This window comes from Hyaena hyaena, unplaced genomic scaffold (assembly GCF_003009895.1).
Source record: "Hyaena hyaena isolate Hyena2069 unplaced genomic scaffold, ASM300989v1 scaffold_540, whole genome shotgun sequence".
NCBI lineage: Eukaryota > Metazoa > Chordata > Mammalia > Carnivora > Hyaenidae > Hyaena > Hyaena hyaena.
Window position 1 is genome coordinate 941,050 of NW_024081171.1, and position 72,089 is coordinate 1,013,138.

The 72,089-nt window shown below is 35.0% G+C and overlaps 1 pseudogene; it reads right to left on the reverse strand.

Moving 5' to 3' along the window:
- Window positions 1-11,580: 11,580 nt before the first annotated feature.
- LOC120247663 lies at window positions 11,581-50,895 on the reverse strand (annotated as a pseudogene).
- Between the last annotated feature and the right edge of the window lie 21,194 nt (window positions 50,896-72,089).

Consider the following 72,089-nt stretch of genomic DNA (forward strand, 5'->3'; position numbering starts at 1 on the left):
CATTATGGACATTTAGCTATTTTCCCTAAAATTGCCGTTAGAAATTGTTTTCATCTGGATTTTTAGATATTTTCTCCATGATTATCCAAAATTAATCTACTGAATTCAATATTTAAGGCTCTTTAAATATTGGCCAATAGCCAAAAAAGCTGCCAGTAGTTTTGTATGAAAGTATTCAATTTATCAAAAATTCATTTGGCATAAATTCTTATTGTAAAAATAGTAAATTAAAAAAATGTTTAATGTTTACTTATTTTTGAGAGAGACAGACAGAGCGTGAGTGTGGGAGGGGCAGAGAGAGAGAGGGAGACACAGAATCTGACGCAGGCTCCAGGCTCTGAGCTGTCAGCACAGAGCCTGACATGGGGTTGGAACTCAGGGACCTGGAGATCATGACCTGAGCTGATGTCGGACACTTAACCAACTGAGTGACCCAGGTGTCCTGTAGAAATAGTAACTTATGTCAGATGTTAAAAATAATTTGCATTGTTAACATTTTCTAGTCCTATTTTTATTTGCGAATGTATTGTCTTGGTTTTAGATGCTATTTTTATAAAAAAATTTATAAATATTTATAAATTAACATTGCTGTTATCAACACAAATCTTTCGTTGCCATGTATATACTAGATAGTTATGGAATAACTCAAACACATAATAAGTATACAAATCAATTTAAGTGGTGAAGCTCATGTGAATTTTGACACCTACCACAGGTAGGAATAATATCACATTAATTTTACTTTTCTAAGTGAAATAGAGTCTGTCCTGAGATCCCATCCTAACCACTGGTAGAAATTCAGTGGCAGTCACTTTGGAGGTTCTTTTTCCCATCCAGAATTTTACATAAAGTACATGGATCATGCCTAGTTCAGAACTAAGAAGCAGAAAGCATGATGGTGACTATTTACAGGGTTTAGCCTGAGCTCTTGATTAGCAGAAAGTATAGAATTTTTCTCCCAGCCTCCTGAGTCCTTGCTCTCAGGGGCATCAACAGAAACCTGTCTGACCGAGCTTAACCCCTTAAGAGTAAGCTTTCTCCATTTCTTAAACATAATGTGTCTCCTTGACACTACTGCCAACCACATTTATCCCTTTCTTAAATGTAGGCTTTCTTGATGGATGTGAGTTACCAGAAAGTTTCTATTTTCCTTAAAGTTAGGAGCAAAAGGGGCATATAAACTTCCCTAAACTTCAAACTGCTGACTCTGAGATGTTCACATTACTATGGGTCAGAGCTTCTCATCAAAATCAGTTTCATTGCATCAAACCTTTGAGTCTCAGTCATTTGTTAAGGTACCAAGATCTATTCAACTAAGCAGTTGGCTTCTGAGGGGTTATACATGCCTTCAATCTCTAGCTTCTGTGACTAGTCCTCTATGAACTGTTTTCTGGTGCCTCTGAAGCTGTCATGACTTTCCTTACTCAGAAAGTTACTTTTTTTTCCCCTTCACCATCTTCAGCAACTGGAAAAAGCAGAAGATACTTTTCTAATAAGGTGGAGGTTGAAGAGGATTGCAGTGCTCAGTATTACCCTAAGACATACACATTCTATGTAGAATTAATATTACTGCATCTAAAACTCCCAGGTCCACTGTCCTCTGCAGTCTTTATATATTAAACATAATCATATTTTCTTCAGCTCCGATAAAACTTTAGGAAATTCAGATTTGCTGTGCTTTAAAAGATTTGTCTTTCAGTTATTAGATATTCAGCCACTGTTGCTGAATACTTTTATGTTTTGAGTACTTGTATTCAGATTACAAATTTGAAAGCAATCTTTTTTTTTTAACTTTTTCTAATGCTTACTCATTTTTGAGAGACAGAGCATGAGTGGAAGAGGGGCAGAGAGAGAGGGAGACACAGAATCTGAAGCAGGCTCCAGGCTCCAAATTGTCACCACAGAGCCTGACATAGGGCTCAACTCATGGACTAAGAGATCATAACTTGAGCTGAAGTCAGATGCTTAACCAACTGAGCCACCCAGTTGCCCCAATCTTTTTCTTTTTAAATGTTGATTTATTTTTGACAGAGAGCACATGCAAGAAGGAGAGAGTGAGAGACAGAGAGAGAGAGAGAGAGAGAGAGAATCCCAAGCAGGATCTACACTGTCAGCATAGAGCCTGACGTGGAGCTCACTCTCACAACTGTGAGATCATGACCTGAGCCGAAATCAAGAGTTGGATGCTTAACCGACTGAGCCACACATGCACCCCCAAATTTGAAGGTAACTTTCCAAAGACGTACCATTAGAGTTCCATCCCTTCCTTTTACATAAGTTCCCACTGTGCCAGAACAAAGAAACACTACTTTTATAATATTTTCCTTAAAAATTTTTAAATCACTCCATTAAGCTGGTGAAAAATTCAATGTCCATTTTTAAGAGGACCTCCTCCCCAACTGTTAGGGTGAGGTGATATTCTCAGGAGTCCCATGATGTCCAGTACATATCTGGAGAGCCCTTGTGTCACAGGTCTATACCAGATGCCTCTGGTATACCCATTTTCTAAATGTTCAGGTCTCCTTAATGTCAGGTGGATCTTCTTCTTTTGGGTCAAACTTGGATATGTAAGTCAAAAAGAAACTTTGTCAAACATCTATGCTCTAGACTCCTTAATTAAACAAAACCTGATTCTCTCTATGTCCTTGGGACACTGCAAGAAAGTGAATTACACCTCTGTTCTCATATGGACATTCTCAGTCTTGAGAAAATCTCTAAACACTGACCTCACCTAAAACCACTTCTGGACCTCTGACTTTAAGTTCTTATCTCCCTTACCTCACTCTTCTGAAAGTATCCTATGCTTTCTTTACACATGCTAAAAGCTCATTAAAATTCAAGGAAGTTCTGTATTTTTGTACTAACATTGATTTTTTTCCTTTGCTTTATTTGATTATATTACATACATATATCATAGTTCAATGATAACTTTTAACTATTTCTGAGATCAGGCAGATTTTGAATGGAAATTTTGTTCCAATATTTATTTTTAAAAAACTTCTCAGAATTTCACTTTTTTAAAAATTTAATGTTTATTTTTGAGAGAGAAACAGAGCATGAGCTGGGGAGTGGCAGAGAGTGAGGGAGGCACAGAATCCAAAGCAGGCTCCAGGCTCTGTGCTGTCAGCACAAGGCCTGATGCAAGGCTCACACCAATGAACTGTGAGATCTTACCTGAGGAGAAGTCTGATGTTGAACCAACTGAGCCACCCAGGTGCCCCATAGAATTTCATTTTGATTTTAGCTGCAAAATTAAAATGATTATAACATGATTATGAACATTGTACAGATGATAGGTGTAAATTATATAATCCAGGGCATCACACATAGTTAAAACAATACATACTAACAACAATTATAATCATTTGTCACTTAGATTTTAATATGAAATAAAAGAGATGTATATGACATGTGAAAACTTTCTCTTAATATTTCTCTTAAACCTAAATTTTTATTTTTTTCATTTATCTTGTAACTTATTTGTCTGGTGTTCTATTCACTGCTCTAAATCAGGTTGAACACCCCAAATCGATTTGAGAACTTAGGAGACGTTATTAAAATCTGTTGATTTCATAAATGGTCATATGCTTTCAATGGAGGAATCTGGGTGGATATTGGGGGAAATTATCTTCAGTTTCTCCTTTCAGGTGTGAGCTAACACAGGTGCTGAGACAAGACAACACATGTGCATCTTTATCTTCTTGGAATGTGTAAGGAAAAAATACCTAGAGCCAGTAAACAGAACACAGCTTATTTTACTAAATTGTCCTGTCACAACAATGAATATTTTCAAAAGCTGAAGAGCATGTCATCAAATAAATCAAAGCCCTTGCGTCATTCATGGCAAAATTGCCTTTGACATTGCTTTTTTGGACTCCCGACACTTGGCTTTCATGAATCTGGCTCCACTGACATCCAAATATTGGAGAATGGATATGTAACTCTTGCCTCACTGTCATCCTCTGGTCACACTGCTCTGTTCCCATGATCTAGTTGTGTCTACTCACAGATCCCAAAATAATATGTGTTTTAAATGTAAAACACTAAAAATAGTGCAATCGGGAACAATTAATGAAGTAAAGCAGATTTTCATGTTTCAGCTTCAACTGCTGGCATTGCATAGCCATAATGTGGGAAAGAGCTAGAACTACAACAGAGATAAGACATAGTACACAGATATCCCACTTACATCCCTTCTCAAAAGAATCAGTTTTGACAATGACTACAGTAAGGTGTGAAACCATTGGTGAATGGTAAAAGGGATAGGAAAGACAACAGCAGCCTTAGACTTGAAGCCCAAAGATGACAGAAAAACCTGTTCCTTCAGAGTGTAAGAAATTATCTTAGTCTCTTTAAATAGGAAAGATGTGTGCACAAAAACTGCATGGTATACTCTACCATGCTTTTATTTTCTGACTCATCCTTCTTATAAAATTCCAATGTAGCATATTTTAAAAATCTACAGTTTAAATTCTTAATAACTGAAAGAGAGACCATTTGGCAATCTTTTAATCTAAATAAAGTAACTTTAAAAAATATTTATTTTGTGGGGGGCAGGGAGAGAGCACGAGCAGGAGTGGGCAGAGGGAGAGAAAATCTAAAGCAGGCTCTGCATTGTCAGCATGGAGCCTGATGCGGGGCTTGAACTCATAACTGTGAGATCTTGACATGAACCAAAATCAAGAGTTGGATGCTTAACAGACTGAACCACCCATGTGATCCTAAAGTAACTTTTTTTAGTGAGTCAAAAGACAGTCAAGTGCTACTAAAGATATTTTTAAAATAGAATTGGTAAATATTTTTTCAGAATGATTTTTTAATACACAGATGCATGCAAATACTTTTGCAACAATCATAAAATTTGTTATAAAGACATTACAGTGTTTATAGTACTTGCACATATTAACAAATATTTAAATGGAATTTAAAATGCTGGAAATTATAAGTATCACTTACATACAAATTAATTAATTTTAAAGTATTTTATACAATGTGAAATTATAAAATTAAGAAAGTACTTTTTCTGTCCAAGGTGAATCAGTGTCTTTCTAAAGCCATTATTATCATTCAACTAACCAAACACCTATACTTTCAGATAATGCAGGAATTCTGGTGACTTAAGATTATACTATTAGCATATATCTTTTCATGTATAATTTATGACTCTGAAAGTTTAACTTTTTTTTCCTTCTTCTTGGACTGTAAGTACAGTGTTCAATTTCAACTAATCCTTTCATCTTCTTTCAATCTAGATTGTGAAGGTCGAGCTGAATATAATATTCCTTATAAAATCAGAACCAAGGTCAGCCTTTGAATTTTATGATCAAAATTTCCCACATGAGAGAAGACTAAGACCTGGGAATCAATCCAGCCTCTGAAACTACCATGAGCTAATTACTGAATACTCTTCTCTGACGGTCCTGGTTTAAAAAATAAAATAAATTCTGTGATAAAAATTTTATAGTTGCAAGTACAAGTTAAAAATAGTAACAACCAAATGGTTTCTTTAAGCTATGATAATTTGCTGTAAGTAGTTTTGTGTAAAAAATGACACATTGTGTCTTCAGCACTTATTTGGTTCCTTTACTCTGGACTCAGTACATTTGTAAGGCAATGCACACAGCATTTTCACATGTCCTACAAAAAAATCCTCACTTATGCTTCTATGTCATTTTGTTTATGCAAGTTCAGAATAGATTCTCTTCTTAATGGGTGTTTTAAATAAAAATATTTTAATTTCATTCTTAAATGACATTTACTTATGTTTTCCAGTTTCACTGAGAAACAATTGAGATACATCATTGTATAAGTTTAAGGCATACAGTACGATGGTTTGATTTATTTTTATTGTGAAATGCTTACTGCAGTAGGTTCAGCTAACATCATCTCATATACATACAAAAAAGAAAAAAGAAAACACAAAAAAGAAATCTGTTTATGATGAAAACTCTTAGGATTTGCTATACTAACTTCTTTCCTATACTTCACACAGCAGTATTAGGTATAGTTATCATATTGTTAATGACATCCCTTGTATTTGTCTTATAATTGAAAATTTTTACCTTTTGACTACCTTCCTCCAATTCTCCCTTCCTCTATCCAACTGCCTCCAATAACCAGTCTCATCTCTTTTGCTGTTTATGTTTGTTTGGTTGGTTGGTTTTGTTTTTGTTTTTGGATTCCATATGTAAGTAAGACCATATTGTTGTATTTTTTCCTCTATCTGACTTATTTTACCTAGTATAATGCTGTCAGGGTACAGCAATATTACCACAGATGGTAGTTTTTCCTTGTTTCCTTTTGCTGAATAATATCTCATTGCATATGTATCACGACTCCTTGACCTATTCTTCCCTCGTGGACACTTACGTTGTTGCCGTGTCTTAACTGTTGTAAATAATGCCGCTATGAACATGGAGGTGCAGAAACCTTTTCAAGTTACTGTTTTTATTCTTTTTTGGATATATTCCCAGAAGTAGAATTGCTGGATCACATGGTAGTTCTATTTCTAATTCATTGAGGATCCTTCATACTGTTTTCCATAGTGGCTGTACCAATTTGCCATCCCACTAACAGTGCAAAAAGAGTTCTCTTTTCTCCACATCTGGGCCAGCATTTGTTATCTCTTGTCGTTTTGGTGATGGGCATTCTAACAGGCTTGAGGCAATTATTTCGATGTGGTTTTAATTTACATTTCCCTAATTGGGTTATTTGTTATTATTAATTTTTACTATTGAGTTGTCAGAGTTTTTATGTATTTTAGATATTAATCCCTTATCAGATAGCTGGTTTGCAATATTTTTTCCCATTCTGTATGTTGCCTTTTCACTGTGTTGATGGTTTCTTTTGCTGTGCAGAAACACCTTAGTTTGATGTAGTCCCACTTGTTTATTTTGATTTTGTTGCTTGCGCTGTAGGAGTCATATTCAAAAAATTGTTATCAAGACCCATGTCAAAGAGCTTTATCCCCATGTTTACATATAGGAGATTTATGGCTTCAAGTCTTATATTTAAGTCTTTAATTCTCAATAACTTTTGTGAATGATGTAATATATGGGCCCAGCTTCATTCTTATACATGTGAATATCCAATTTTCCCACACCATTTTTTGAAGAAATTGCCTTTTCTCCATTGAGTATTCTTGGCTCCCTTGTCAAATATTAATTGACTATGCTTGGATTTAATTTCTGGACTCTTGATTCTATTCCATTGGTCTTGTGAAAATAAATGAATGTAACCTAACTTAAAATGGAGTTGGGAAGCTCTCACACTCTACAACTTGCTATAAAAAGCATACCTTCAGAAATTCCCCAACTGGAAGCTTACTTTACATATTGCAACAAGACAAAATAATTTCTCTTTGCCAAGCAATAGCCAGTTAATGAGAGCTCAGTGAAACACTCTTTCCCAGCTTTCTCCTTTTCCCAATAAAATAAAGCCTTCTCCATTCTTCACACATGCATATGTTTCACCGTAGTTTGCTCATCCCAAATTGCAATTCCTCCGCTATTTCCAAGTAAACTCATTTTGCTGCTAAAATAACTGGCCCTTTTTCTTTTTTAAGGTCTCCATTCACCATTACATGGAGACCATGCAGGGACCCAAAGAAGATGCACCCTTAGAGAACTAACAACCGCCAGAACCATGTGAGTTATCCGTTTGTGGCCCCAGTGCTCTCTGCTTCTGTGAGCTCCCTTTTTCCTTTCAGTTCTTATTCAGTCTCCTTTCAGATCCAACCTCCCTCCTTTTGGTTGAGCTCTCCCAACTTTATTCAGGATCTGTTCTATTTGTTTGCTTTTGGGAAGGGATGCCCTTTTTCTGTTTCTAAACCTCTGGGTTTGACTACTGGGATCCTAATCTGCTAAATTTTCTCAAGAGGTCTTCTTGTTGGGACCCTACCTAGTTTTATGTTTAAAAAATATGGACCCTCCCCAAATGCATTTTAATGTAATTAAATCAACTTAAAAAATAATTTAGAACTCCCATGGTTATTATAGGGAACTTTTGATCTCACCAAATGTGCTTGTCTTACAAGCAAATTAGAAGACCATGGCTCTCAAAGAAAATAAACTGAATAGGATACCTACTTCCATTGGAATCTTGAGGCTTCTGATTGTATTCAGGATTCTAAAATTGTGTCTTCAAAATACTATTTCTAAATTAACTGAGGCAAATAATTGAAAGAAGATATAAAAGCTTCTGAGGACTCTTTCTTCTGTACCTCCTGTCTACCCTCTACTTCCTCATTCAATTCTCTCACTTCTTTTGAACTTCCTTTTTCCTCCAAACTATTCCCTGCTCCTTCTTCCTCCAAACTCATTAGAACCTGCCCCTTTAATTAGACCCTCTGAGGACCCTAATGCAAAGCTCTCACACACTGCCACTACCTCACATTCTCCAATAGGAAGAAGTTTACTCTATATACCTTAGTAGGAGGAAAGAAGCAACAGCTCAGCCATTGAGAACTCAGCAAAACACTGAGCTTCCCAGCTTCCTCATTTCTCCTATAAAGAAAGCCTTTTCTATTCTTCAGTTGTGTCTATAGTTCACCATAGCTTTCTTGTCCTGAATTGTAACTCCTCTGCTATTCCCAAATTTTGCTGGTAAAAATAACTGTCTCTTTTGTTTTTTAAGGTCAACAGTCTGTTTGTCTGTTTTTATACCATACTGTTTTGATGACTATAACTTTATTGTATAGCTTGAAATCAGAAAGTGTGATGTGACCTGCTTTGACCTTTTTTTCTTCAGATTTTTTTTTGGGCCATTCAGGGACTTTGTGGTTCCATATACATTTTAGGAGAGTTTTTTTCTTTCAACTTTTTCTTCATCATTGTCACGAGAGAATTGCTTCTCTCTACTTCCTGACCCACTTTCCAGAAATAAGCACTATTAACAGCTTTTTGTAGTCTTTCCAAATGCTTAAAAATATCTACACACATTATCCTCTTAGAGCCTTATAAAAAGATGCTTCAATAAGTATTTGATTTAAAAATGCATATTAAACTTGCCTAAACAGGATAACAGATGCATAATCTGGATAATTTCTTCATTTTTCCTTAATATACTCATAGAGCCACCACCACATTGTTTTTTAATATCTGCAGATTATTTAGATATATAACATATATATAACACAATATATTATTTTGCTTGTTTTCCTCTGTGATGAGTGTTTAAGTTATTCCAAATAGCTCTTTCTCACAACATAGCAATAACATCATTGGACGTACATCTTTATACGTATTCAAATGTAAGACAATTTTCTTTACTTTTTAAATCTCCAATGACCTTTTTTATCATAAAATATTCAAAGTAAACAAAAAAGTGAAGAGAAAAATGTAACAGCAGCCATGTACTTGACATCCAGATTTAACAACTATTAGCATTAAGTCGTATTTCTACAACTTAAAATGTGTTGGATTTTCCCTTGTAATGCATTCCCTTCTTTCTACCAAGGAAAGCCTGACCCTGAAGTCTAGGTTTACATGCTTTGCAGGGTTTTATATTTCACTATAACATGTAGTGTATATCCAAAACTGTTAGGATTTGCCATTTTTAACTTTTACATAAATCGTAAAATACTTTAAAAATTTTTGTTCATTTTTTTCACACAGCAGTTATCCATGCATACATGCAGAAATCAAGTTCATAATTTATAAGTGCTGTGTGATATTCAGATTTCAGAATACTCCACATTTTATTTTTCCATTTCCTTATTGATGGTCATTTAGTTTATTGAAATTTTTATTATTAAATTAATTATTCACTGATTTATCTTGAATATGTTTTTATATGTAAATACTTAGAGTAATTTCAGTATATTTATTTGAAAGTAGCATTCAGTTTTATTATATATCACTTTAAGGCTCTCCAAAGTTATAGAGCCAATTTATAATCCTTCTATTGACTATGACAGATAATGTTTCTGTATATTTTTATCAACAGTTTTTAACACTTTATTATAGTTTTATAAAATTTTGATTTAAGAAATTATTATAATTTTTTACTGGTGCTTAATAGTTTTAGTTTGTCTTTCTTAGAGTACTAAAGAAGTTGAATAGATTCTGAAATATTAGTAACCAATAAGATTTCTCATACTATATATATGTATATTTATATTTTCTTGCTGATTTGTAGAAGTTATTTATATATACTTGATAGCAATTATTTATTTGTTTTACTTGTTGCAAATAACTTGTCATGGCTAGGATTATCTTTCAAATTATTTTTGGTATTTTTTCATTTTATAAAAGATAGTTTAATGTAAACAAATGTCAATATTTAATTTTGTGGATTATATTTAATGTTGGGAATTAAGATCTCTGGCCTCCACACACTTGATTATCAGGATTTAAGACCCAAGATCATTTATATCAACATGACAACTATTTGTTTCAGAAAATTCTTGCTTGGAAACTAAGGCTATAAATGAATAAATGACTTCATTGTTGGCAAACCAATTAGTGTAACTAGAAAAACTCTCTCCTATTAAGAGAATAGAAAACTAAGCTAAGCAAACAACTCACTTATGAAATAATAATTTGCTTATCAAAATTTGCTTCACAATCCTCACTTCATAGTGCCCATCAATTTTACACTATTATGTCACTGACTTGGCCTGATTATAATGTTTCTCACCTTGAAACCTTCTAAACCATTTGAGAACAGACTCAAAGATATATTAATATACTCCATGACCAACCAGTTTCTTCTAATTACGAAGACTGTCAAAATGGTGTCTTCTCTTAAAAAAATAAATTGAATAAACTTAATTTGCTTTAGTGATCAGTTATGTTGTATTGTTTTCTGAAGGAACCAAATAGTTAACAATCCTGGAAGTCACACTGAGATCCAGTCGAGACACTCTTGCTCCTATATTTCAAAATTCCCAGCTTGGAAACTATACTTCTCCGGGAGCCCTTTAGCTTCCTTTCAGAGGTGCCCAGAAGTGGTGATAGTGAATTAGTGTTGTATTGTGCCTGACTCTGATTCCTTTTGTCAAACTTGCAAATATTTTCCTAGGAAAAAACAGCCTTTTAGGAATCCTCAGTTACCTGGTAAGATATAAGAACTCTTGTTCTGGGCAGAAACTAGCCTAATTAGTAATAACAGGACTGTCTTTTCTTGCCATATTTCGGATTGAGTCATTAAAAGGTATGTCATACAAAAGACGGTATACCTAGGACCAATATGGCTATATCTCAAGCTGGATGTAAAATCTGATGAATTTAGATTTCAACAGAGCATTGTTCTTTCCAAGCAAATTTTCCCTTGTGGGAAATCTCCCCAATCTCATCTTGTTTGTCCCTAAGAGTCTGGACTAGAAGTGACCTCCTATCTAAAATTTCTGTCTGCAAGGAATTGAAAATTTGTCAGGTCTGCAGCAGAGGAAGCCAGCCATATTCAGTTAAGAGGCCTGAGAAATAAGGTACACCAACAACATAGACAACAAACAATTTCTAGTCACTCATAGGTGTGTCAGATTGCTGGGTTTTTTGTTTTGTTTTGTTTTGTTTTTGTTTTTTTAGCATTTGACTGAAAATTTTTTGTTGGTCTTGGTCTTTTGGATAGAAATGGAAATTATTTCCCAGGAAGGATGATCCCATCATGCTTCATGCTTCTACTGGAATCAGTGCATGGACTCCTCTTTGCTGATCCTGCTTTTGTATTTGGCCACAATGTAGCCTGCCCTGTGCTTCTGGTCTGCAGTGCTGAAACTTGGCCTACCCAGAACCACATAGAAATCCAGGCTGCAGGCACCAATGCTTGGGTCATGATCGATCCCCAGACTGACGTGCTCCTGAATCCCCAAACCACAGATTCCAGTACTGGAGAAGTTAAATCACACTCCAGCACCTTTAAATCTTCCTCCAGGATTTCCTCTTCCTTGACCCCATGTAATGTGCAGTGGACAGCAATCTTTTCATTTCTCTTGATGCCAAAGGGTCTGATGGCGTATCTAGTATTGGAGAACACAAGGATATGGTCTGTCAGCTGCCCTAGCACCTTAGCTGCCTGAGTCAGTCTGTCTCCACTCACCCCCATCCCTCAGATGCTGAGGCAGAGCTTATAGATGAGAAGTTCCCACGTGGAGTTCTCTGTTTTACCTTGATCTATACCTATACGATAATGGAGAACAGGAAGAGCCAGAGTTTTGCTTGTGAAGTGTATTCAAACTATGACTCTAATTCTTGCCCTTATCTTTAAAAATGGCACAATATCACCAAGGATAATTGAGAATTAAATGGCCCCTTGATATACTTTCAATATGAGCAAAATATTTATTTGAGAACTACCTATAAAAAAGGAGAAGGGGTATAAAATTCCATATATCCACTGGTCTGTCTGCATTTTTACATGAAAGTTGTGAAGGAAATTCAGATTCCAAGTTGTTTTTATTAGATATTATTTGGTCAGGAAAAATTATAAGTACACAAAGTTTATATCACCATATGCTACCCAAATCACCACTTGAACATAATGGTCTTTATGGGGAATAAGCTTAGGAATCCCCAGGACTTATATGAATGGGTTAACAAGGCATAAAGAAATACAAAGCCATAGGATGCTCACACTGGAGTTTGGGTAAACATGACTGACACCATGAGAATAAGATGGTGAAAAGGCACTCCAAGAATGGAGGATGCTAAACCCCCAAAATAGAGAATGACAGGCAAAGGCCCCAAAATAGGAAGGGGCACAAAGTCTCCCAATACAAAGGTATATGAGGTAAGCAATATTAGATATGCAGGGCAAGAGTGTCCCCCAATTTAGTATGATAGCAGAAAGTTGCTTTCACAGGAAGGAAGGCCCAAACTAGGTAAGCAGGTAATTCAGGCTATAGACCTGTCTGCTGCTGTACAGCTGCAGGTGTTACTGCCTAGTACAGGAGCTCATCTACAAAAGAAAAGGTGCCTTGTTAACCTTGAAGTGTTTTTCCCTGTCTGTCTTCTCTCCTAGGCCAGCTAACAGAAACAGACAAGGTGCCTCCTTTGTGCCCTAAACAACCACTTGCCCATCTGCCCATCCAACCACCTGGATTTTGCCTTATATTGACCCAAACCCCAAACACTGTATATCTTCAACACCCCCCTCCCCTCATGCCCATGAGTTGATATTCACAGCTTCTTTGTCTCTTTGTGCACACCCATCCTGTTTGTAAGCCTTCCGATCTTAATAAATACGGGGCAAGGACCATTACTCGGGGCTCTTGTCTTTTTCTGGACATGAGCCATATCTCTCTCCTATTTTTTAATCTTGTGTCCCTCTCTCTTGCTAAGGCAAGAGGGAAGTTTAGACCCAGCGTCTAGGACAGACCTTTATGTTACTGGCTAACATTCCATAACCCTCTTTATAACCAATTTTTCTCAGACCAGAAACATCCACAGCTTAATTGCTTAAAATTCATCTTTTTTGGGGGCACCTAGGTGGCTCAGTTGGTTAAGCATCTGACTCTTGATTTTGGCTCAGGTCACAATCTGCGCTGGCAGCAAGGTGCCAGCTTGAGATTCTCCCTCTTTCTGCTCCTCTCCCACTTGCACTGTCAGTCTTAAAATAAGTAAATAAACTTAAAAAAAGAAAATTAGTCTCTTTTTGAAATAATCAAGATACTCACAATTGGTTTTAAGCCCTTGCCTCATTCTCTGCTAAGAACTATTATCTAAAAATTTTTAATATTCTGAAAGTATATAATTCAATACTTTCAGATCTATAACCGTTGATTCATACCCTAATAGTGATCTCAGATCGCTATTAGGGGGAAAAAGGTGTACAAAGATAGAGTGGAAAGATTGTGAGGGTGATTTATAAGACTACAGATTGCATAGAACATCAGGCAGATGAAAAATCTGGATGTTGACAACATCTTTTGAAGGCTTTACCCAGAGTCATTTTCTACAAAACAAGACTGAATTCTAATTCAGTCCTGCAGGTTAGAAAAGAATGCATCCGCTGGAAACTTCTGGAATAAGCTAACACCACTAGACAGCATTCAGGAGTAGATCCTGAAGCAGATGAGACATTGTCTATCTTTTCACTTTTTTATGATTAGCCTTAAGACACAGCTAAATGGAGTTAATCTGCAGGCCAAAACTAGATCGGTAAATGGCCCAATTGCCAGATCCTTAACTCCTCATCGAACATTTTAAAAGAATCTTAGAACAAAAACGGACTCCAGCCATTAACCATCTAAGGAGGGAACATTTTGATAAAGATGCTTGAGATACAGAGACATGAAATGAATAATTATACTGTACTAAGAATTGTGTACAGTGAGAAAAAGTTGGTGACCAATAAAGCTGCTCCAGGAAGATATTAAACACTTTATTTCTTATTTTTTCTTACTGTCACCCAACTTCCCTTGGTGTGAATTTTTTTAATAAATCAGCTAATTAGGAATTAACCAAGATGTGACTTTTTAGACAATAACATCACAACAAGCCATGTAATCAAAAATCTAATATCTTTTCTGGTTCTGAAAATTATGGAGTAGATACATCTATTTCTATCTCTCCAACCAAGTAAAGCTAAAATCCTGGACATTATATACCAAAAAAAAAAAAAAAAGAGAGAGAGAGAGAGAGAGAAAGAGAGAGAACGTTAAGGGCTAGGAGAAGGCAGATTGACTAGGAACCCTGAAACATGAGGACCATCATAATGGTGACTTTGTTGTTCTTTCTTTTTGCCTCCTATATATTTTTGACTTCTCAAGAAACCCACAACTAGAAGTTCCAACTAGCACCAAAAAAAATGTTTCAAGAAAAGTGTGTTCTCTTTTGCCAAAGAATCATATAAGTAGCAGCCTAGAAAGAGAAAAATGTTTACAGTTAATTCCTACTCCAGCAAAACATCGAGAAAAAAACACAACAAAGGCTGAGTGGAGAGTATAGATTTCACTTTCACTTACAGTGATGAGGAACGTCCCACTTCCTCACTGAGGTGATGTTGGTGGAGGCTGAGAGGAGAGCCTGAACTTTTATATTGCTACCAATGCCCAGTAGTGACTAATATTTTTCTGAATAACTGTTCAGTTTGTATTTTATATTGTTTACCTAACACTTTCCCAATGTCTCTTGTTTTAATTTTAATATTATTTATTTATATCTTTTGTATATATATACATATATATACACATATATATGTAATATATTTTCCCAGAGATTTGCTTTATATAGAGTCATTTTCTAGAAACAGTTTTGATTATTTTGATCTTCTCCATGTCATTATTTTGTTTTCCATGTTTACTCATATTTTCTTTTATACATACTCAACACTTTTTAGGTTCATAAACATTTTAATCTGACTTAATGAATTAAATAAATATTAGGAATATATTTAGGGAGAAAAGTAAAAGCCATATAATAGTGTATTAAAAAATAGGACTTTGTTTTTCCCTTATTCTCAAAAAGACTGAGGATAGAGGAAGTAATATAATCAAGATGGCAATATAGATTCTTTCCAAACTCAGTCTCCCTCACAGACCAGCTAACAACTATTCATAGACCAGATGCCATTTGAAAGCCCCAGAATCCAGGGATGGGGCAGAAGCATCTCCATCAACCATAAACATTGAGAAAGACTGCATTAGAAGGTTAGGAGGAGAAGAACAGCCACACTGGACCATATCATCCCTGCCCTAGGCTGGCACAACACTACACCAAGAACCAACCCCACCTCCCCAGCCTATAGTTTCCCAAGCAGAGTTCAAGGTAGATATCTAAGGTGCTCAGCATTGGCCTCGATAAGGGAATCTAGGACTAGCCTACTGGGAATGAGGTAGAGATGGGGAAGGCGGTGGGGCTTACAGCAACCAGTGACTAGATCTTGGAAGACCAAATAAATCCCTGCTTGTAGCTGTGTCTAAGCAGAGATCTTAGCCAGAGGTTCCCAGAAGTGGGATTGCTGGATCACATGATCGTTCTGTTTCTAATTTTTGTACAGTCTCTATACTGTTTTCCATAGCTGCTATATCATTTTATATTGCTACCAACAGGGTACAGGGTTCCAGTTTCTCCACAAGTTTGCCAACTCTTATTAAGTTAAAAAGTTATTTTTAGGCCTATGCAATGAAATTTATTCCCTTTGCCTTACCTAGACCACTGGAAGGAAATACCTCTTCTAATTTTTTTTTTTTTTTTTTTTGTCTTAAAGAGAGAAAGCCTTCCACTCAGAGGAATAGCCAGATATAATTACCCTTCTTAGAATCTGCATATAAGAAGATTTCTTTATGTATCAAGGCTTAGAAAAAGGAGGACTTGGGCTTTGTGCCCTAAACTCTCCCTATTATCTCAGTGTTAAAGATTCCTATCACTTTCTTGGGGAGGAGAGAGTCGCCCTTATGAGCCAAATGGCTAGGCACTCTCCTTTCTGTTTTTAACTAACAAAATGCTAACCTGAAACCCAAACATGTCGGTAAAGAGTGGAATATTCAGCTAAAACAAGAAGGAAATTCTGCCATGACAGAGAAATACAAATACTGTATGCTTTCACTTACCTATGGAACATAAAAAGCTGAACTTACCAATACAGAGAGTAAACTGATAAATGGCAGTTACTTCCTTACATACACACAAAAAGTAACTATACAGATGACAGATGTACCAACTAACCTAATAATGGTAATCATTTTACAATATATACATATACCAAATCATTATGTATGTACTTCAAACACATATACGCTATATACATATACACAATGATATTTGTCAATTATGTATATATATCAACAAAGGTGAGAGAATTTTAAGTAATTAAGAAAAAATGTCAAATGTCAAACATTGAGATTTTATTTAAAATTTCAAAAGTAGAGGTGCCTGGGTGGCTCAGTCAGTTGAGTGCCCAACATCTCAGGTCATAATCTCACGATTCATGAGTTTGAGCCCCGTGATGGGCTCTGTGCTGACAGCAAGCTCAGAGCCTGGAGCCTGCTTCCCATTCTGTGTCTCTCTCTCACTGCTCCTCCTGTGGTCACACTGTGTGTCTCTCTCTCAAAAATAAATAAACATTAAAAAATTTCTTAATAAGAAAAAAATTTCAAAGATATATATATATGTACACACACCTATATTTATTTTTCTTCCTGTTTTATTGAAATATAATTAACATATAACATTGTAATAAGTTCAAGTGTATGACTAGTGATTTTACATATGCATATATATGCAAAATGACCACCACAATAAGGTTAGTTAACACAATCATAATAGTAATGTATATTGTATCAAAGGAAACAAGATTCTAGTTATAAGATCAAAAAAGTCTGGGAATGTAGTATGCAACACAGTGACTATAGTTAACAGTTCTATATTGTATAGTTGAAAGTTGTTAAAGGAAGTAAATTTTAAAGGTCCTTATCACACACACACAACTATATATTTTTAATTGAATTTCTGAGTAGAAATCTTTGCTTTTCTTAGAAATGTAAAATCAAAATAATATAAGCCCCCCTCTTCCTTAAGGAAAATATTTTTAAATGTGAATATTATTTTGAAACTAATATGCTTCCATTAAAAAGGAGCTATAAGACAAATCACTTTGGGCTAAAAATATTCAGGCACTATGCTAAAATCTCTTCACTTTGATCAAAAGGCAAGCTAAGAATATGTAAGTTTGTGATACAGAAATTAACTAAAAAACTTGTCTCTAACTATTCAGATTGGGGAGAAATTTATATATAAATTTATTTTGATCATGATTGAAAGATTTCTTATATTGTTTTTACATGCAATTTTGTATAAAAGTGTAAGGGTTCTTTTCTTTCAGATTTATAAGACAACTAGATCTTGAATTCAATTTTAAATCCACTGGCTTAAGGTATTTTCCTGGAGACAAGAAATATGTGTTTGTAAGAAACAAAAAATCCATAAAAATACATATATATTGTCTACAAATGACAGCAACATATTTTTTCTCTTGTTTCTTTTTAAATCTTAAAATACATATAAAAAGTTACAAGAGGTTTTGGTTGTTGTAGATATCTATTATGATCTTTTATGTGTCATTTGTTAAGTAGGCATTAAGACAAAATTATCAAAGGTGATTTTTTTTTTGTTTACAAATAGTTTATTGTCACGTTGGTTTCCATATAACACCCAGTGCTCATCCCCACAAGTGCCCTCCTCCATGCCCATCTTCCCCCTCCCCCAAAGGTGACTTTTTGAGATTGTAAACATGGAACATGTTTTATACTTTTACATTAACTTCCATGATGACAATATTTTAAATTTACATACCATAATCATGAAAAATATTTTTCCATATTACCATTAAAAAATTTATAGTCAGAACTCCTGTGCACTAAGGATCTCCATGTTAGGGATAAAAAGAGAAGAAGGCACCCTGTCGTTCCTCTAGAAGCTCACAGTCTAGCAGAGAAGCCATTCTAATAAACAGAATACTGCATTCAGTATGAGAGGTGAAATGATTACCTAGGGAGAGGTGGTAGACAATGGACAGTATGGGTGGGGCAATAAATTAATTCAAGTCATTCAGCAAATATTTCTTAATCTTTTACTATGTGCCAGACATTATTTTAATTGCTAGGGACATTATTCTACTAGCAGCTCTTTTTGTTATAAGATGCCCACACTTCTCCTCATGCCCATTTTTATCATATAGTTTGTCACCTGATAGTTATAAATGGCAGTTCCACATCCAGTATCAGGAGGGTGTTCCAAGAAAGATAGAATAAAGAAAGGGCAAAGGACAAACTGCATGTTTCAATTATTTTTTAAAAGTGTTTTCTGCAAATCGCTTTCAGTAATTCTCACTTACATTTATTTGGTCAGAAAATAAATAAAGTTCAAGTGGTAAGCTTTCTAAGAGAGAAGGGGGAAACTGATGTTTTGTGAATAGTTAGTAGTGTCTACCTGTCCAAATAATAATAATAAAAAGATTCAAATAATAGGAATTTTTTATTTTTTTATTTAAATATTAAATTTAAATGCTTGTTAGTTTATTTATTTTGAGACAGACAGAGAGAGAGAGAGAGAGCCAGAGGGAATATGAGCAGGCTCCCCTGGAATCGGCAGAGAGAGAGGGAGAGGGACAACCCCAAGCAGGCTCAATTCGGTCAGTGCAGAGCCCAAAGATGGGCTCAATCTCACTAACCCTGAGATAATGACCAGAGCCAAAATCAAGAGTCAGATGCTTAACCAACTGAGCTACCCAGGTGCCCTGCCATTTTTTATTTTAAATAATTCTTTTAAATTGCTACTCTTTACCCCAATTGCTTATTCTGAAAATAATCCAATAAAATAATGAGTTTAACAATTTGAATATATAGAATAATTATATTTTAATAATAAGCAAGTATTTTCTTTAAATTTATAAACTAAGAAAAACTCATAAACAGTGATCTCATACATATACACCGTGGGCTGTACAAAATAGTTAAAATAAATATCTATAGGGCAGCACCTAGGTGGCTCAGTCAGGTAAGCATCCGACTTCAGCTCAGGTAATGATCTCACAGTCTATGAGTTTGAGCCCCTCATCAGGCTCTATGCTGACAGTTCAGAGACTGGAGCCTGTTTTAGATTATGTCTCTCCCTCTCTCTCTGCCCCTCCCATGCTTCTACTCTACCTCTCTCTCTTAAAAATAAATAAAAACATTAAAAAAATAAAAATAAATGTCTATAGGGAAATTTGGAAACCTTTCAAAATATTTTATGCAGTTATTTCATGTTAGCTCTTGGGCATAAGTAAATTTCAGTTCCAGACAATTTTTTAATCTACGTTTTTATCTGGTTCTAATAAACAAAGTCGGGCAAAAATAGGAAACATTTTAAGATCATTATAAAGTACATGAAGCATCATAAACCTGCCTGATGACCTTGAGATATTAAATACTTCATGCTGAATTAGGAAATGCATTAATATATTTATTCAATACATATTTACTCTGAGTTTCAAAGTAAATTTAGGTAATTTACATAGGGTAATTAAGTATTACCCTATGCATAGTGCAATGGTAGTATTGAAAGTCTATGATTCAACTAAGCATTTTTAAATGTTTTATATAATTAACTGTTTTGTGGTGGTTGATCAAAGGAAAAAGAATTTAAGTTCTTTTTTGAAAATATTTTTTTCTTGTTTTATTAAAAAGCTGTCTTTGAACTGTCAGCACTAAGCTTAGTATAATTATCTTGATGATCTGAGGAGGCTCTAGCAGGGTATAAGTCACAAGAAATGGCACAAACCTAAAAGGAAAATGAAATGAAGTGAATGGATAAAATATCCTTCTTTCATAGGTGGGATCTAAGAAGGAATGTACTTCACAAATATTTCTTTCAATTTGAGAGCAATTCAAAAAAGGAAAGAGTCAAGAGCACCATTGCTTCAAAAGCTGACCTAGAATAGCTTTTCAATGGTTACAGAAAGTATTCTCACTGGGGAAAGAAAAGGCTGCAATAGCTACACGATTTTAACCTAGATCTGGTTCATACAAGTGCCATCTTCTGGAATAGACAAGCAGCTACTGCAAGCAGTTACATCAAGTCAAACTGTGAAGGTTGTATGCATCATTCAGAATTCTGAGTTGAAACTTCATTTGGTTGAAATAAATTGTGCTTCATCTTAATTCTTGTTTCAAGCCAGGATATACAACTTGATTGATTTATTGCCATCAAGTGATAAATTTTCTGAACAATAATATATTTTCCCCAACTTTAAAACAGCTTACAGGAAAAATTCATTCTGTACAGAATTTATTTACTGTAAAAAGCAATGAATGTACTTAGATGTTTATTTTTAAATGATTTTTATCACTGTGGACTACATTGCTGTTTTTATATGAGAAAGACCAAGAAATAACACATGGACCATTATTTGCAGCAACATTTAAATAGCTTCCATTTGTATTCTATTATTTAATAAAGGCATGTTGTAATATTTTGGCAATAAAGCAAAGGAGGGGAAATAACTAGAAGAAATAAGTGATAGATTTATGAAACAAAGGAAATAATTAGAAGAAATAAGTGATAGATTTATGAAACCAAGGAAATAACTAGAAGAAAAAAAGATTAATGAAACCACATCAAATACTGATAAAAAATACTGAGATAAGTAGAGAAATTAAGGATAGTTTTGGATGCTTGCTATAGCTTGCTTTAGTAAGTGATTTATATCTTCATTTGGTATAACAAACCATCTTTATATAGAACAGGATGCAAAATTTATATAAAATTTTAAATATACTATGACTTTTCAGAGACATCCCTTCTTTAAAAATATATTATTGGTTGTAATTCACTAGACTCTTGAGGAACATGTTTACCTCAAATTATTAGTTTTGAGAGAGAGGAATAATCAAGTGAAAAATACAAAAGTTATTTTAAAATGTGCAATTGATATGAAAGTGTAGTATACTGGTAGCGAGTAGTAAAGTTACATATTTCATAGGTTTAAGGGAGGAATGGGGAGATGGTTGTGAAGGGAGAAGATTTAAAGTTTATAAAGAAAGTAGATGTATGGTGCTCAAAAGTCTGTTTCAGTGTCTTATTAGCCATAGCTTATAGACACACTCACACTCACCAAAAGCTTTCCATCTTCCATTCTGGATGCATAGGTCTGTGCATTCAAATAAAAGAAATAATTGAGATAGTTAATTGTTGTTTACTTTTTACAAACCTTAAGGGAAAAATAAAACCTACATGATCTGGATGGCAGGAAGCTGTGGGAATAGCAGTGTGAAGGATTAGTCCTTGCCATTAATCTATGAATGGAAGTAGAGGACAATATGGAAAAAATTCTAGGCAAGGTAAGTCTTAGAAAAATGAGGGTGCAAGGAGGGTACTTAATAGACCAGTAGAACAAAAGATCACTTATAATGTGGTAGCAGGAGAAAAGAAGGGATTAATAAAAATAACAGGCTGTGGAGGGTTTGAAATTTAATAAAAGTATGCAATTTAATACAATTTAATACTCCTCTACTCACAGTGTCTCTCTCTCTCTCTCTCAAAAATAAATACACATTAAAAATGGGAAGAAGACATGAATAAACATTTTTCTAAAGAAAATATACAGATGGCTAACAGAGACATGAAAGAATATTCATCATCACCCATCATCAGGGAAATATAAATCAAGACTTGAATGAGATATCACCTGGATTCTGTCAGAATGGCTAAAAGCAGAAACACAAGAAACAATAGATGCTGATGAAGAAGTGGAGAAAGGGGAAACCCCTTACATTGTTGATGCAAATGCAAACTGCTGCAGCCACTCTGGAAAACAGTTTGGAGGTTCTTCAAAAACTAAAAAACAGAACTACACTATGATCCAGCAATTGCAGTGATAGTTATTTACCCAAAAATATACGAAAATACTAATTCAAAGGAATACATGCACCCTAATGTTTATTGCAGCATTATCTATAATAGCCAAATTATGCAAAGAGCCCAAATGTCCATTTATTGATGAATAGGTAAAGAAGATGTGGTATATATACATACATACATACATATATACATACATACATATATATGCTGTAGGTGGAGGTAGAGAGGATTATGTTAAGTGAAATAAGTCCACTAGAGAAAGACAAATGCCATATGATTTCGCTCATATGTGGAATTTAAGAAACAAAACAAATGAACATAGAAGGAAAAAAAACCAGAGAAAACCAAGAAACAGATTCTTAGCCATAGAGAAAAACTGAGGGGAATTGGGAGGGAAGGATGGGTTAAATAGGTGATGGGTATTAAGAAGGGCATTTGTGTTGAGTATTGGGTAATGTATGTTAAGTGTTGAATCACTAAATTCTACACCAGAAACTAATTCTACACCCTATGTTAACTAACTGAAATTTAAATAAAAGTTTGAAAAAGAAAGACAAATGCAAACATAGGCCACAAACTAGGAGAAAATATTTACAAAGGGTATATATCTTATAAAGAACTATGACCCAAAATATACAGAAAAACTTTTAAAACTCAATGAAAAAAAAAACAAAAATAAGTGTTTAAAAATGGCTCAAAGACCTGAAAGATACATCATCAAGTAAGATATACAAATAGAGAGAAAGCATATGAAAAGATGCTCCACATCATGTTATAGGGAAGAGCAAATTAACACAATAATGAGAAATCATTACATACCTACTAGAATGGCAAAATCTAGAACACTGACAACACTAAACACTGAGAATATGGAACAAAAGGAATTCTCATTCACTTTTGGTGAGAATGCATAAGGGTACAGCTACTTTGGGAAGATTGTTTGGTGGCTTTTTACAAAACTAAACATACTCTTACTATCGATCCAGTAATCATACTCTTTGGAAATCACTCAATAGAGAAGATTTATGGTCTACATTCACATGCCCACAGATATTTACAGCAGTTTTATTCATGATTGCTAAAACTTGGAAACAAATAAGATGTCCCTCAGTAGATTAATGGATAAACAATGGTGCATACAGACAATAGAAAGATTTTAGCAATGAAAAGACATGAAAGAAATTTACTTGCATATTATTAACTGAAAGAAGACAATCTGAATAGGCTACATCCTATATGATTCCAACTATATGTCATTGTGAAAAAGACAAACTATGGAGACAATAAAAAGTTCAGGGATTACTAGGAGTTAGGAGAGGGGGAAAAGGAACAGGCAGAGCACAAAGATTTTATGGAAGTGAAGCTATTCTGTATAATAGTACATGGTGGATATATGTCATTATTCATTTGTCAAAATCCATAGAATATACAACACCTGGGTGAATTCCAATATAAACTATAGGCTTTGAGTGGTGATGTGTTAATGAATGCAATAAACATACCACTGTGGTGATCAATGTCAATAGTAGGAGAAGCCTTGAGGGGAGGTGGGGGGAGGGGAGAGGTACAAAGAGTATATGCAAACTTCCTGTACTTTCTGCTCTATTTTGCTGTGAACCTAAAACTGCTCTATGAAATTAAGTTTATTAATTTAAGTGCACGCCATACACACATACAACCTCATGTGATATTGGTAAGTTTTATGTTCTACATACATATTTGTTTATGATAACATTGTTCCAGAAAGAAAGTTCAATAACTTATAAGGATTTATGTATCTATATCTATACCTACATCTCATAACATAGGGAAAAAAACAGAAAGAAAAGCTAGGGTAAGGACAGAGATTAGTCAATAATTAATTGAAGATATTCATGACATTTACCTTCACACTTCAACAGACCATGAATTTGGCTGGACGCTTGTTTGAAATGCCCATAAAAGGTGTTCTGATCATTTACACATTTTACAGTGATCATAAGATTAAATATGTTCTTGGAAGAAGAACAGTTTATTCTTTAAATACCTTGCAACATCATTTTGGCACAGTTGCAATGGGGCTTTGCTTCCTGGGCAAATCTTACAGCATTTTCTCCTATATACACTGATAAGGAATTCCATGAAAGCAATTCTTCAGGAGTGGTGGAAATGAGTGAGAAAATACAACCCAGATACTCTTTGTTAATTTTATTTAACATAGGGACACAACACAACATAATGTATCCTATATGAAGGACTCAGTATACAGATCAGACAATGGAACAAATATGTGCTCAACCAATGTTTCCAGTGTAATTCTCTGTTGAACACAAAATGTCTCTGCATATAGCCATCCAGGCATTCAGAGATGATGAATGACTTTAGCTTGTCTTAAGCTTCTATACCCTAGGTTGCATATGCATGTTGTCCATCAGGGAGGAATTCATGCAGTGAGCATTACATGGAAAGAGAAGAGTAGATTAGGGCAAAGAGGATCAGTGTGTTTCAAGCTGAAATGTTTTTAGAATCCCTTGATGTTTTTTTTGTGACCTAGTTTACTGTATATGCCTTTTGCAAAAGTGCTATCTTTGTTTATATCAAAATTTAAAAGTATTGTAAGTTATAAAACACTCAAACAATTTTACATGTAAAAATTTATGTCAGGTATAGATTTGAGTCCATAAGCCAATTCACTTACTTTGACTAGGAGTATATATGAATTTGGCTGGGCATATATATATAGGATGTTTTCTAAATTTCAAAAATAAATTATTTTTTGCATTCCCACCAACAGTGAACAAGGAGTTCTTTTTCTCCAAATCTTTGATTGATGAAGGGATAAAGATCTGGGATATTATTCAGTCATAAAAAGAATGAAATCTTTTCATTTGCCACAACGTGGGTGGATATAGAAAGTATAATGCTAAGTGAACTAAGTCAGTCATAAAAAGGTACCACATGATTTCACTAATATGTGGAATTTAAGAAATAAAACAAGGGAATAAGGGAAAAAGAAAAGACAAACCAAAAAAACCCGACTCTTTACATAGAGAACAGATGGTACCAGAAGGGAGTTGGGTGAGGGATAGGTGAAATAGGTGAAGGGAATTAAGAGTACATTGATCTTGATGAGCACTGAGCAATATATGGAACTGTAGAATCACATATTGTACACCTGGAACTAATTTAACATTATATGTTAATTATAGTGGAATTAGAATTTTTAAAAAGGTAAATTATTTTTATTAACAAGTAAAATTTTAATATTGGCATAATTATATGTTGAAAAATTACTATTTAAAATATAGAAAATGATATTGTCAAAGATAAAGTAGTTTTTCTTTTACTTTTAAGAATACTCACATATTTAAATTTTTTATATAATATTTTCTCATTGTTGAAAATACTGACAAATATGTAATTTAAAACATGCAGATCCACTAAAAATATAACCAGTGTTAGAATTTTGGTGAATTCCCTTCCTGATATTTTATTTGAATACATGTACCTAATAGAAAAATTAGGATAACATTGCATTTGTAATCCTATGATCTGCCTTGTGACTATTATAATGTAACAATTTTTATACCATTACATTCTTTAAATATTTACTTTTAAATGGCAATGTGATATGCATCATATAATTGCACCATAGTTAATCAAGTAAAACTCCTAGTGTTAGATATGTATAATGCTCCTATTTTTTTTTTAATATAATGAAAAATGCTATCTAATTTAAAAAAAACACAAGTATACAGGTGCTTGGGTGGCTCAGTCTGTTAAGTGTCTGACTTTGGCTCAGATCATGATCTCACAGTTTGTAAGTTCGAGCCCTGCATTGGGCTCTGTATATATATATATACAAGTATATATATATACATATACAAATATATATATATATATACATATACAAATATATATATATATATTTGTTCAACTTTTTAATGGGAAGAAAATGATCAGTTATAAAAATCAGGGACTCATGTATTAAGGATACTAATTCTTCTCTAACATACTTGTTGCAATTATTTTCCTTTATCTTTATTCTTTAATATTGTTTATTGAAGGAAAATACAAGAGACTATAAATTTCCAATATTTATATATCTATGCAATTTTGCAAAATATAGTAATATTAAAAACAGGAAAAAGCTAAGAAATTTATTTGTATATGCTTAGATATATAATCATCCTTCTGTAGATTTACTCTCACTTTATAACAAATTCTGTTTCTTGTGTCAACCTGAGAATGGAGTCTTTAAATTCTTCTGTCTAGACAAGGTAGGTAATACAATTGGCTTAATGAAAATATGGCAAACTAAGGAAAGTTAAGCAAAATAACATTTTTCAGATTTGACCATAGAACTGGGGAGAAACTGGCAAATATAGTTAAGAAGATTTAAGTAATCCTTTTCTCACTCCCCTAAATATGATTGAATGTGTGCTGTTGTATTCTGTAAATTCTTTGTACCAAAAATATATCTTACTTCTAGCCCCAATAGATATTTCTGTTGTATAATTCAATATTACATTGGATTATAATAAAAATAGTTCCGTCAATATTTAGAAAGAAGAAATTTAAATGATCTTTAGTCCAAGTAGGAGAGTAGAAAATGACTTTAGCACTCAAAATCACCTTTAACTAGTCCCAGAGGAATAAGCATTCACTTGTATTTGTGGATGAATACAATTATGTTTCAGACCTGCATTCTTGTGATTGTGGGTTTGCAGTTGGGAGCTTTGACAGTTGGAATATTAATTGATACAATGTCATGTTAGCTATAACCATAGTATAAACCAGAGTGTTAAATGGGTGCCTCTTGTGTATTTTATTCAAATATGTGCATCAAAATCATCCAGAATGTAAGAATGCATCATTTAAATAAAGTTTCTTGAATAATATGTGAGATATTTCCATGGTATCCAATTTAAACTTAAATCACTTTATACACCTTAAACTTTGACTGCTATGGATTGCATTTTGACAGTGAGCAAGAAAGCTGGATAAATCAGCAATTAAAGTGGTGTATAAGCATACAAACAAGTATGTGGGATCTCTGAGAAGAGAAAGGCTAGGCGATGAGTTAATACTATTCTGTTTCCATTCATGTAATAAAAGTGTATTATTGTTTAAATACCTAACCTAAATTGTTTTTGTATTAATCTGAGCAATAATGTTTGTTTAATCTCATTTTGAGATCCAAAAACTTGATAAATGTTAGTGCTTTATTTAACTTTGAATACTATCACCTTTAATTTAAAACACAGAAGATTATTATGAAAAGAATGATAAATTTTGAACCAAACTGAGAAGCTTCCTGATCTTTTTATGTTTTATTACTCTAGCCATAGAATATTAGTTGATAAATTATCACTACAGGAAGCAAGGCTGGATCATTGAAAAATCATTTCCATGAAAAAAAGTAATGATTGATTCATTATTAATGATTAAAACCAAAATAATCATAAAAGCTATCCCAATGGGATGATTCAATTTAATATTGAGTGATGGAAAGATGATGAAATAGAGTAAGGTAAATTAGAATCAAGTAGATACACATTAGGATCTAAGAATTAAAGCTCAAAGATATTCGAAAAAAATTGTCAAACTTATTTACATGAAACATTCCTGGGACTATCTCATTCAAGCTAACTTAAGGAAGAAATAGACATATAGCAGCAGAATTGATCCTAATTGGTAGGAGTTAAAATTAGAGAAATGTTTCTTAGGGAAGAATGCGAGCAATAGATCGGACCTGACACATATTAAGAGTTTAATAAATGGTAAATAAAATTTAAGACTGAAAACAGGTGGAGAAGTGCAGATCAAATTTCATCTGCTTCTGATAAGTGTTTATTGAATGTCAAATTTAAAATAGCTACTTGAAAAATAAGATATTTTAATCAATTAATCGACACCTAATTTGATATTTATATCTTGCTAAGTACAAATTAAGCACCTGTACATATTCCTGAAGGTTAATACATTCATATGAATGCAGTTACAATTTTAGTATTTATGAAGTTCTAAGTTAATTAAATGTACAAAGAGTAATTCATTGCATATATTTAAATGGGTCTTTCTTTGTATTACTGTGACTTTTTATTTATCCATTTATTTAAAAATTTTACATGTTTATCTTTTTTTTTTTTTTTTTTTTTTTTTTAGACAGAGACAGAGCCTGAACAGGGGAGGGGCAGAGAGGGAGACACAGAATCCAAAGCAGGCTCCACATTTTGAGGCAACGGCACAGAGTCTGACATTGGGCTCAAACCCACTAACTGTGAGATCATGACCTGAGCCGAAGTCAGACGCTTAACCAACTGAGCCACCCAGGCGCCCCAAGGAACGTTTATTTTTAAAGGCAATCCCTTAAATATTCTCATTCTTCAAATTATACACTGTTGGTTGTAAATTAGCATATCTTAATTGCATAATACTTGCTGAAAACAAATGTGATGAAATGGACACATTAAAAACATAATAGGCATCAGCATGTTCACATGGGTTTATTTATGTAGAAACTAATGTTTTATGATCATAGGTTGTGTGATTTTTCTTTATTCTCTTCCTCCTCACCATTTTCTCACCAGATATGCTTGGAGTACCCTCTGAGTGGCAGACTGTTCTAAAGAGAAGGCGTGGAACATTGAATAATACTGCTGAGACTTGCATTCTCAAAGTACTTATACTCTAAAGTGGGATGAGGCTTGAAAAAGACAATAAACAAATAAAGAGAAAAGCCTAAAGTCTTGATAAGTGCTAAGAAGAAAATAAAATACTAAGGGAAACATCATATGATGAGAGAGGACCTCTCTGAGGAGTTTATCTGTCACCTAAAATGAGAATGACAGAAAGGGGTCTATTCTGCAAAAATTGGAGGCATGGTATTTCTAGATAGAAAAAATAGCACTAAGAACAAGGTAGGAATCAGCTTGGTCAGTTAATACAAGAGAAAGTACGGGAGTGTGGCTGTAGAAGAGAAAGTGTAGGGGAGATGGATACAAACCACTGTAAAAGAAGTTACGAGATGGAATACAGTTTGATTTATGACTGTATAATGGTCTTGTATGGCTTGAGATATCTTTTGTTTTTTATAGTAAAATAAATGATAAGTTTCTTGTGGTTATATATCAATTATTCTCCACTGTAGAGGCTGAAAGTTTGTACCTAGTAAGACAATCGATTTTGGTGTGGGGTGATATGTGGGGGGGGGGGTTCCCCTGCAGCAAGAACATAAAATAACAGTTTGCAATGATGCATGGTCATGAAAGGTATTTTATTACCTGAACTGCTTTGGTTGGTTGTGAAATGTGTTGTGAAATGCCACAGTATTCATGCATGGTATGCAATTCAATCTTAAGGTTTATCAAAAAAGGCACGTGGGTTTTAAAAAGGTGAGACACCACATCATAGTCTACTATAGACCATGGAAAAGACACTGCTCTTTATAAAATGTCTAAATTTGTTTGCTGTTAGTGATATTGGCATAGTAAACCTATGTTTCATGGGCAACAGTAGTGAGATACATATAGATAGTGAAAAAGCAAAAGAAAGATCTTTTGATGTGGTTGGGGGAAGCTTATGTTAGACATTATTACAGGGATCTCTGAATCCATTGGGGGAAATCTGAAAGCATTTATTCTACTTTAAAGATTTAGCTGCTGGTGCTTAGGAGGCAGGATTTGAAAAGTACGAAAAGGACAAATTATGTTGCCCTAATTTATTAATCTGTTAACTGAATATTAAACAACTCCTTATTTTCAATTTTATTTAAACTAAGACTAAACAGCACAAAATTAAGCTAAATATATTTAAATATTTTAATCATCATAAGATTTCCAAACTATTTTTATCTTTCCTTAACTGTATGGAATAACTGGCATTATAACAATTCATTTGCAACAAAAATGGCTCCTTAACTATAGGCAGTGTCACAGAATGCCATTTCTACTGCAAATATTCTCTCAGTAAAGATGTGGTCTCTGTTTTGACTCAAAACCCAAACACATAGTTTTTATTTTGTAAAATTGAGGTACGGTAGAAAGACCACGTCAAAACATCGAATGCAGCTCTAACACAAGGATATGTGACTTTGCATAGCTCTTAATGGTTCAATCCAAGTATTGAATCTCTGTTTATCCATTTGCAATATTAGGTTAAAATTAGCTACCTCAGGGGCACCTGGGTGGCTCAGTCGGTTAAGCGTCCGACTTCGGCTCAGGTCATGATCTCACGGTTAATGGGTTCGAGCCCCGTACGGGTTCTGTGTTGGCAGCTCAGAGCCTGGAGCATGTTTTGGAATCTGTGTCTCCCTCTCTCTCTGCCACTTCCCCGCTCATGTTCTGTCTTTCTCTGTCTCAAAAATAAATAAAATATAAAAAAAATTCTTTCAAATTAGCTACCTCATCAGATTGCTGTGAGAAGTATGTAAGAAAAACCCAGTCGTCCACAAGGTAGCTCTCCTCATATTCTTTCTTTGGTCTGTAGAAGGGAGACATGGACTTCTTCTGTAGTAGAGCTTCCCTTACATTTGCAGGGTCGTAGCCAATGTGGTCTGGTTGGTCCTGTTAACCCAAGGGGAGGTAGACATTTCCAGAAAGGCACTCCAAAGCAGCAGGCCACTGGGGGCCCGGGGCCTGTGTCAGGACTCACTTGCCCAGGTCTAAGGAGGTTCTAATCCAGTACTGGAGAGAACTTTATCCCTGCCCCTACACCTTATTCCCCTTATAGCCAAAGGATGTGAAATTATATATTCAATAATGAGTTTAATGAGAAGAATTATCCCTGTGGCTCCGTCTCAGGATCTAACAAGAAGACCTTTGGAAGAGGTCTATAGTTGCCTCTGTGTGCTTCATTTGATCTCAAAGATAAACTTTAGTTCAGGAAAAGAAAACTCATAAAGCCATCTTTTCTAATCTAGTTTTACTTTGATATCTTATTCTTGTATGCATATGTCTTTTCAAAAATTTACTTAGAATTTAAAGAGTAGATATTATTATTTAGTGTGTGCAGAAGCCCCAATACTTACAAACAAATAGGACCTGCAAACTGCAACAGGAGACTCAAATTTATGACTACAATAATGTATTCATATAAAGTACCATTGTTTGTAATATACAAGGGTTCAATTGTATACACAAAGATTAGGCAGGCTGCATAAAAGTCTGGGTCAGGCTAAGTATAAAAGCATAGGCAGTGTGGTGCCAATGAAATATCGGTGAGTGCATGACCTGTGCAGAACATTCACATTCAGTAATTTGAAACTCTATAGCTAAAGAAAATATTTGGAAAATTGGTTTAGCCTAGGGCTGCTGGTATAGTACCTGCCTGTTAGAATGCATTTGCTTTGAGGTGAGAGATTTATTGTGGTTATTCCTTTTAATATCCCCACTACCCATCACTGGACGTGGTATTCTCTACCCCACGAATAATTCTTGATTGATTGAATGAATGGATGAAGAGCACAATTCTCTCAAATCTATTATTTATTGTCTTTAGCTCAAATTGCCCCTGTCAAATGTCCATCTACATTTAACATTAATAGGGCTCATTTAGGTATGCCATATTGCTAGTTGAAAATAATTTAGACACTTATATTTGCACACACACACACACATGTGCATACACACACATGCACACACTCAAATTATTTAATACAAAATCAAGAAATGTAAAGATTCTATATGGTTGGATATCTTAAGTGCATAAGGTGTTGAAATATTTTTTTAATAAATTTAGTTTTAGACTATAGGTGAATTGAAATCAAATGACTTTTCTAAAAATGCATGTCCCAATTACATGAAAATATATTATTGAATAAAGATTCTAAACGTCTATTACTTAAATATTTTATATTGAAACACACAAACTTCAACATGGTAGGTCAAATGTTTTCTTCTTCTATTTTTGTCAATAATTTCTAATAGCTCTATCATTTCCAGGAATATTTGATTTTATGTTGGCAAATATGAACTATAAGGACAGTTCATCATTTTCAACTTTTCAATGGTTGTTTGCCATAAGTAGTAATACCCTTTATCATAAAGTGTTCAGATTTCTCAATTTTTTATCTACATACATGTATACTGCCTAAAACCCAAATGCAAACAGAAATATGTCACACTTTTGTAGATAGCATAAAAACCTGTGATAAAAACTATAGAAATTATCGACATATAAATGAACTAAAAGGAAATATTTTGGATTGAGTTTGAAATATAGCTAACTCTGAGTTATTATAAACACAGTAGCAATAATATCCCTTGGACTGGTTTGGAAAACATATTGAAGATTGAGGGTTTAGAGGTAATCTTTCAAGTTACCAAACAGCTTTTTTATTCTCTGATTGACATCTCATGGACCAGGCTTCCATATGCTCTAATATTGCTAGGAAAATAAGCTATCATATTTTAGTGTTCAGGGATATTTTATTTGATCATACTCCATGTTCACAGAAATTAATAAAATGTACCACCAAAATGGTATGTTTCCCCTTTGCTGCCCCCAAACATAAATATACATGTGAGCAAACACTACCACCCACCCATGCTGAAGCATACGTATATTTTCCATTTAAGGGCATTCCTTCTTATTTCATTGTGAATTTGAAGCAATTAAATGTGACTTCCGTCATCTCCTAATGCCACATCTCCCAACCATTCAATGTCAGAACTGCATATTCTTTCTATTACAAGGATTAATTCTACATGACCCTATTTCATTGTAATCTTTCTATGGCAGTAAATCCACCTTGCCTCACCTACTGAAGAATATTGTCTCCAGCAATTTTTCCTCCTTCTCTCTACTATAACAAAATTTCCTTTTTACTGAAGCAATAATTTCTTCCATTAAAAAAAGAAAGAAAAAATCCTTTATTTTTATCACACATATCTTTTAAAAAATTTTTTTAGTTTTTTAATTTTTAATTTTAGAGAAAGAGAGAGAGAGAGGAGAGTTGGGAAGAGGGGCAGAGGGAGAGAGAGAGAGAGAGAGGGAGGGAGAGAGTGAGACAGAGAGAGAATATTAAGAAAGCTCCACACTCAGCATGGAGCCTGACACAGGGCTCATTTCCACAACCCCAGGATCATGACCTGCGCCCAAATCAAGACTTGGATGCTCAAGCAACTGAGCCTCCCCGGTGCCCCCATTGATCACACATATTTTTATAAACTACCATTTGATTTTGATCCTCAAAAGAGTTGTCTACATATGCTATCTTCAAGTCCTCTTTGTCCATACTGTCTTTAATCCATTCTCCTCCAGCTTTCACTCCTGGTACTCCATCCAAATTGCTTTTATTACAAAAGTCAATGTTTCCCACATTGCTGAATCCAATGATCAGATTCTGGAGCTCTTCTTATTTGAGCTACCAGCAACATTTGGTGCAGTTGTTCATTCCATCTTCCTTGATCCCTTTCTTCACCTGTTTTCCAGGATAACACACTTAATTTGTTTCCTACCTGTATTATTTATCAGTCTTTCTAACATCCCTTTACTGGGTATATTTCTATTACAATCACCTTGGTCTCAGTCATGACCATCTCTTTCCTAAACTAGTACAATCAGTCCCCAGTTGCCATGTCTGTTTCTATCTTTGCCTCTCCCTACCTCTGATTCTTTAGTCAACACAACTGCCAGAAGGATTCTTTAAAAATCTTAATCCAATCATATGCCTCTACTAATCAAAATCCTGCAATGGTATCCATACATTTAAGAGTAAAAGGTTAAGTCCATAAATGGCCTACAAAATGCTACATGACCCAGTCTTCCATCATTTTCCAGGGCTTATTTCCAGTATTCTTCCCCAAATTACTTTGCTGCACTGAATGTCTTGTTGTTCTTTGAACACATAAGTCTCCCCTGCCCTAGGGTCTTGTGTTGCTGTAAATGCCACAAAATTTTGTCAGACACTTATATGGCTAAATCTATCATCTTTAACATCTGCTTAAACACTGCTTTAAAAAAATCCAATGATTATCTCAACCCTAGAATACCCAGTTTCCCTTAGCATTAGATGCTTCTTTTTCCCCCCTATAAAAATCACCTTGTGGCATATATATGCTGTTGGTTCTCTATTGTCCCTTATTAAACTATTAAACTATAAGTCTACAAACGTAGGGCTTTTTATTTATTAGTTCACTGAGAAATCCCAAGTACTTGGAACATAGTAGTTCCTCAAACAATACCTAGTGAATAAACTAACAAAAGTTCCCATAGCATGACTGCATTGTCATATTTTTTATGAATTTAATTCCACCAAGTAGCACTTCTTGAATTACTATCCATGTTTATTTTTATAATCTGCCTTATGCTTATTGTTTGTGTATTGTTACAATGATGTTTTTCCTATACTGTGTGAAACTATGCTTAATAGGAAACCCCAGAGTGGACTGCCTTTTACCAGATAGCTGCATTATATACTAAATGACACATTCTGTGATGTATTTATACCTCATTTTTAAGGCTATTGGTATTATTTCTCATGGAATTTTGGCCACCACATTTATGTGCTTTGACTCGTGCCTTATTGATATTGAATCTGATGTTGAATATAGGTTTTCTACATCTGTGCTCAATTTAGACCTTAATTTTCTACAGATTTTTCATGTTTTTCTATGGTCCTATGCATAGTGGTTAAGTGTACACTCCAGAATTAGAGCACTAACTTACATCCTAGCTCTCCTTTACTAGCTGTATATCCTTGGGCAAGTTACTCAATATCTCTATGCCTCAGTTTCTGGAAATTAAAGATAATAACTGTATATCTCACAGGATTTTGTGAGGATCACATAAGTTAATATATCTAAAACACTTAATATGAATGCCTAGGTGGCTCAGTTAGTTAAGCATCAGACTTCAGCTCAGGTCATGATCTCATGGTTGACAGTTTGAGTCCCATGCCAGCTCTGAGCAGTCTGGAGCCTGCTTCATATTCTGTCTCCCTCTCTCTCTTCCTCTCTTCCTCTCTTGCTCTCTCTCTCTCTCTCTCTCTCTCTCTCAAAAACAAATAAACATTCAAAAAGAAACACCTTTAAAAACTTAAGAGTGTCTAATGTCTAGTAAGTGCTAACTTACTGTGTCACATTTCTACTAGTATCCAATTCTTGCTTCTTTTTAAGTTCTTCTCATTAAATTTCATCCCGCCCCCCCACCCCAAGAACACCAGCTCAAGGCAAACTTATAAAGGTAAATCTTCAGACTTATAATGGTAGAAGTTGTTTTCTATTTGATACTGTAAAGAAATGTAACTTACACTTTTGTTATCCTGTTGGTCACTATCTTTCAAACCTATGCACTCTGTATTTACCAAAAGTGGTTTTCTTTCATGCCTATCTATTTTTCATCAAAATAATAATTTTTTTCAGATACTGTAGTTACAGACAGAGAATTTTAAACCTGGCTGTTCAGTGGAGCCTTCTTTTGGAGTTTCAAAACAGACATAAATCTCTTAATGCTGAGAAATGTAGTCACCTTAACACACCCTGTGGAGAATCACCAAGCTTCCTAGGTAGTTGTGACTGAAGGCATAATTGTTGAATTATGTCACACCTAATATCATAAGGTTACATCCATTATATATAAGGCCACACTGCTATATTGGTTTGGGGATTCCTGCAGTCCTTTCTTATGCATCAGATGATTGTCCTATGATCTGCCTTATCCAATGGTATCATTCCTCAGAAAATTGACAATTTCCTTATTAATGTCACAGCTATGTTCTCTATAAGTAAGAAAAATGTCTATGAGCCTTTCTGAAATTAGAGTTAATATTTGATACTGTTTTTTACTAAATTTTATGGGTATCATAAAGGACATCTTCGCAATTCTAAGCAACGCTACGCTGGAGCCAGCTCACAAACTTCCAAATCTCTTATCTGTAAAGCCTAAATATATTCCTCTGAAGAAAATCTCTTCTCCAACTTTGTTGAATGTGTTCTCTATCTGTCACCATTCTTGATTGCACACAGACACCGGTTCAAACAGATTTAAGTGCAAGAGCAGTTTATATACTCAGAGTGATACGGGAAAAACTGGAGAACCAGGCTTGGAAAACAGAGAGAAACAAAGGAGGGTTTAAAATCACAGCTAAAGGAAAAACTAAGCTTCAAAACCATTGGGTGAGGACATCATTTCCACTGCAACCAAGCACCTGTGTCTCTGTGGCCACAGCAGACAGAACCAGCACTTGACAATGGAGACTCGTAGTCTCAACTACAATTGCGAGCTCTGGAAATGAGACATTGCCTTTGCTGATGGCCCAGAGTTGATTCACCATCCTCTATGTTGCTTTTTATTAAAGTATTTCAATTCAAAGCCTCAAAAACTGGGTTTGACTTGCTAAGCAAGAAAGGCCTAAAAAACAAGTATCTGGTCTTTATTGCTTCTATAGTTGAAGGCAAACTCTATCAAGTTCAAATTGTGAAATGGTTAACTTCCCAAACATATGAAGGAGTACAGAATAGGTTACCAAAAATAACCAAGTTTGGTTCCATTTCTGCTAACTATTTTGCCAATGAAATTAATATTTTAACATGAAATCAAGAGATATCTGCATCTTCATGTTCATTTCAGCATCAATCACAATAGCCAGGATAAGGAAACAAGTGTCTGTTGATGAATGATTGTTTAAAGAAAATGTGTATACGGTGGAATACTATTCAGCTGTAAAAAAGAGGGAAGATTGTGGCAACTTAGATTTACTTTGAGGACATTATCCTAAGTGAAATAGAAGGAAAAGAGTACTGTATGATCTCACTTATATATGAAATGTAAAGAAGTTAATCTCATAGAAACAGAGTAGATTGATGGTTTGCCAAGGTCTGGAAGGTGAAAGAAATGGGGAGATGTTGGTTAAGAGGTACAAACTTCCAGTTATAAGATAAACAAGTTCTGGAGATTCAATGTACAACATGGTAACTATAATTAGCAACAGTGTAGTATATACCTGAAAGTTGTTAAGAGAGTGAATCTTAAATAAACTCATCACACACACACACACACACACACACACACACAAATGGTAATGATATATGATGATGAATGTGTTGACTAATATTACGATAATCATTTTGCAATATATATAAGCATAGAATTGACACATTGTACATGAGATATGTAGTCTTTATTACTAACCTAACATCAGTTTCTAGTTGCACGGTACCCTTTTGGGAGGATGAATCTACACTTTTCCCCTGCCGCCATGTTCCATAAGACATTAATACCACACTCATCTCCAATTTTGGGTAAGAATGATATAAAAGAGACCCCACCTCTATTTCTTGGGAATAATACAGGAGGGACAAATACACACAAAATACACACACACACACACACACACACACACACACACACACATATTAGATTTAAATCTGGCTTAAATTCTAGGAAAGTTTCTCATTTGTTTCAGATAGTGAACCATTGTAAACCACTATTGATAGACATGAGAAAGATGAATGTAGTACTGATATCACAATTGATAGCTATCCTACAATGCAAAATTTAAAAAGTCCTAGAATGAAATTGAAAAAGTAAAGGGGAAAATAAAATCACTGGAAAAATCTGGGCTTATGAAAATATTATTAAACTACTGGATGAAACCAAGGCAGAAAATTTTGGACTAGATTGTTTATGATCAAATATATTATCATGTGGCATAATTTACTTTATTTGGATTCTCCATTGTTTGCAGCTCAAAAAACCTTAAAAATTAGAGCAAATTAAAATATACATATACACAAGAGAAGATCATACCATACATATATTTTCAATATTTAAATATTTTAAGTTACTCTTCCAAATTAAAAAATAAATATTTTAGTTAATACATTGATTTGCATAATTCCAGGGACACCTGGGTGGCTCAGTCAGGTAAGTGTCCGGCTTCAGCTCAGGTCATGATCTCATGTCTCCTGAGTTTGAGCCCCATGTCGGGCTCTTTGCTGAGAGCCTGAAGCCTGCTTCAGATTCTGTTTCCCTCTCTCTCTGTCCATACCCCACTCTCATTCTGTCTCTCTCTCAAAAATAAGAGAAACATTAAATTTTTAAATGCATAGTTCCAGTTTTAATGAATTTTTAGCAATGTATACTATCTATATATGTCATTTGATTTTATTTCAGAATGTCCTTATGAATGGATGCCTAGAATATTTAGGGTTTTGCTTTATTTTGTTTCGTTACTATATTAGATGTTGTAGTGGTACAATCTTGGCATGCCCTTGTGAAATCATTTGATTAACTTTGTAGGATCATTGCTAGAAGTTTGGCATGTAGGTCAACCAATATACATATTTGAAATGTTCTAATTTATAGCAACACTGCCCTCCAGAAGTTTATAATGACTTATATCCATCTGTGCATGAAAATACTTATTTCTCCACAGGCTCATTCAGGCTTGGTATTGAAAATTTTGTTAAGAATTCCAAAGTAAGAGGAGAAACACACTCTATCATTTTTTTCAATTTTTATTTTTCTCATTGCCTGTAAGCCAATGTCAATTTTTACATTTGTTTACCATCATTACTTCTTTTACAAAATGTTCATTTACCCCCTTACTCCTAGAGGTGTTCATCTTTTTTCTTGTTCTGTAAGTGCTCAATGCATGTTAGTTATATTAACACTATATTTCATGACTTGAAAATATTCTCCTTTTTGTGTGTAAATGTGTTTATTGCTTCTTTACATACATATAATCTTTATATAGCTAACTCTATTTATCTCCCCTTTATGGTTTTTAGTTACTGTCATTTTTAGGTTATTAAAATACAGTGTATCACTTTCCTCCACTAAATTGTGATTCTCAACTGTTTTCAGTCCATTGGGCATTTAAATAAGTGTGAGAATTCTCTATCATCCCAATGAAAATCAAGTGAACACTATAAAGGGAAATGTTAATTACCAGAATTAAACTTGATAGATACTTCCCCACGTGATGTGTTTTCTACGGTTTTAAAAGAGTTATGAATGGACTGGTGTGTCATGTTTATAAATTCATGAATAATTTGTGCCATAATTAAGAAAACAGTATTCATCTTCATTTTTGATTTGTAACCTTTCAGTATCTTAATGTTTTAAACATATTTTAAAATACATAAATTTTAATGTTGGGAAAATGTGGAATAAGTTTACGATTGTGGAAAGACAAGAATATTGACGTGTATTTCATGTAAAACATGCTTAAAGTAAATAATTTGCAAACTATAATTCAACGTCACATAATTTTCATTCTTGTTTAAAGAGCCTATATTCATATTGTTATATTTCAATATTGTCTTAACATAATTCTTACTAGTACATATATTTCTGTATCTTTAAAAACAAACATTTGCCAGAAGTTTATATAATTAATATCACAATCTTAATAGGTTATATGACATATTAATGTAAAAAACTAATCTGTGAGTTTTCAAGCATCACTTGTAGTTACATAATAATTTCTTGCAATAAAAGAAAAGATGAAAGTCGGGGCGCCTGGGTGGCTTAGTCGGTTAAGCGTCCGACTTTCGCTTAGGTCATGATCTCGCGGTTCGTGGGTTCGAGCCCCGCGTCGGGCTCTGTGCTGACTGCCGGCTCAGAGCCTGGAGCCTGTTTCAGTCTGTGACTCCCTCTCTCTCTGACCCTCCCCTGCTCACGCTGTCTCTCTCTCTCTCCTAGAAATAAATAAAAAAACATTAAAAAAGAAAAGAAAAGATGAAAGAGGAAATTATTCAAGATTTTAAAAATTTATTTTAAGCAAATAAAATAGAAAATTTAAGGTTAAGATGGAAATAATATGACATCAATCTAATAAATTTATTCTAAGAAATAAGAATTATTTTAAATTATTAATTAGGTGGTACCACTGGCATTATTGCCTCACTATGAATGAGGTATCTTAAAAATAAGCTGGGTGTTGATGCCAAACTTTATTCTCTACTACTGTCTCCAACTCCAAAGGCCAAGCAACTATCTATGTATTCCCCATACCAGTACTATTTTTTATGTGTCAAGTACTGTCTTTATTTTCTTGAGATCAAAATGTAGCATTCAGCTATGACATTTAAACAGCTTGAAAGTCTTATCCGCACAAAATAAGAGCTAAGCAAACTGAGAAATCAATGTTTTTCTTAGATTTATCAGAAAATTGAGGTTGCAAAACAAGCCACTACCTGAAAATCTGAAGATATGGGCAATGTAAGAGAAACACAGCTAGCCTGGAGCAGAAGCTACCAGAATCATAAACTGGTTGGAATATTTAAATGATAATTTTGATGAATGGTTGGAGGCCAAGTTTGGACTATTTGAAAGTAAGAAACTCCTGGTGGGATTCAGTCTTAGTTGGGGCTAACACATTTTTTGGGGGGAGAGGTTAATGCCAGGAACCTATAAGTTCTTTATATTGAAGAACTTAGAAAAGTTACCTCCTATCTTTGAAAAGCAACCATTGTGAAACATACCTAGCATGTACTCCGTAAAAAATACTAACTGCCAGTGAAAAACTTTACCAGAGCCTTATCTCAAATAGGCAGAAGTGCAATTAGCTAATACGAGCACTCACTAGCCTTCCAATCTTAAATTAAGTGGGAAGAAAAAACAAAACAAAACAAAAAAGGAAAATAAAGGGTAAGAAACACTTGTTAAGGTCACAACCAGCAAGCACAGACCAAAAAAGACTAAGAATTAATAATTTAAAAAAAAGGATACTGATCTTCCCCAATTCCAATACAGTAACTCCAGAATTGTCACTGGAAATAATGCAAGGCTCAGATGATATTTAGCAAGAAGTTCTTAGGGAAAAACAAAGACAATGAAGGAGATAAAAATAAAGATCTCCAGAGAACTTGAAGCCCCTGATACCTACCATAACAGCAAACACTAAATATAGCCCAACTCCTGGCCAGATTAATATAAACCTCACACTAAAAGCATAGTTGTCCTAGTTCCTATTACCTGATATATCATATCCAGCTTTCAACAAAAGTCATGATAAAAGTCAGGAAATAGCACACTTTGAAGACACAAAGCAAACATCAGAACCAGAAACAGATATGGCACAAATTTTGCAGTGATCAGAGTTTTTTAAAAAACTATGATTGATATATTTATGACTTTAATGTAAAAGGTAGACAATTTGGAAGAACACATGTGTAATGTAAAGAGAAAGATGGACACTCTAAGAAGGAATCAAAACGAAATGATAAAAGTCAAAAACGCTATGACAGAAATGAAGAATTCCCTGATTAGCTTGTCAGTAAACTAAACACAGCTGAGGAAACATAAAATCAATGAGCAAATGCCAACAGAAACTTACCCAAACTTAAATTCAGAGAAAAATAACTTGAAAAACTAAATGCTGTGGGGAAAATGCAAAAGATGTAACTCATATGTACTGGAATTATCAAAAAGAGAAGAGAGAATAGAGAAGATAAAGATTTGAAGTAGCAATGGTTAAGAAGTTTCCAAAATTAATGACTGATACCAAACTATAGATACAGGAAGCTCATTTGCAGCACACATGTGTAAGTACCAAAAATCTACATTTAGACATATCATATTCAAACTTCAGAAAACCAAAGACAAACATATAATCTTCAAAGAAAACAGAAAAACAAAACACCTTGTCTGTATAGGTGCAAGGATGACAATTAAATAGAAATTCTCTTTAGAAACCATGCATTCAAGAAAAGAGTTCAGTGAAATAGTTAAAGTGTGAAAAAATTAAACATCAATCTACAATTCTATATCCAGCAAAATTATCTTTTAAAAACAAAGGAAAGATAAAGACTTTTTAGACAAACAAACACTGTGAAAATTCAACCTCAGTATCTTTGTCCTGTGAAAAATGGTAAAGGAAGTTCTTCAGGAAGAAGAAAATGCTATAGGTCAGAAAACCAAATCAGTATTTTACAAAGGAAAAGCAATTTAAATTGGAGTAAATGAAGGCAAAGAATTGTACTGTATTTTATTATTCTTTTTTATTGAAGTATAACTTCAGTTATATTTGTTTCATATGTTCACAATTCTATACATTATTCAGTTCTCACTATCAGTCACCATCAGTCACCAATGTTATTACAATATTATTGACTATATTCCCTATGCTGTACTTTCTATCTTCACGATTTTTAAATTTAATTTTAAACTGAAAGTTTGTACCTCTTAATCCAATTGATGTGACACATAAGCATTCAAATAAATAGCATTAGCAAGGAATTGTGTGATTTAACATATGGATAATGGTGAAATGAATGTCAACAATTTTATAAAGGAAAGGAAAGAGAAATTGTGAATACTTGCTTACATTATACCTGCACTACCCATGAAATTGTATAGTACTATTTGGAAGTAGATTTAGAGTAGTTGTATACGTTATTGCAAACTCTAGAGCCTCCAATGAAACTATTAAGATAAAGAATCATGGCAGTGCCTGGGTGGCTCAGTTGCTTAAGCATTCAACTCTTGGTTTCTGCTCAGGTCATGATCTCCCAATTCATGGGATGGAGCCCCACAGTTGTGGGGGTTCTCTCTCTACCTCTCTCTGCCCTCCTCTGCTCATATGCTCTCTCTCTCCCTCAAAAATAAATAAATAAATTTTTAAAAAGAAGCATAACTGATAGATTGAAAAGAGAAAAATGGAGGGGCGCGTTGGTGGCTCAGTCAGTTAAGCTTCCAACTTTGGCTCAGGTCATGATCTCATGGTCTGTGAGTTTGAGCCCTGAGTCGGGCTCTGTGCTGAGAGCTCAGAGCCTGGAGCTGCTTTGGATTCTCTGTTTCTCCTTCTCTCTCCATCCCTCCTCTGCTCACACTCTTTCTCTCTCTCTCTCAAAAATAAATAAACATTAAACATTTTTAATAAAAATTTAAGAAAAGAGAAAAATGGAATCATATTCAATGAACAACATAGAAAATGGAAAGAGAGGGAATAAAGAGAATTAAAAGAACAAGTGTGATGAATAGAAAACAGTTACAGATATGGTAGATGAAAAGATATGAATGAAACAAGGACACATTCTTAAGTCAAAAAAAAAAAAAAAAACAGCCTGAAAAGTGTATTTACTGCATGATTTCAATATAACCTTCTGGAAAAGGCTAAAATATGAACAGTAAAACATTAGTATTTGACCAGGGTTCAAGGTGGATGATTGAATAGGAGAAGCATGGGTAATTGTTATCGTAGTGAAACTATCCTGTATGATACTATAATGGTGCATACATGCATTTTTCAAAACTCATAGAAATTTAGAGCACAAGGGATGAACTTCAATATGTGCAAATTTAAAATATTCTTTAGGAGGTTTAGAGGTTTTCAGAAGGATTGGCAGCTATATGTGTATCACAAATGTCTGAAGCAATTTCAGTGAAAGAGAAGGGAGATAAAGGTGCTGATCTTAGTAACTTTGGAAATAAGTGGAGTGTATAAGACTCAATGCAATAGGAATTGCACATAAACACTGTCCTTTAACTGAAATTTTTTTTCTCTAAGGGATTAGAGATTGAGATTGTGTAATTGCAATACATGTACACTGGAACCAAACAATTTAGTGAATGTATGGTTTAAGTTGGCAGTCATAAAGATGTATTTTTCATTTCATTAAAAAAAAAAAAACTGTCTAATACCTTCCCCCTCATGCAAACAGCTCCAATTGTGAAAGTCTTCAAATTTTACACATTTTTCATAGGGGCTTATTCTTTGCTTCCTCATCATCAGTTACAACTTTGGCAAACAGGATTTTGGGCCAAGTCTAACTATGCTGGAGAAATCCAATATGGGTCATCTTGGGCTGATTTAGTGTGCTGCAAAATGGCTTCCCCGGGATGGCTGTTATCAGTTTAGTCCAAAGCAATGTTCTTCACAAGTAATGATGACAAAGTGCCCGCATGGGTTCCAACCCAGTCACAGGAGGTTCGGGTTTATCAGATTGGAGGGGATCCAGTCTGTCCTTTTCCATCTGTTTCCCTGCGTTCCATTGGCAAGGCTCAGGAAACATCAGCAAGACACGAGGGGATGATGTAGTCTTGGGTTTGTCTCAGCTTGTTTCACCTTCCACTGGGTCTTAACAACACATAATTTTTCTCCCCTTTGACTCTTGTTGGGGTTATAATGGTTTTGGCCAATACATTTCCATTTCCTACCACGATCTGGCTCAGCTTTGATGCCACAGGCAGCAGACGACGCTCACATCTGTGATGTCTATTTCATACACCCTTTGGAAAGTCCTGCAATCAAAGAAAATATGTTTGCTGCTGTTATATGTATGTGATGAATTACAGATTCTACTCCTGCACCTAATATTACACTATATGTTAGCTAACTGGAATTTAAAAAAAAAACTTGAAGCTACAAAAAAAAAATGTTTGCAGTGAAGAAATCTGATTAAAAAAAAAATCACCCAGCCAATGGTTAATGTCAACATTGACAGTGATAAGTCATGTTGATATTAGAGTCCTTGATCAAATGAAAAAAATGGTACTTTACCTCTGTGGTCTTCCTCCTCAAATCTATAACCCCAATATAATCATGAAAAAAACAATGAAACAAATTTAAGCAAAGGTGCAGCCTACTTAAAATACTTGACTAGTATTCCTCAAAACTCTTGAGTTCATCAAAAGCAAAGAAATTCTGAGAAACTATCATCATTAACAGAAACCTAGGACACATGAAAATTAAGTGTAGTAAGGTATCCTAGATGGAATTCTGGAACAGAAAGAGACAGCAAGTAAAAATTAAGGAATCTGGATAAACTATAGCTTTAGTTAATAATAAAGCATCAATATAATAAGTTCAATAATTATAAAAACTGTACCATGATATTTTAAGATGTTAATAACAAAGGAAACTCAGTCAGGATATACATGGGAATGTTGTACTATTATCTCAATTTTTCTGTCTAAAGTCTAACAATGTTCCAAAAAATAAACATTATTTTTTCAAAAATGCAAAGGTCAACTGTCTCTTATTAAGAGGCTCAAATTCAATGAAGTTATTTTTATTTGCACTCATAGTCATGTCTGATACAGGCTCAATTCTCTGTTTTAGCAACTTGCTTCTCATACTCTCTTTTGTCTAATTTTGTCTAATTTGTCTATTGCAAAAGAACAAAGAATCACTTTCCATATTTTGCAACATAAAATCACACTACTATATTTTCTTTCTAGTAATACAGTAGTTATTTTATTATTTTCCTTTATCCTTCAATGTTATTTTTTCTCTATCAAAAATAAATAAATGTAAAAAATGTTTTAAAGATTGCTCCATAATATATGAGTTATGAAAATAAAGAATACATGTAGAATACACATTAAAAGTAAAACAGACTTTTTTACTTTGAATGTCTATTGCCTTTTTTCTTCCAAATATACCCAATTTGTACTAATATACAGTTTTCAACAATCAAAAAGTTCCATGGTAGAAAGTTCTAGGCATTTAAGAAAATGATGTAAGGGGCACCTGGGTGGCTCAGTCCATTAAGCAGCAGACTTGGGCTCAGGTCATGATCTCGCAGTTCATGAGTTCGAGCCCTGTGTCGAGCTCTGGGCTGACAGCTCAGAGCCTGAATCCTACTTCGGATTCTGTGTCTCCATCTCTCTCTGCCCTCCCCAGCTCACTCTCTGTCTCTCAAAAATAAATAAACGTTAAAAAAAATTTTTAACCTTTTTTTTTTTTAATGTTTTATTTAATTCTAGAGGAGAGAGGAGACAGCGTGAGCAGGGGAGGGCCAGAGAGAGAGGGAGTCACAGACTAAAACAGGCTCCAGGCTCTGAGCTGGCAGTCAGCACAGAGCCCGACGCGGGGCTCGAACTCACGAACCGCGAGATCATGACCTAAACCAAAGTCGGACGCTTAACTGACTAAGCCACCCAGGCGCCCCACGTTAAAAAAAATTTTTAAAGAAAATAATACAAACTTAGATGTTTTTAATCAATTAATTTATTCATTATTTTGCTCCTTTACTAATAAGTTATCCCCTTATTATCAAAATACATATTTGAGGCATGACTATAACTGGACCCTGTATCCAACAAGAATAAGACATAATCCTCATCCTTATGCTTAGAGACTCAGAAGATTCTTCATGTAATTGAAGTTCATTATTTGAAAACAGCAGAAACCGACTCCAGTTATGGTTGAGAAACAGGCAGGAAGAAAAAGTGGCCAGGCACCCTGATCTACAAATAATTCATGCGAACATACGTGTCAGTCTGGGATGCCATCATCATTGCTGCTGAAGCCTGAGAACCACATCTGCATTACCCCACTGGGTCTGCATGCTGCTCCCACCATTGCTGGTCCCTCCAGCACAGCTGCTAGCAGGCATTGGGTGCTCCTGGTGATGAAATGAACATTAAAGAAACTTGGATTTTTTTTGCATCACTATTTCCAAGTTAAATTCAGAGAGGTAGGATTATCCTTGATTTAAGAGTCTCTTTCTCTCACTCCACATCTAATCTTCAGGAAATCCTGTTGTCTTTTATTTCTGAACATATGCAGAATCCAGCCACATTTTACTACCCTCACTGTATCTCAGTCTCAGTATGCTGTGATCTGGTCGGATTACAGTAAATCTCTTCAATGGTCTTCTTATTCTTACATTTGATATACTGCTGTCTGTCCTCAATAGTATATCTGGAACAATTCTTATAAATCATAAACCAAATCGCGTCACTCTTCTGCTCAAACCTCTTCAATGTCTTGCTAGTTCATTCAGAGGAAACCCAAAGCTCAGGGACGCGCTGAGTACATGGGCCTAAGTAATCTGGCGTCTTGCTAATTCTTCACCCTTCTTCAGTCCTACTGGCTTCCTTGCTGTTCCTCTCACTTACTAGTATCTCAGCAAAAAGGCTCTTCCTCACATACCCACACTGCTAACTCCATCTTCTTCTTTAAGTCTCTCCAGACCACCCCATTTGGAAAAGCTAATATGCCTTCTCCCCATGACATTCCCAATCCATTCACGCTACTCTATTTTATCTCAAGCAACATATCAAATAAGAATTTATTATTTTATATGTATTTTTCTATGATTTGCCTGTCCTCCTTTCTGCCAAAAAACAAGCAAACAAATGAATAAAATAACCTATGCGGAGGGAGGGAAGAATGAATAGGTAGGTCACAGAAGATTTTTAGAGCAGTAAAACTATTTCGTATGATACTATAACAGTGGATACATGTACATGATACATTTGTCAAGACCCATAGAAAGTGCAGCACCAAGAATGAACCCTAATGTAAACTCTGGGCTTTGGGTGGTACAAATGTACCGCCTTGCTGTGGGATTGCTAGTGACAGAGGCTTTGTGTGGGACAAAGGGTATATGGGAGCTCTGTGTGTTTTTCTTTTCAATTTTATTGTGAACCTAAGGCTGCTTAAAAAATTGCATTAATAAAATCTCTAAATTAGAGGAATAATTAGCACAAATATAACTGAAAGTAGACTAATATCTAGAATACATCCAGAATTTCTAAATGTAAATTTGAAAAGATAAACTTAACCAGGGGTGTCTGGGTGATTCAGTCCATTAAGTGTTGATTTCTACTCAGGTCATGATCTCAGAATTTTGTGGGTTGGAGCCCTGCATTGGGCTCTGTGAATGACTGTGCTGAGCCTGCTTAGGATTTTCCCTCTCTCCCTCTCTCTTTACCCCTCCCTTGCTCATGGCCTCTCTGTTTCTCTCAAAATAAATAAATAAACTTAAAAAAAAGAGAGATAAACATAATCAAGAACAAGACAAGACATAAAAATAAGTTCTAAGAACTATGAATGAATATAAAAATGTACTATATCTCAAAAAGAAAATGTGAATCAATACCACATTTTCTAAAATGTGTTTCTATGTCACTCACATTGACAGTATTCATAATAATCATAATTAATTGAAAAGCATGCTGAGCAATAGTGCCTAACTTATATTTCTGGTAATGTCTAAACTGATAGAGCTGCTTGACCTAATATTGTCACAATATCTACAATACTGACAGTCTGTGTTTAAAATTCCTTAAAATGTCTTAGTATTTCTCTTTCCCTAGACTTAGTTACTTTTACCCCTCTGAGTCCTGGGAGTCTCATAAATAGTTTTATTTCTATTCTCAGGTTTCCATTCCTTCCGATGAAAAGTGCTTATGTGCCCATGACATTTAGTAATAGATTTTGAAAAACCATATTTCAGAGATTCTAAATGCATCCTTTAATATCATTTTTTTTAAAAAATTACATTTATTTATTTTTGAGAGACAGTGAGATAGAGTGCAAGTGAGGGAGAGGCAGAGAGAGGAGGAGACACAGAATCTGAAACAGGCTCCAGGCTCTGAGTTGTTAGCACAGAGCCTGACGCAGGGTTCAAATCCACAAACCATGAGATCATGACCTGAGCCAAAGTTGGACACTCAACCACCTGAGCCAACCAGGTGCCCCAATATCATTTTTAACATCACATATTTTCAGATGCACCTTTAAAAAACTGATATTACATGCACAGTAGGTCAGGTGGCAGTCGTGAGTTAGTAGCTATCACCTACACTTGTGCAAAGATAATCATTGCTTTTGATAATATCCTCAAATCAATGTATCTACATTGTTGGAATAGCACATTGTGTTTAACTGCCACTCAAAATGTCTTCGAAAAGATTAAGTGAAGATTAAAAGGAAAAAAAACTCTATAAATTATTACCAGGCAACCTGTTAAAAAGCAAATTTGAGTTTCTTTGATCTCACTGCACTACCTTGGCAAAGTCTTTGAACTGTCTTGGGGGAAGTCAGAAGTCAGATATATATAAGTAGTAATATACATATATTATATAGCATTCTAAGGAACTGTCTCATGCCAATTGACTAAAAGTCCCAAGATCTACAATTAACAAGATGAAATCCCAGGAAAGCCTGTGATGTAGTTTCAGTTGGAGTCTGAGTTTAAGGGCAGGAAAAAAAAAAGATGTCTCAGCTTTAAGAAGACATTCAGGGAGAAAGAATGAAGTCTCCCTTACTCTGCCTCTTGCTCTATTCAGTCCTTCAACAGATTGGGATGAGGCACACCCATAGTATTGAGGCACCTGAGTGGCTCAGTCTGTTAAGCCTCTGACTCTTGTTTCCTGTTCAGGTCATGACTCATGGTTCTTGAGTTTGAGCCCTGCATCCAGCTCTGTGCTGACAGTGCTGAGCTTGCTTGGGATTCTCTCTCTCCTCTCTCTGCCCGCCTGCTCATGCTCTCCCCTCTTCTCTTGAAATAAATAAATAAATTTATAATAATACTGAAGATACCAATCTGCTTTGCTCAGGGAACCAATTCAGATGTTAATCTCATCCCCAATTACCCTCACAGTCACACCCAGAAGAATACGTAACTGAATATCTAGGCACCCTATGGCCCACTCAAGTTGTCACATAAAGTGAAACATCACACTTATGATATGCACTGCTTTAAGGCACCACAGAAATAAAACATTACACAAGTAAAAGAAGCCACTAACTTTTGGCACCAAATTAGTACAACAGGGTAGCCAATCAAAGTAAATATAATGCAGCTGGAGGCAGTAGACAGTAGACAATGCCAACTCCTTTATAAGAGAGGGATTAAATTTTAAAGAACCAAGAAGTTAGTAAGATAGATTCATGTGACAGGTCAGACCATTGTTCAATTGTTGACACTCAATTTGTCAGAAAATTTGCATTTTGGACAGAGCTGTTTAACTTCCATGTGATTCAACTGAACAAATGAATAAGAGTTTAATCCATTTAGAACAAACTAGCATCAAAACTTGAAGATGACTGTCAGAACGTGGAAGAGCACCCTAGAGCTATAATGAAACTCTTTCTTGAAAAGAAGTCTTGCTGAACCATCAACAATCTTAGGGACACAGAGAATATATTTCATGGAAAAAACAATATATCGATGACTCTATGTTGAAATCAATTCAAAATTTAGACATTGATTTTAAAGACACATTAGTCATACCCTAACTTCTTTCATTACTCTTTTCATTGTGGATTATAAGAGTGATTAATACATGATGAAATTTTCTAAATAAACCTATATTCTCTAATAAATATAAGACAATAAGCTATATTAAAATCTTATGTCTTAGATTAGTTTTTCTTCTTAATTATAATACTGTTTTTGTAGCTTCTCATAGCAAAACTGAGTTTGTAATGTCAGGCCCATCTTGGAATCCTCAGGGAGGGGCCCGTGGAGCCAAGACCCAAGGGCAGGGAGGAAGCCACTTCAGGCAAGACAACCATCCCTAGGAAGCCAAAATGTCCCTAACAGCTCTTGCTGTGCCACCCTGAAGGGGTCTAGAGCCTTTGGCCAGGAGGTTCCTGAAGCAGAAGATACCAGAGAGGATGAGCTCAGGCCACCATGTACCACCACTTGAAGGAAAGGGCTTCTGACACAAATTGTTGCCAACGTGCCCTCCCTGTGCTGAACATAGTAGGTGTAGAAGCTGCTTATGAAGGTGCAGTGGAGGCCATGTGTGTTCATCAGGGACTGCACCTTCTCTAAGCAACATCAGCCATTGATAATGGGTCCACCAGGCTTGGGGATGCCCAGGTGCACCCCTAGTACCAGCTGCTAACCATGTTTAGGAAGAAGGCTTTGACCTTCAGTTGACCTCTGAAGTCTCCCATGAGCTTGAAGAGCTGTGCGATGTTGATGATGTCCTGCTCCATCAGAACGAGTGCCAGCTTCAGTATTCTTGGTTCTAGTCAGGGCAGACTTCCACGTATGAATTATGTTCTCTCAGTTTCTTGTTTGACAGAATATCTATTTTTCTGCCGTGTGTGTGTTTAACCCCTTAGAACAGCAGAGCCTCCCTTTGTCTCAGCTGTTCCTGCTGCAATTGGCCAGGAGCAGCTGAAAGCCATTCCTGTTGGGTGTGGGAATGAAGCTCGAGAACATCTGCATTTGGCCGATATATAGCCAATTGGAGAGGTGTTTTATGGGGGGGGGGGGGGGTTGAGAAAGTCCTGTAAGGTCTGATGCAGGTTTTCTCATTTCTGAGATTACTTTTATTTCCAATGAGCATTCTGACCAACAAATATTTCTTCTCCCTGACTGTGACTTTGGAGCATGTTTCCAGGTTCTCAAAGGATTTGAGATAAGTAATTTGTTTTTTTTCCTTCATAGTTGTATATAAAGTAATGCTATATTATTTTAATAGTTACTAGTGTCTTGAATTTAATGAAATGGAGCAGTAATTGAGAAAATCATAGGATCAAACTTTTCATTTGCTTTCTTTACCCTGAAGCTATATAAAATATTCTTTAGCAGAGTTACAGATAGTTCCTGGGTTGATGATTAATATAAGGATTGAAGCATGGCATTTTCTTTCTCTGTGTTTTCCATGTTCTTGGTGGCAGCTGATCCACCAACCTGGAGTTATTAAATTTCTCATGGTCTTCTCCCTATTTTAGGTAGTAGCTAACCAAAATCCCATAGGCTTTACTAAGCACTCCATTCTAGTAAATCCTCTGTATTAATTTAGTTCTTTCATTAGTGCATGGCTTGGACTGCCAGATTCTCATACTAAAACTAAACATGTACTGCATTCAATCTGAATTAAGCAAAATACCCACTCTCAAGTAGTCTTTCTGAGGCTCTCTCACCAGAAACTTGTACTTTATTAGTAATATTTATATAGAATATCTTGGTTGAATATATCAGAAATTAACTGAAGTTGACTACAGAGAGCATGGATGTTTTAGAAATGTATTACCTAGCTAATGTGGTTCCATGTGCCATTGTTATCTGAATTCAACGTCCCAGATGGTATAGCAAATTGGTAAATCTTAGGTCAAATACTGTGCAGCTGCATCTTTTTTTTTTTTTTAATTTTTAATGTTTTATTTATTTCTAGGAGAGAGAGAGAGAGAGAGTGAGCAGGGGAGGGTCAGAGAGAGAGGGAGTCACAGACTGAAACAGGCTCCAGGCTCTGAGCCGGCAGTCAGCACAGAGCCCGACGCGGGGCTCAAACCCACAAACCACGAGATCATGACCCAAGCGAAAGCCGGACGCTCAACCGACTAAGCCACCCAGGCGCCCCTGTGCAGCTGCATCTTAGCAGACTCTAAGCCTAGGGTGGTGATGGTCCAGTGAGGCCAAAAAAAAAATAAAAGACCCAGAAACAGTGACTGAGACCTAGGATCATGGGAGAAAGTTATGCATAGGGAGTCCAAGAGCAGCTGGACAAAGTATCCCCTGCTGGAATCTACGTGCAGCAAAAGTTTACATCATAGCAACTTTACCTAGTAAGTGTCAGTGGTCCTTCCTCTCTTTGCAAAGCCTGCATTTCCAAGGGGACCAAGGTCTGCCACCTGGCACACTCTTCATTGCAAAGGAGCTGATCTGAGTTGGCACCCCCCAATGCCCTTGACCTTGAATAATAACACCTACTGCTACACATTCTGTTCAATGGGAATATAGAGGGAAGACAGGATCTCCACACTTTCAAGATAGTAATTAACAGGGGCATTCGGGATATACTTGAGCAAACTATCTTATGTAGAATGTACCATACAGATACCCATCCATACTCTACCCATCAGTTGCCAACATGGAAATAAATTATCTAACATCTGAACGATTTGGCTTTGTTAGTAAAAACCAGAATATTGCTTCCTCATAAGAACTACAGCTTGTTATGATTCTTAAATATGGGAAGCAGTTTCAGGTGCAAATCTGTAGGAAGGATTCACTGGGTCTTCAAATTTACCTAAGAATTTTCTCTGGTATGTAGGGATAGAGCAGAACATAAAGAGTATTCTAGTCAGTGGAAATAAGACTTAGAGTTTAGGATTCTAACTTAAGATGGTAACTAGCAAAACTTTATTTCTCTTTCACCAAAAATCACGCTAAAAAGACCCCCCACAAATGAGGTCAGATTAAAACGCATAATGCCATTGAGATAGGAGGAGGAAAAACAGGAACCTTCCCTTGCTGTTGCTGTCAATACTGAAAGGCAGAATCTCCCTGACTAATGAAAGTGGACAAAGAATGTGCAAATATGTTTGTTGTGGAAAGCATAAATGTGACAGAAATGCAGGGGATTAAATGAAGGACTGTATAGAGAATAGCAGAGTTGAATCTTTCTCCTTTTCCACATTTTCAGGAAAATAAAAGCCCTGCCAGAATGAGTATAAATCCCTAGATTAACCATAAAAGATGTGATTGCCTGGAAAGAATTTGAGCTCTGTGGTATTTATTCGTCAGAGAAAAGGCCTCCTTATTGTGACATTAAATGTTTTTACTTAAAAAAACATTACCAATATATTAAGTAGATTGGTACATAACTGATGAAAAGACTCCTGCTGTCCATCCATACTAATAAAATTTTATTTGTAAATTCAATGCACAACCAAGGGGAATTTGAAAGCAATTGGCTCAAAAGAAGACCTTTTTTTAAAAAAATTTACATTTGCTTATTTTTGAGAGACAGAGAGAGCACAAGTGGGGGAGCAGCGGAGAGAGGAGCCACAGAATCTGAAGCAGGGTCCAGGCTCTGAGGTGTCAGTACCGAGTCAGATGTGGGGCTCAAACTCACAAACTGAGATCATGACCTGAGCTGAAGTCGGACACTTAACCAACTGAGCCACCCAGGCACCCCAGAAAAAGACCTATATGAGCCTAAACATTTAAATATTTCAGTACTTTGTTACCTATATTCCTCATTGTCTTAGGAAGAGTGTGTGTGTGTGCGTACACGTGTGTATGTGTATGTAAAGTGTGTGATGATTAAGATTTCTTGGTTTAATAAAGAAGAGAGAGGCATTTTTCCACTCTGTGTCTTGAGAACACAAGATCTTTTGATTTCCCGCCCCTCTCACTACTCCAACCCAAGGTCCTGAATCTTCTGATTCTTGGAACTGTAAATGTGAACTCTTAAGATTATTTCGGAAGGTCCCTAGGGGAGGTAATGGAAACAATCACAAGTGTATTTTCTTATTTCACAAGGAACTGAGAAAATGTTTCATTTTTTTTCTTTTCTGTAACCACTCTTGTTTCAATTGTTCTCTGCCTCCATCTGTATTGGTGGAGAGGAAACTTTTGTTGAGAAGATTTTTCCCCAATAAGTTCTATGTTATACTGGTTCTAGCCACTTGGACTACTGTTTCTAGAAGTAGAACCTTGACCTCTAAATCCATTTCTAAGAATTTTTTTTTTACTTAAATAAAGTATGCATATAGGGAACAAGGCACAAAAGGTGGAATTTAAGGTAGCATTTCAGCATGTCATGTGACCTAATTGGGGTAAACAATTTCTTTAAAGTTCCTCAAACCGTCCTTATACCTGAAATTATGCAATTTCTAGTCCATTATATGTCCACATTTGTCTATCTTATTTTCTGTGGCACACTACTCTGTACATCAGTACTAGCTATGAAGATTGAGAATGTAAATGAAATTGTTAACCAGGATAGCCTATTCTGTTTTTTTTCCCCCAATTGAAAATATATTCAATGACTCAAGTGGCAAGTTGCATTTCTGTAATACAGCTTTAAATATGCTTAATTCTGCTCATCTGCCTAAAATGTTTTTACATAATGTTTAATGAAGTTTAAATCCTAATATGTGTTTAGAAAACACGTGATTGTACTGTTATATTCTATTTTTAACCTTATATCTAGAACATAAAGTTCTACTACAATTACATAGAGGCCACTTTTACTGTAATTTTGAATTTTTATTGGCCCATTGGGAAAGCTTAAGATGTGTGTAATGATAATGTGAATTTTATTGAGCCTTCCTTAGGAAATAACCATAGTAATTATTTTCTACTGAGTGTACATGCCGGTTGGATTGTCCTGCACCTCCTTCAGTGTGAATGTATCCCCTAGCTAGATGCTACATTGTGTGAAATTTCATGCCTGTGTATCCAGATTTTTGTAAGCTTCTTGTTTCTTGTGTACAAAACCAAAAAATCCTATTCCCAGAATAACTGTCATTTCTTGTGGGAATGACATGTTACCACTTCCAGGAGGGAGGACTCTAACAGAGTCAACTTGCCATCAAATGGATGATTTGTCTTCCCAAGTAAAAGTGCCATACAGGTGCTTCAAAATTGGTCTTTCTGGAAGATTGAATCTTCTGAGAAGATAGATAGATTGTGAGAGTCATGCTGTTGGGCTTGTATGTAGTTCCCATCTATAATTTCTGTGCTTCCTGTAACATAATACATGTGATAAATGGGGTGCCTGGGTGGCTCACTTGGTTGGTTAGGCAGCTGAGTCTTGATTTCAGCTTTGGTCATGATCTCAAGGTTTGTGAGGTCGAATCCCATGTCAGGCTTGGTGCTGAGCTTCAGATTCTCTCTCTCTCCCTCTCTTTCTCCTCTCTCTCTCTCTCTACCTCTCTCTGCCTCCCTCTCTCTCAAAATAAATAGCCTGTGTGTGTGATTTAAAAAAAAAAATACTAAAAAAAAAAAACACTGTGAAAATGTTCACTTAACTTTTAATGTTTCTTTATTTCTGAGAGTGAGAGACCACGTGAGCAGGGGAGGGTCAGAGAGAGAGGGAGATACAGAAGCAGCCTCCAGGCTCTGAGGTAGCGGTCAGCAGAGAGCCCTATGCGGGCTCGAACCCACGAACCGTGAGATCATGACCTGAGCTGAAGTCGGACGCTTAACTGACTGAGCCACCCAGGTTCCCCAACACGTAAATTTTCATCAAGAACCACTGTAAAAAAATTATATGATGTATCATCTCCATTATCCTTAGATTGGAAATTATTCTGCATGGATAACTATACTTAGTTGGAAGAAATTTACCCTGAGCAGTATACTTAGGAAATAGAACTCCGTATAAGCGATTAGTGAAGTTAGAAGTCAAATTCACTTGAAAAGAACTGGAAATTGCTAAGACAGAAGTGCCATTGAAGCCTAAAATTCAAATAACCATAAAGGTGAGAAAACATCCCATAGAGGAGGAAAAAAAATGAGGAAACCATAAGCCTAGGTGGAGGGAATTGCAGGGTACTTTAAGTGAAAGAATGAGAACTTAAACTGGGTGAAGGATACATCATAGGAAAGGGAGTCCTGCACACATCTTGGTTCTGCCACATGGCGATCCTCCTAATGAGTAATCTTGGGGAAGTGCCAGCTGTGGGGCCGCAATTTTTTTTTTCCTCAGAGAGCAGCATTTCTGTAATTAGCTTTGGTATATACTACAATTTTTTTTATTTAATTAAGGGTCACCAACACTTCATCATTATGAAATCCATGGAGGCCTAATGTCCTGGGAGGTATGTATGTGTTTGTGAGGAGGAGTTGCTGTGCTTTACTTGGTTTTTCATGGATTCCACATATAAGTGAGATAATAGGGTTTTTAATTCTTGGACTTATTTCACTTAGCATAATACTCTTAAGGTCCACCTGTGTTGTTGCAAATGGCAAGATTTCATTTTTCATGGCTAATGTTCCATTCATAAATTATGTGTGCATATGTCACCTGTGATTTGTTCATTCCTCCATCATTAGACAATTAAGTTGCTTCCATGTCTTGGCTATTGTAAATGCTGCATTGAACATGAGAGTACAGATTTCTTTTTGAGTTAGTGTTTTTATCTTCTTCAGATAATCACCCAGAAGTAGAATTGCTAGGTCATATAATAGTCCCGCTCTTAATTTTTTGAGGAAAGTCTATACTGTTCTCCTTCTCAATTTCCATTCCTGCCAAAAGTCACTAGGTTTTCCTTTTCCTCACATCGCTAATACTTGTTTTGTTTTGTATTTTTGATAATCACCATTCTAACAGGTATGAGGTAATCTTACTGTGGCTTTGATTTGCATTCCCCTGATGATTATTAATGTTGAGTACTTCTCCATGTACATGTGGATCATCTGTATGTCCTTTTAGAAAAAGTCTATTCATATCCTCTATCCATATTTTTATTGCATTAGGGTACATATAGGGATTTGTGTCTTCCTCACTTTCTTTTATCAACATGTTAGAGTTTTCAATGCATTCTGTAGTATCTGATTATTTCGATGTAATTGCTAATGAGATTATTTCTCTTTATTATTAGTATAAAGAAGTGCAACAGGTTTTATAGTGTTTTTGGTATCCTGAAAATTTTCTGAATTCTGCGTTTCATTGTTTTGGTTTTGGTGGAATTTTTAGGGCTTCCTATATATTCTATCATGTCCTCTGAATATAGCAACAGTTTTACTTTCCAGTTTGGATGCTATTTCTTTATTTAGCCTAATTTCCATGGCTAGGACTTCCAATACTATATTGAAATAAGAGGGGTGAGAAGATGTATCTTTGTCTTTTAGAGAAAAAGCTTTAATCTTCTCACCATTGAATATGTTAGCTGTGGGTTTGTTGTATATGAATTTTAGTATATGGTGAGATGTTGCTCTACACCCAATTTGAGAGTTTTTATTACAAATGATGAATTTTGTCATTTTCTCTGCATTTGAGAGTATTATATTCTTTCATTTGTCAATGTAATATATCATATTGGTTTTTGAGGATATTGAACCATCCCTGCATCCTTGGAATAAATTACACTTGATCATAGTGTATGATGCTCTTAATTTATTGTTGAATTTAGTTTGCTAATATTTCATTGAAAAATTATGCATTTATATTCAGGGATATTGGCCTACAGTGGATTTTTTTTAAATTTAATTATTTTGAGAGAGAGTGAGAGCATTAGTGCAAATGTGGGCAGGGTAGAGAGATGGGGAGGGAGAGAGAGAGAATCCCAAACAGGCTTCACACTGTTGGTGCAGAGCCTGATGTGGGGCTTGATCTTGTGAGCTGTGAGATTATCACTTGAGACAAAATCAAGAGTTGGACTCTTAACTCACTGAGCCACCCAGGCGACCCTGGCCTGTAGTTTTTTGGGTCACATCTTTGTCTGGTTTTGGTAATAAGGTAATGCTGGCCTTGTTAAATGGCTTTGGAAGTGTTCCTTTCTAAATGTTTGGAAGTGTTTGGAAAAAGACTGGTATTCTTTAAATATTTGGTAGAGTCCACCAGAGAAGCTTTCTGGTCCTGCTGGGGGATTTTTAATTAGGATTCATTCTGTTTACTAACAATTGGTCTGTTCAGGTTTTCCTTCAGGCTATAGTCTTGCTAGTTTATATGGTCTAGAAATTTTTTCAATTTCTAGGTTGTCCAATTGTTGGTATATAAGTCTTTTAGGATCCTTTGTATTTCTGTGGTATCATTTTTCACATCTCTTGATTTCTGATATTTGAGCCCCCCTTTTCCTCTTTGTGACTCTAAATGTTTGCCAATTTGATCTCTTTTAAAAATCCAGCTCTTAGTTTCCTCTTGGTTTATTGTCTTTTTAGCCTCTATTTCCAGTCTGATCTTTATCTGCTTTCTTCTAACTTTGGGCTTTATTTATTTATTTCTCATTCCTTGAGGTAGAAAGCTAGATTTTTTTTTTCAGATCTTGTTTCTTAAGAACATGAATGGATGACTTCTGATTGAACTCTTCACTCCAGAAAAGATAGTACGAATGAGATATTTGAAAGTGTAAATTTCTATTAAGGTATTTTTAAATATATCAATTAGGGAAAGATAGACACAAAGGTAAAAAATGTTAACTATCAAGATATGTTATTTTCTTGTCATATATTTCCCTTATCCTCATTATTTTCCCAAAGTGAGATTAAGTTTTTTTTTTTTCATTTTTAAATTTTTATTTATTTATTTTTAGAGAGAGAGCGTGCATATGTGCATGTGAGCAGGGGATGTAAAGAGAGAGAGAGGGAGTGAAAGAATTCCAAGCAGGCTCTGCACTGTCAGTACAGAGCCCGAGATTAAGTTTAAAAAGATTATTTTGTAACACTTTGTTTAATGTATTTCCAGATGTACATTAGTGACCCATTTACTCAAGGTTAGTAGTTGATTTTTAAATTTCACATTCTACCATTATTTATTGCACAGAGGTGACTCAATATGATTCCTGTGGTTTATTTGGCTTGTGTTTGACCTCATGAAACACCTTAATCTAAATTTGACTGCTACTATAGGTGACTTTCATATTTTATCACCCAGATGATAGGTCAGTAATACACTGAGAAGAGCAGTATGGTGAAATATTCTTTTACCTACTGATACCATGTCAAAACCCATTTTTTTAAAATTTGACAATAAATCAACAAAAGTACAGATCAAAGAAGCTGAATAAGTATCTTTAAGAAACATTTGGTACCCCCAATGGTGCTAACTGGGGCAGACATCATTATGCAAAGACTTAACAAAAGGCTTTTGTAAGATACCTAAGATATATATTCTAACCCATTACTACCCATACCATTTGAACAAAATAAGCCTGAAAATTCTGAAATGTATGCCAAAGTACTGTACATACTCAAACCAGAATACAAATGAAAAGGTAACTCAAATAGCGTGTTCTAGAGTGATCCAAGGAAACACTATGGAGTTAGTTGTGTTACACTAAACTTAAGGAAGTGATTTGGTTGACACTATGGATTGCATGATTAAAAGGACACTGTAGTGTTGTTGAACATTGCTAACTAAAATATACCAACTGTCCAATACAGAGGGAAAACAACCTGAGATTAAGTAAATTCCCAAGTAGCTAAAATAGAACTATGTGTTACAAAGGAAACAAAATAACAAAATACTTAAAAGCCTATCTCTTTGTAAGGATTTCTCAACCTTATCTCTTGTATTAGTCTGTTTTGGCTGCTATAACAAAATATCAGAGGGGCACCTGGGTGGCTCAGTTGGTTAAGCATCCGACTTTGGATCAGGTCATGATCCCACGGTTCATGGGTTCGAGCCCCGTGTCGAGCTCTGTGCTGATGGCTAGTTCAGAGCCTGGAGCCTGTTTTCGATTCGGTGTCTCCTTCTCTCTGTGCCCCTCCTCTGCATGGGTGCTCGTGCTCTCTGAAATAAAAATAATAGTAATAAAAAATAAATTTAAAAAACCCAACAAAGTACCAGAGACTAGGTGGCTTATAAACAACAAATCTTACTTCTAGAAACTAGAAGTCTAATATTAGAGTGTAAGCATGGTGAAGTCTGGTGAGACCCCTCTTCTGGGTTGCAGATTTTCATCTTGTTATGCTCTTATGTGGTGGAGAGCAGAGAGCAGCCAGCTTTCTCATTGACTCTTATAAGGAAGGACATTAATCCTATTCATAAGGGCTCTGCTCTCATAACCTCATTCAATCCTAATTATCTCCTGAAGACTTCACCTCCTAATACTATCTCCTGGGAAGCAGACGGAGGGTAGGCTTTCACATACAAATTTTAAGAGGATCCAAACATCCAGTCCATAGCAGCTCTATTGAAAATGGAGGTCAGATATTCTTTGTTACTGGAGGTCGACCTGTGCATTGCAGTAGGTGTAGCAGTGTCCCTCTATCCACAAGGTGTCAGACACACTCCTCAATTCTATCAATCAAAAATATCTCCACAGATCATCAAATGTTCCTCAGGAGATCAAAACCACCTTAGCTGAGGTGCACCTGGGTGGCTCAGTCAGTTAAATGTCCAACTCTTGGTTTCAGCTCTGGTCATGAACTCCTGGTCATGAGATCAAGCCCCATGTTGGGCTCTGTGGGGACGGCATGGAACCTGCTTGGGATTGTCTCTCCCTCTCTCTCTCTGCCCCTACCCTGCTCATGCTCCCTCCCTCTTTCTTTCTCAAAATAAATAAATACTAAAACAAACCATCAAACACACACTTACCACCCTGGTTGAGAACAACTGCTGTAGGTGAATAGTTGAAGAAAAAATCTTTAACAGGGAAATGTGTATATGTATACACTTATTTTACATTCTGTTTACAATATATATTTGCTTATTACATGGTTCAAATACTAGAGGTAGGAGATAAATTTTGGTATGCATATGATCCTAATCTACTACATATATTAATATACTAGTATCCTGATGATATAACCATTTTACCAAAAAAATTGCTTTATTCTCTCTAGTACAGAATACTATGCCAAAATAAGTTTATCACAGTTAAATATAGTAAACACAATCAACTTTTGTATTAACATGTATATTTTAATCAGTAGTTTTATATTTTTATTTTCACCAACATACATATGGCTCAACATACATAAATGAGTCCTTGATTTTAGTCTTGTTGTTGTTGTTTTTTAAAGCAAAGTACAAGTTTGCTATTCTTAAGTGGAGAAATTAACATGGACAACATCAACAAAACTTGCCTAAGGTATTTTGGCAAGTTGCTATTCCTGAGACCAGAACTAATGGACTACTCAGAATAATTCATTGATTCAAAAATGGTGTATTGAATACCAACTATGTTCCAGGTATTGTTCTGGGCACCAAGAATATGGTGATGAATAAGGCAGGGAGAAAATAACCCAACTATCCTGGAATGTTTCCTTTTTCAGGAGGGGGCATGCTGTTGAGATAGAAAATAGGTTAAAATATTTAAAATGTGCTTAATTAGATAAATAACTTATGAAGTAAATAAAATATATAGCTGATACAGGGAGTACCAGTTGGACTTTGAGTGGTATTACGTTAGCTAATTAAAGTGCTCATAATAGGCTTTCAGGAGATGACATTGGAACTGAGAAGTGATAGAAAATAGACAGAATTGTGATTGGAATAATGTCAGCCAGAAGAGCAGTTAAACCAAAGTCCTGGAGGTTCAAGAATGTGGCATATTATAGTGAAACACATCCCATTACTGTGCCTGAAACCTAAAGAAGAAAGTGGCATGAGATTTTTAGATTTCCATAAAACTGTTGTTATTTTAAATAGTATCTGTATCTTCATTTAAACTGGGACCCTGCGTTGTAGTTTATTAAAAATTTCCTTTTAGATAACTCAGATTTCACATTTAAATCTAAAGCCCTGTTTGAATTTCAAAGACCAATTCTACCAGCCAGAACATTTTTTTTTCTGCACTTATTTCAAGCATTAGAAACATTTGCTTAAAAACTAAGTGCTCAACCTAGACTTTTGCTGTGCCATTCCTGATACCTGATGATATCTTTATTTTCTTCACCATCTACCTAAATTCTAGTTTTAGTTCCCTCTCAAAACCTATCCTTCACACTGTCTTGGTCACCACCATTTTGACTGGATTTTTAGCAACTCTTTTGACCTGCTTGCTATACCAATCAGTTATTTGTCCAGTTGGAAAATACAAAATTATCACCTCCAATAAACCCATTAACTGTGAAGGTTGTATAATCTGTTAAACTGCCTTGTTTGCCCCATCCCCCAAATTGTAGGATCCTTAAAGTTGGAGATAGTTTCTGAAATCTACATATAAAATATATAGATGATTTTATCCTGTTAAGATCCATGTAATAAGTTACTCCTATGCAAATACTTAATGCCAGGGACTCTACAAAGTTCTTGGGATACACTTGTGAATACAAATAAATAAATAAATAACATTGTGTCCATTATATTCTCAAGGAATAAACCAGATAAATACCATAAATATCATAGTTAAAAATCGTGGACTGTGTTAAGTACTACGGGAAAAGAAAATAGGCACACATATTATAGATGATATTTGAGCCAAGACTTAAAAAAAAAACTTTTTCTATATTAAAGAAGCTAGATATCTGATCAGTGGAATTATAACACAGCATACTTAACCATAAATAAGAGCATTTGCAGTTATTTTGAATATAGTTACAAACTGTTTTTCAATCGTCCTTCCCTCTGCCTGTTAGATCAAGGAAACAAAAGCTATAATTTTCTTAAATTGTGTCCTTTGCTAAGAAAATTAAATTTCATGGATCTCATTTTTCAAGAATGAGCACTTTGTACTGAAACAAATTGCAATACTTTACCCAATTCTTTCCATAAATTAGAACCAAAGGTACACTCTGATTTAATAGACCTTTGTTTGCTAAAATTTTATAAAAATATTTCAAGCATAGTTGTTAGGTAAGTGTATAGGTGAATAATGTACATGTGCACCGAAATTAAAAATTCAAAGCTATATATTTCAGAATTTTTAAAATGTTCCAATATGAGGTGCAATCAACCATTAATTCAAGTAGCTTGAAAAAGATCATTTATCATGTGACTCACATAAGAAAATTTGGAATTTAACGGTAACTTTAATAAGCTAATCTTCATAAAAGTGATTTCTCAATTTGAATTAGAATTTTCTTTTAATTTTTTTTTAACATTTATTGACTTCTTTGAGAGAGACAGAGACAGAACACAAGTCAGGGAGAGGCAGAGAGAGAGGGAGACACAGAATCTGAAGCAGCCTCCAGTCTCTGAATTGTCAGCACAGAGCCTGACTTGGGGCTTGAACTCCTGGAACCATAAGATTATGACCTGAGCCAAAGTTGGACACTTAACGGACTGAGCCACCCAGGAGCCACTGAATTAGAATTTTCTTTTTTCTTTCCTTTTTTTTTTTTTGTATAGGGCAGTTTATTTATTTTATTTTTTTTTTTTTTACCATTCTGAAGCACTTTTTTTTTTTTTTTTTTACAAATAGTTTATTGTCGAGTTGGTTTCCATGTAACACCCAGTGCTCATCCCCACAAGTGCCCCTCTCTGTGCCCATCCCCCTTCCCCCCCCACATCCATCAGTCCTCAGTTTTTGTCAGCATTCAAGAGTGTCTCATGGCTTGCCTCTCCCTCTTTCCCTCACCATTTCCCTCCTTCTTCTCCCCCATGGTCCTCCGTTAAGTTCCTCCTAATCCTCCTATACGTGCAAACATGTGATATTTGTCCTCTGCCTGACTTATTTCACTCAGCATAACACCCTCAAGGACCATCCATGTTGCTACACAAGACCAGATTTCATTTTTTCTCATTGGCATGTAGTATTCCATTGTATAGATAAACCACATCTTCTTGATCCATTCGTCCGTTGATGGACACTTAGGCTCTTTCCATGTTTTGGCTATTGTTGAGAGTGCTGCTATGAACATTGGGGTACATGTGCTCCTATGCCTCAGCATTTCTATGTCCCTTGGGTAAATTCCTAGAATTTTCTAATTACAAAATGTAAAAACTGACTCCTGAATCTCTGATTAGAATATCTTGGGCTCCATTTTGAGTGAAGGCATCTTTCACTGTCACTATGTTTGGGTAATAGAATCAAATATAAATATTTCTTTAATCTTGTCATGAACAATTGCTATACATTCAAATGATCTCAAGTGTCATGATGATAGTTACTTCTTTAAGCATAAGGATTTATTCATTAGTATTTAAAGCATTCAGTTGACCAATTCAAGTGATGTTAGACTAAATCGTGCTTTGTCTATTTATTTCTTGATTTAGGATAGTCCGTATCAAATGGATAACTGTTTTAATATAGAAAATTCCTAAGATAGGAAATAGAGAACTTATTTTTATCAAATTTAGTCAAAACATCTAGAGCTAAAGTATCTAATGGCTAGAAATGAGAATTACTTTTTTAATTCTAGTATAGTTACCATATACTGTTCCATTTCAGGTGTTCAATACAGTGTTTCAACAATTCGGTACATTACTCACTGCTCATTATGATTGTTGTACTCTTAATCCTTATCAACTATTTTAACCAATCCTCCCACCAATATCTCCTTGGGTACTTTTATTCTCTGTAGTTGAGTCTGTCTTAGTTGGACTTTTTTTTTTTTTTTTTTTTGGTTCTTTACATTCCACATATGAGTGAAATCATATGGTTTTTGTCTTTCTTTGACTGACTTATTTTGGTCAGCATTATTCTCTAGCTCCATCCCTGTAACAAATGGTGAGATTGCATTCATTTTTTTCTTTTATGGCTGACTCATGCTCGTGTGTGTGTGTGTGTGTGTGTGTGTGTGTGTGTACCACAACTCTTTATCCATTCTTCTACTGATTGGCACTTGGGCTGCTTCATTTGGCTGTTGTAAATAATGCTGCAACAAACATAGGGGTGCGTATATCATTTTGAATTAGTATTGTTGTACTCTCTGGGTAAATACCCATTAGTGTGATTATAGAATTGTAGGGGAGTTCTACTTTTAATTTCTTTGAGGAAACTTCATACTGTTTTCCACAATGGCTACATCAATTTGCATTCCTACCAAGAATGCGCTAGGGTTCCTTTCTCTACATTCTCCCCAATACTTGTTTCTGGTGTTGAGGATTTTAGCCATTCTGACAGTTGTGAGATGACCTCTCATTGTGGCTTTGATTTGTATTTAATTTGCCCTGATAAATGATGTTGAGGATTTTTTTATGCATCTGTTGGCCATCTGGATGTCTTCTTTTGAGAAAGGTCTATTCATGTCTTCTGCCCAATTTTTTATTGATTATATTTTGGGTGTTGCTAGGTGTATGCCAGGAGGGAATTATACAGTCTTAGCAGACATTATAACACACTTTATAACATTATAAAGTCTCTGTAATTAGTGTGGAACTGACAAGTGATTAGGATAGCATCCAGAAATAGACTGACTACATACAAAAATCCATTATATGAAAGACTTCAAGGTATTCTTTTTCAAACAAGTGGATAGCCATTTGGAAAAAACCTAAATGCCTCTTAATTTTCTCTGGCTTTCTGTGTTTCCTATTCTAATTTGATACATTGATGGCTCTTTCATTTTCCTTGATACAGGCTTTTTCTCTTAAATTTTGCTTTAACTGTATTACATTGGTTGGTATGGACAGTACTCAACTCACATTTTTATTCTAAACAATCTGTTACATCATGCTGGAAACCAGTTTGAAATGTGTTTCACAAGCACTTGCCCAGTGAAAATGGTTAATTCATATAGATATATATCCAAAAATCAGCTAATATTCAGGTAGAAATACTATATAATTCAACAGTGCTTAAAATTAAACATTATTTAGGGATCTTTTACTAGTTATGCAACATTATACAACAGAGCTGGATAGGGTGGAGAGGAATCAGCCCTCAAATATCTTGTTTGATTCAATTGAAATTATGTGCTTTTTAGATGTAGCATGATTTAAATGTTGAAATCCGTTACTTTCAAATGGATTCTAAACAGTGCAGTTGTAAAATTGATAGTACCTTTTGACATGTCTGTTTAAAAAAGATACTCTCTTCCCATACATTCATACACTGAATATTATGTGTGGCTAAACTTACCAGTTCTATTTGGCTCATGTTAGACACTTAGGTTTTTACATTCTCCAAATTTTCTGAAATAGTAACAATGAGGTCCTGCTATTGCTATAATGAATCTAGCATTTTAGAATAAGACATGTGAACAGTTGTAATATAAAGGTAACCTTATGGTATTCCTTCTCCAGAATGTTTACATTGCCCTCCATTTTCATTCACTGCTGAAGGTTAGAGTTGAGATATCAAAGTACAAGATTTACACTATATGTACAAAAGTTGTTGAAAATCTCCCTGAAAGCCATCACTGAAAACCATCATTAACATCTAAGGATATGTTTCTGTTGAAGACTCCAAGTTGAAGCAGTTTGCCTTTTTATGCTAACTTAAATTACTGTCTTTGTAAATCTCTTTATAAGTGCCAAATCTTCAAGTCATGATGGGTTCTGTGATGGCATTTATCAGGTTGTCATTCATTTTGCAAAGTTAAAACTAATTGGCAATACTTTTAAGTGTGTTTTTCATCCTTACACATGTTAGTATTAGTAGAGGAAAAAAAGCCTCAAAGTGCCTAGCAAGCAGACAGTTCAATATAAACTGTGTGTTTGCCAAGCTGCGTGCATTGCCCTGCTATGTGAAAGCAAGGCAAATCCTTATATACATATACATTTTTTTGAGGAATTCAGTGCTTAAGACACAAATTCTTTCATAATTTTTAACAACATAAAGTAGATCTTTCTGAAGATCAAACAAGTGTATGCTGAATATTTCACCATGTAAATGTCCTAGATATCAGGAAGTTTCAAAAGATTATAAGTAATAATTTCTTAGTACTTCACATGATTGGTTCCAATTCTGGATTTGTAAGATACATGGATACACACCAGATCTATAACTGGCAAAGGAAGACATGGATCAGTTAATTAACTAAAGTTACTGATAAACACATTATACTGTTTTGCCTGGGAAATGATTGTATTTTACCTGGGAAAAGAACAGAGATGTATGTACCTTTCACAGGCATTGTTAGATAGATTGGGGGGTAACCACCCTCATATAGGTTCCTTATCTCCCTCAAACTCAAGATGCCTAAAGTGAGTTTAGTTAACTGATCAAAATCCACTCCATTAATCAATAAAACACTGACCAAATACAAATCTTTACTTGGAAATATGGGAAAACATTGCTAGACTATCCTACAATGGTTCTCTGGGAGTAGGCCCAGCAATCTGTGTTTTAATGCCCTTCAGGTGATTGTGCTGTATACTAAAATTATAGAGTAATTGCCCTAGGAAAAAATGAAACTCAAAAACTCTAGAAAGTAGTGAAAATAACATGTATTTTTGTCTGAACTCGGGTTTATAAACTTAAGTACTCTTAAAAGGACCAAAATTCATATTTTAAAGCTATAATTCATATTATAAATTTTAAAGGTCATTTAAAAGGATATTTTTCTTTCCAGGTCTTTGAGGATTTTAGCAGGACATTAATACCAAAGTATGGAAAATAATATAATTAAATGTACATACACATGTGGTACACATTTAACCTAGAAATAAAACCTGAAAATGGTTTATATATAAACAAATGTTAAAAATGCCATTGGTTAAAATGGAATTTGCACAGACTCAAGATACAATAAATAGGGTTCAGTTTTAATTGACTGTTATTATTCTGTGCCGTTTTTCTCCTAAATAAATATTTTATCAAATTACAACACATAATCCTAGTTTTCCTGAGAACTAGATACTTAATGATCAGTACATAACATGGACACATTCAAGAGTATGGTTAATCTGTGAAAATGATTTTAAGATTCTTTAATTTTTATTAATAAAATTATTTAGAATGATCTGGTTACCATGTGGTTTTTTTTTTCTGGCTTCAGTAGAACTTATTACATTATAAAATCTCTTTATACATGATCTACACTTAAAGCAATGTATGGCTCAAGGCTGGCTCATCAGAATAGACTATATTAATATGGAAAGATACACTTTGAGACCTGGAGTACACATTTAATTTGGCCTCTATTTATAGCATTTCCCTACTTGGGTTAATTTGGTACTGGTGTTAAGTTACAAATTTTAGTTATATAGAACATAATTATACTAGGAAATATACTTCTGGGGGAGTAAATGATTGAATGTTATCAATCTTCCTGATCTTTTGAGTTATAAAAAAGTGTAGACTACCTCACTTGATATTTAAAACAATGGATAGAATGCCAAAAAAAAAACAAACTTTGGAAAATGAATAATAAAGTTCCAAGAACAATTTAGGTGACTAATATCATTATATTATGACATCTTTAAATAATTATACTTTAAGAACTAGACCTAGATACTTAATTGATGTTAAAGCAATACATTTGAGGGAAACACTAAGAAATGAAAAATGAGATGGAACTTAAGCTGCTTTTTGATGTATATTTTCCTTTGGTTTCTATGTAATATTACATGGCTTGCACAGTTAGTAAACGTTAACAAAATAATCTGAAAGTAATGTAACTTGTGGGACTAGTTGTGTTCCACGCTAATTCAGATCAGACCATTGTGAAGACTGAGTGTTAGTCTCTGTTAGTAACTTATGCTGCCTGTGTATAAGCTTAAATGCACTACTGAAGTTGTATAAACATTTTTCCAGAAGTTTCTAAAATTATGTATTTAAATCTCAATGATATATTTAAACTAGGATCCTTTGTTCAAAAGAGAGTATAAAAGTTGAAGGTTTTCTTCTATTAAGAATATTCTGGTGTTAAATATACTTTAGGTATAAACACTCTAGAAATATAAACACTTTCAAAACAAAATAGCAAATGCTAAAGTTTCAAATAAAAAACATTACAACGTATGAGACAGGTATTTGCTTGCAGCTTTAATTCAACCCATTTGGTTTAACATTAAAGTTAACCAAATTATTAAAATGCATTTAAATCATTAAAGATAAAAATATGTACATGTATGTTTATATATGCATATAGGTATACATTCATGAGTATAGTATACAAGAATTAAGAACTTACAAACATCAATATTGATACTATAGCAGTATTTCATAACTTAAGTATGGTCAGTTACAAGTCTATGCATAAAGTTTTTTTCACCACTCACTGAACTATTAACCTTTGCATATTGCAATTCAAGTTAATGGTCAGAATTTATGTGCCTTTTCCCCAGAGTTGATAAGCATCATATGCCCTTCACAGATGGTAGTAACAGGTACTATCAATGACACTGAATATTATGTCTAAGCCATGAAACAAACTAAAGTGACATTCTGTCAATTTCAGTAACTCCTCAGATATGATCAACAATAGACTATTATAGCAATAGTTAAGCATAACTCATCACTGAAATGGTAATGCTATTAAATCTAGACAGTAAGGGGAAGGTGATGCCATAAGGCTATAAATACAGTACTTCGATTAGGGTTAGATGTTAAAAGATCAACTTAGGTAATGTAGAGGACCACAATTCTTACATAACACCAAATAATTTATAGAAGTATTAGCAGTAAAAATAATTTAGTTTCATGTTATCTTAATATAATTGAATATAATTTCTAATTGTATACATTAGAAATTTTTCACAAATGTTTCCTTGTGGTCCAAATGTGGTTTCAAAACTAGAAAGTAACTAAATGAGCTGTATATAGGTCATTATCTAGCATATCCTTGCACCCTATGAAAGAAGTCCAATAATTCTCACTCAAAATAGATAATGGAAGGAACAGCTGGAGGTGGGGGTGGGCAATGTTATAGGAGTATATCCTGTTAAGATGATCAGTGAACAAATGCTGAATTGCATTTACCTATGCCAACCTCCATTATAATGGTAATTAAGCTCGGGTATTTATCATAATCTATTGCACATTAAGAACTTATGTTGCCATTATCAGTTGTAAATCATACAGGTCACATACACCGCTCATGCTGGTGTGTAAGCCAGTATCACCCATTCTTGGGCACTATCACCAGTCACTATCAAATAGTCCACCTTGACGTTGTACTTTCTGAAAAGAGAAATAACTTGGATTAACATGGAAATAACTTATAAGTGAAATACCACATTTTACATAGCTGTTTGACATCAGGGAGGTATTAAAAACTTTTTTATGAAAAGAATTTTAGTGTTCTATGTGTTGGACCGACTTCTTTCCGTTTTTATCGCTTATTTAGTTCTCCATCCAAGGCAGCTGGCAATCCTCTGAATCCTGTCTAATGACTCAATATCTCTGTTACCAACTCTTTTGGGTTTTTTAATTAAATGGGGAATGATACTATATTATCCTTACTACTAATGTAGTCATGTTGCCCCTTCCCGTTTCCTTCCTAGCTTTGTTCAGTTACCCCTTTATGCTCCTCTTCCAGGGAGACTCTTCTAAAAATACATCTTTGGATGATACCCTGAGCATGGTATACATACAGTCTCTTGTATCAGTGGTTCTAAAACATTTGCATGCAAATCACTAGGAGAACTTGCTAAATTCATCTCATTTGCTAGTTTCCAGAGCCCAACCCCTAGAAAGTCTGATTCAGCCAGGCATAACTGGGGTCAAGAATCTACAGTTAGCATGTCACTGTGCCCTAAATGACCTGACTACCTTCTCCCTAATTATTTCCTACCACTTAACAAATCTTAGCTTCATAGTATAAAACAGTTTGTGGTAGTATTCCCCCTTAGTGCTGAGGCATGCCAAAGGAGGTATACAGATAGTGTTACAGATATAATTTTTCTTTGTGAATAAAGACAAGGGAATAGAGAATGTCAGGGTGACTATTTTTATAGGGTGGTAAGGGAAGTTTTCCTTTGTTAAGGTGACTTTTGGGGTGAGATCCTAAGGAAGTAAAGGAGAAAGCCAAGTTAACATCTGGGTTAAGACCATTCTGGAGAATGGAAAGACAGAGGTCCTAAATCTGAAGTTCAGTGGGGAAAGATATTGTGGTATGAGGCAGAGTTTGAAATGCAGGTGGGGACATCCTCTTTTAGGTCTGGATGAAAGAGATTTCTGGTAAAGAATAATTTAGGGTGCTAGGTAAAAATGTATACTCCACAAGCCGTGTGGAATTTTTCTGAGAGGAGTGTCCCAGGGCCTATATTAAAAAAAAAAAAAAGTTTCCAAAGGAATTATGACCTGTCATAAAACTTCAATTTTTTTTTTCCTTTTTACTAGAATGGGAAAACATTGTAGAGGAGTGCCTCTCAAACTTTAGCAAGCATCAGAATGCCTCATTAAGCTGTTTAAAACAGATTGCCATACCTCCTGGAGTTTCTGATTCAGTAATTTAGCCCTCATATTTTGCATTCCTAGTAAGCTCTGAACTGATCCTGATGCTGCTGGTCCAGGGACCACACTTTGAAAAACACTGTGAAGCAATTTTGAGTCAGGTAATAACAAAGACCAATTAATAATTTCACTGTGTCTAAAGGTTGATTAGGAGGTAATTAAGCTAAACCTACGGGGAGCAAGGACAATTTCTGGCAAAAAGAATAGACTTCCTGACACCTTCAAGTGGCAGGAGATTGATTTCTATTTTGAAGCTAAGAAAGGCTTGAGGCGAGGCTGTAGTATGAATAGTGAAAAGGAAGGTGGTGAGAGAAGAGCTCAAATGCTGGCAGGAAACAGAACAAGGGGTAGCAAGATCTTTCAGGGCCTCTTAAGCCATGTTAATTGAATTGATCCTATTCAAAAAATATAAAAATCCATTGGATGGTTTTAAATGAGGAAATAATGTCGTCAGAATTAGGGAAATAGGGAAAACTGAACCTACAAGGGACTAGTGAATTAAAGGAATGGAAAACATAACCATTTCAGATAGAGTGATCCCAGGTTCCTATATAACT